Raw genomic sequence first — 72,089 nt, forward strand, 5'->3', positions numbered from 1 at the left:
ATATTTTAAAAAGCATAAAATTCACCCCACTCAAGTGTACAATCCAAAAGTTTTTGGTAAATATACAAATGGTATCACCATAAATCACCTTTGAAACATTTTTATCACCCCAGCAAGATTACCATTTACAGGTAATTACCATTTATGGGTAATTACCATACCTGCTCTAGATCCAGGTAACCACTAGTTTACTTTCTGGGTCTATAATATTTTTTGTAAGCCTTTTAATTTCCTTAACCGTCAATTGATTCAACTTTAACATGGGGTAATGATAAAGTACCATGAAAAGCAAAATAAATGTTTGATACAATGCGAGTACAAAAAATCAGATGTAATGATAACAGTAATATATTCACTGGCATCATTCCAAATAGAGCACAAGGAAGTTACAAGAACTGAGATCCCAGCTTATACTGGCATGAGGATCAAGGCTAGAGTTCAAATTCAAATTAATCCATCCCATTAGTGCACTTCACCAACTAAAGCCAAATGGGCTGTGAGATTGTAATTCCAAACTTCTGCTTCACACCCAGTGTGTTCCAAATGCTATCTTTGACATTAGGCCTCAGGAAGTGATGAGTCAGTTGAATCCTCATCTTTTGGCCCTAGAACACCTGTTAATGAAGCCAATTAAGGCAAAGGATGACAGAGATTTGGAGGAGACACTGACACTTGTCCAGAAGGAACTGTGCTGAGACTGCCCATGGAAGTCTTAAATAAACCACCAAACAGCTGTTGAAAGGTAAGGATTCTGAAGGTCTTGGCCCAAGCCAGACTTTAGTAACAGCAATGAAGTAAGTGTCTTTGGATCCTATGGTTGAGGAAATGTGCCTTCCTGGCTATGGAAACAGTCTCTCCATTCTGCTTCTCATTGTAAAGTCTGAGTTGCACATCTGAGTTGTACATTTGAGAATAATCTACTGTAAATATCTATTCTTTACATTTGAAGCACCTCAGCATTCCGTTGTGTCAGATGAGAGGAATGAGAGGAGTCTACAGTGTTGAGGTGCTTATTGCAGCCAGAATAACAAATGACATGTTTGAAATCTAGTAGCACTTCCCTGCTTTCAGTAGGACTGGGGGCACCTTGAATTTTTTTTTTTTCACATTGATTAATTGGAGCCAACTCAAGGTATGCACAAGTTTCCAAGTTTTCAAAATTAATCACATAAATGAACTGAAAATAATTAGTTCATGATGACTTTCTGACATAATAATAAGCCCCAACTTAAACATACTTAGTCCAGACAGCTAAATATAACATGGCAAAAAAAGGAAACAAACAATCTAAAACCTCCAGGCAACTTTTTTTTCTGTGTAGCTCTCCTAATAATTACAGAGGGTTCTGTTTAATTGGCACACTTGATTAAGGTACAAAAGTGGAGTACCACCTAAACCATTGTACTTGGTAGTAATGTATGAGGAAGAGAAACTTTGAAGGGGAATTAATACGAAAAGGTGAGGTTTCAAAAACACTTGACAGTACTACTGCTAATCCCTAAATTGTATGACTGCTCAGATTTAAATACTATCTCTTCCCTTTTGTCTTTTGTTTTTGTTTATATTTCCAAATTTTAAAACAACAGTTGAGCTCTTAGAATTTTATCCTATGCTCCATCCCACTGCTACCACCTTACTACCTCAGATTATAAAAGTGATACTGTCATGGCTTCTTTTGGTTTATAATTCTAGATAGCTAATTTGACTACCAATACAGGTTTGCACTGTAGATATAAGTTTGAAGAAGTTTGTATAGGAAATGCTTTAATAAAATAAAAAGTAACTCTGGTTATTTAGACTTTTAAAAAAATTATTTCCAAAAATTAAAATACATTGCCCCTCCTTTAGTTGCATGTGTGCTTAAGAAAAGGAAATTGATTCATTTGCTTTAGAAATGTGAGGATAGATTATACCGAGAACATGAAATACAGACAGCTAAATGAAAACAGTTGAGCCTCACGAGGAATCCCAAAGTGTGGGAAGACATTTAGGAGTCTTTCTGAAACCTTGAAAATATTAAAGTATGTGGGCCGAGTGACTGGATGCAGAATGTCCTGCTTGAGCAGTGGAGGAGCTAAGGGTGTGGGGTGTGGAGACTACGGGGGCATAGGCAGAAAATTGACCCTCTCTGGGGGCGCAGCCCCTTTCATAATCACCCTGTTTGGCCCTGGAGGATGGCTGGTTAGCCAGAGACGGGTAAGATTCCTCAGAGGAGGAACAACCTAAGACAGGCACAGTCGCAGAGGAGCCAACAGGGGTAGGGCACAGACCCTTAATCCTTCTGAGAGAGGTCTCCTGCCCCCAGGGCTGCTTTGCTCTCCATGCCCAGCTCAAATCCGCACCCTGCTCAGATCCACACCTGCTCAAATCGGACCCAGGAGGCAAACAAAGATCATTGCCCCAGTCATGTGAAGCCTTTGATTGTTTATGGGATTAACCTGGGAGTGTTATACCCTTAGGCTATGCCGAGAACTCTATAAAAGCAACGTGGACTCAATCAGCAAGGCTCTTGATCCTAGAGGTCTTGAGTCCCCCGGTCCCATCTTTCTCTTCAGTCTGTGTCTGTGTTTTCTTCAAGCTTGCGGCACCTGTCACTCACCTCGAGTCGCCGAGCTGGTCTTGGCACCAAAGGAAATGTTTACAGTGCTGTCAGGGATCTCTCTACAACATAAAATGAGTAACCAACTTAGCTACCCTGAATTTACTCAAATGCAAATAGTAGGACTGCCCTTTAATGATCAATATCAATTTTGATATCATTTCATTTTCAGACACCTCAACACTCAAACACAGCAAACAACAAATCCATGCCAGCCTGGTTTGCCCAGTTGACAGAGGGTTTCCATCTTTTAGATCAGGGCATATCAGTGTATGTTTAATGAGTTGTGAACATATTCATAAGTCTCGGTTCTTCTTTCTCTGTTTTCTTTCCAATAAGACATTATAAATTCTCATGGTCTCATCAACCCCTGTATTTGTGCTTCTGATAATATCGCATGTTAGAGTTTGTACGAAGGTCCAGTCCTGTATCTCAAACTGCCACCTACAAATTTTCAGTGTCAGCAAATGCTAATGTCTCTGGTACCAAACTTATAATTCCTTTTAAACCAGTTCTTTCTCCAAATAGCCAGGGGTTATACTACTCCCTAGAGAATCTCATTTGTCCCTTGCATTCCTTTTCAGCTCCCTCTTCCTTCCTCCCTTGTCACCACATTTTCCTCTCATCTTGTTTCCTGAAATGGCCTCCTCTTTGTCTCCAGGCCATGTCTGTACTTCCATACTGTCACCAAGCTAATTTTTCTTTAATGTACTTGTTATTGATTCATTTGATTTTATCACTCATTTGTTGAGTATCTGTGATGTGCCAGATTCTATGATACATCCTAGTTTTCAATGAGATAATGTTGTACACAAAGCCATTCATTGGTTACTTATGTTATAGTTGATCTCCATCAACAATTTTCAACTTTCATGCTGACAGTTTTCCAACAGAGCTGTCCTCTATGACATAGATGTGCTCTACGCATGCTCCTCCTCTGGAAGGTTCAAATCAGCTCCTGTACCTATCCAAATTTTTGTTTGTATTTTTTCTAGAACAATGTGCATGTCATTTTTTTTTATATTCCCATTATCTCATTTTTTATTACCCACCCCCAGAACAAATTTCATCTTCTCTCTTTTCTTTATCCACTCAACAATCTGCTCCTCTAATCTCCTTGCCATTCCTCTCAGTCACTTTTGCCCTCTAGAATTAATTTCTTTTCAATATTAGTGGAGTAAATTGTATTTCAAGGTATGATTTCTTGGGGACCAGAGAATGCAAAGAATTCTCTTCTTCAATGTCACATATCCTGTGCCTTACTCAGTATCAAATACAGAATAGGTATTTTATAAACCCATTTGCTCTGATCTCATTTCAACCTCTCTCTTCAATCCCTGTCATTTGCATCAAGGTGCTCCCTTCTATTCCTTCACCTTGGGTGCCTCTCTGTATATTTTTTAAGACTATATGTCTCCAAGAAATTTTTTAAAAGTTTTCAAACTCTTGGTCAAAATTGCCCCCAGAGTCATTAGATAATCACATATTTCCCCAGTTCCCTCTCACCGAGGTATTCTTGGCATTTGTATTGTGTGTGTGTGTAAGCGTGTAAGTTTTTAATATGTAGTATCATCCTGTCAATGAGTATTGCCTGCATATACATATTACACTGAACTGGAAATTTAGTGACATTGAATAAAGGTTAGATTTAAGGAATTTCGTCAAGCGGCTGACTATGATAGTTAAATGCAAACAGTGAAGGAATCATAGAGAGCTTAGGACAGGGACAACAACAGAGGCCTTAATTTCAATTCCTCTTCTAGCCTTCTTGTCCTTTAGTGGCCTCTACTGCCTCCGAATGCAATGATCCTCCTTGCCTTCTCTCTTTCCTCTTCCTCTACTCTCTAGCACATTGGCTCACACCATCTATTTCTCTTAATTGTTTTCTTTGTTTAATTCTATCTTCCTTTACAATTTGAGAAAAACAAAACTACCATGCAAATCCACACTGGAGACATAAAAAAGAAAATAACTTGAGGAATGAGGACAAGTAAGGAGAATTAAATCCTAAGAAAAGCAAAGTTAATTTTCATTCCCCTATCCTGAATCCCTGAAAGGGGTTGTTTTACCTAGAGAATTGTTTTCTGATATCAGGCACTTACCTCAAGCCATTCACATCTCTATTACAATGTTCCCTGACTGGTTAATTGTTACTTGTCATTGAGCCAAAACAAGGAGAAGGCAAAATAATCTGGGAAACTGCAGAATAAGGCTGCCAGTAGAAACTTTAAACAAAACAGAGAAAAAAAAATCCAAACATCTAGGCATTAAATCTAAAATAGCATCTGTCAAGAAATGCTAGAGATGTGTCACATTGTATCTATTTATCACTTAATATTCCCATTTTTGTACTTTGCCCTTTTTCCCTGTTAGCTTCGTTCACATTTTATTCCAAAATACTGTCTTGAATCTAAACTCTCCCACTCTCAGAAACAAATAATTGAAATAACATAATAAATGCAACATCTTTTCCATTTCTCCATCTTAAATTTTTTTCTTTGCATTCCAGACATTACAGAACCAAATTACATTTTTGCATATTATATCAAAACAAGAGCAATCACAATAACCATTTATTTCTCAGCATTTTCATTTCTTTTTTAATGAACTTTCCCTGAGGACATTCTCACAATTGAGTATTTATTTATTATAAGCAACAAAAGAAATCTTGATTGTTCCAGCTGTGACAGAGAAACTCACTTTGATAAGCATACAGTAGATGAAACATAATAATAATGATAAACATTTCGATACTCTGGGATCTAAAGAAGCACAAAGAAATGAAGAGGCACTGGGTTAAGATGTTCTCTTTTCCATCTTTCTATTAAATATCTTATTTCTCATCTCTAGGATCAAATACAACTTCTGTTTCAAGATACCAAGGCTCACTATAAATTACTTTAAAAAAAAAAAATGAAGCTTTACTGATAAAAATGCCATAACAAGAGCTTTGAAAGGCAAAGTTCTATCACTTGAATATTTAGTAGCAGTAGTAACATTTGTAGCAGGTAAACTGTCTTTTTCACAGAGGCATTTTAGTTCATAAAACTGTTGACCCACTTTATATAGGTATTTAGTATCCATCCTTTCACTCATTCATTTGTTCATTATCATTCATTTAATACTTTTGAGGGACAAAGTTTGTCATTGTTTAAGTCTCTAAAACTGAAATCAGTGACTTTGCTTCTCAATTACATTACTGATTAATACTTTAGAATCCAAAACTGGGAACTATTCATTATATCAATTCTATTCATTTCCAAAAAGGTAGGCAGCAGTTGGTTAATAGGTATGATACCAGTTACTAAAGGAGTTCAGAATAGAGGGAAGATAATTGTTTCTCATTACTTTACCCATATCCATTGGACTCTTGGAAACTTATATAACTTAAAAATGGACTCTCCTTTTTTGGTTGTGTGTGTATATATGTGCATGTTTATAAAATGAAAGTCAAAATGACTTCTGAAAGTCATTCATCTCTATGAAGAAATATATTAGATTATGTGTTGCCCTTAACTTTCCTCACTTCTAAATATCCTTAACCTTATAGAAACCTCAACTTACTTTTTAGCAAGAATACAACTAGAGAAAAGCCTCCATAAATGCTCTCTGGATAGAGGAGAGAATAATTAACCAACTGCCTAACTTACTAAATATACAAAGTGCAGACAAGCATTGGCATTTCTATTCTTTTAAGGTAAGTAGAGAAACTGGATTGCAGTAGAGATAACAGAGGTATAATTCATCATTTTGGAAGCGTAAGGTATTTCAAACATAGCTTCATTTTGTGAGATTTAGTGTAATGGATATCTTGGTATATTATATAATTTAAGTTTGCAAACCATCAGGTCTTCTTTATTTAAATAAATGAGTCATTTAAAAAAATATTTACAGGTCAATTAAAGAATTAAATGTGAAAGACAGAACCATAATGTTCTTAAAAGATGATATAGAGACTACTTCCATGAGTTCAGGGGGAAAAAAATCATTTTCTAGAATTACCCAAAAAGAGATGATCAAGGAAAAGATAACGTCAACTACATTATAAGAAAGAAGTTTCACTTTAAAATAACAACAGCAACAAATCATAAAGAGGGTAAACAAGCAAGTTTCCAACTGGGATAAGATATTTGTAGCACATAAAACTGACTGTGTGTAACTATTCAACTATATGAAGAACTCCGAGAAAACAACCTAACAAAAATTGTCAACAAATCTGGAACAGGCACTTCAAGGAAGAGGAAATCTAAAGGGCCAATAAATATAAAAGTATGCATCATCTAATTAGTATCAGAAAAATGCAGATTTAACCCAACAGAATGGCTGATAGGACAAAGTCTGGCCACGCCAAGTATTTGCAGAGATGTGAATTCATGTGGACATCTACATTTCCATAGATATCACCTTGCATAGTTGTACCCAGAGAAGGGAGCAAGGATATTTAGAAAAGGGATACTTTGGGTAATGGCAAAAGCTGGAAACAATCCATGTGCACATTAACTATAGAATTAAATAGAGTTGTCAACTTAAGTGGATCTAAAAAACACAATACGGAGAAAGAAGCATGTTTTGGAAGAAAATACAGTGTCTAATTACAAATTATATCAAGTTCAAAAAGGGGTCAAATGCCAATTATACTTCAATAAAAAATAAAATAAAAAAAAACAAAGTTGAGACCAAAAAAAGTGATGGAATATGCACCCCTAATATATGGATGAGATAGGATATTTACATAGCTTCCACATAGCTGCCCACAAATTACTTACCAATGACTCCCCACAAATTGCTAAGGGGAAAATAGTAACCTTAGGGTAGAAAAAAATCTCTAACTGATACTACCTTAACCAGGCAGACAAAGTGAAATCATTAAAAATTAAAAAAAAAAAAAAAAAAAAAAGGGCAAATGAAACAATGTATCATTTTGGAATACAAAGAGGAAACACTAAAGAAAATGATAAGCTAATGAACAAGAAAGTCAGCTTGGCAGATTCTCTCCTGAGAAGGAACAGGGTATGATCAGAGAAATACACAGCTACTAAATACTGGTCTATTTCTTAATCTAAGTTGTAAATGCACAAGCATTTTGTTTGATAATTGTCTTTAAAGCAGCAAACATATATTTTATTTACTTCTCTGTAAGCATGATAATTAATGAAAATAAAACGAAAACCAACCCAAAAATGAAAAAAAAATTGTTAGGTGAGACAAGTAGGAATCCATAGCCTGTGGAATTTCTGGATAGAAGTCTCAAAGATTGCCATGTATTGGTCCCCAATAGTCACTATTTATCTCAGCAGGAAATGGATAGAGAAATTTTCAAAAATATAACCCATTGTGGTAGCCATTGTAGCTATTGTCATTCCACACAGATCGCCTCAAATCACTTTTTTCATTTCTAGGAGCCTATAGCTGCCCCTCACCCCCAACTCTAACTTAGTTTCTAATGGCCCACACCTGTGACAATATTTGCAAGGATGCCTCTTGTTGTGAGGAAGCCACTTTACATGCAAGCAGGAAGTGTCTCTACTACAAGGCCCTTAAGCTAATGCCTGACTGATGCTGGACTATAAAACCTCAGGTCCCCTGCCATCACTCAGGATATAACATGGGCAGAATTTAAACTCTGGACTCCCATATGTGTTCAGGCTGAGGATGTGGTTTTACCTCTACTGGGCTTCTTCCCATGCTCTAACCTCACTCTTCTGCTCTCTTCAGAAATCTCTTGCACACTAATCCTCTTCTCTGAAGGCACCCAAACTCACACACCCATGATTTTGCTGACACACCAGAGTTCAACTGTGTCTTATCTTTGTTTTAGAAGACCATTACTTGGGTTTAGTTTAAAATAAGCTTGGTTTTGCTTTTAACAGGTAATGGTTTCTGGGGTAAATCTAGAACAATGGCAACTATTAGCTCCCACTCTCTGAATAATGGCTTATAAGGACTGAATGCAGTTTTAGATGCAAATATTTCAAATAACAGACCCATAATAATGTTTTAAAGTCTGATATAAAACACAAAGAGGAGAATCAGACAGTCATACTAAAGATAAGATTGTCTATGTTCCTTTTATCTCCACTGTTCAAGGCACAATATACATTCTGGCGTCTCTGTGTAGACTCCATTTATTCCTTTCTTAGGGAAGCTTCTGAATAAGTGTATGTGGAATAAGAGAGTGAGTGATACTTTGTCTTTGCCATATAAAGAGATGCATGGATCTATGATTTTGTATTTAATCACACTTCTGGGATGGATAATGTGGGACATATGACTAAATGTGTGAAAAAGTCATTCAGAACTTCTGACTCCATGTCCATATTAGACAGACATAGGTACTATTGAAATTAGCGATCATGAAAAAAGGAAAATACTCCCAGGTTTGGATTGGCACTGATATTCATTCACTCTGGAATATTTTTCCAGAATGGCAAGCATATTGTATTAGCTTTCTAGGTCTGCCACAACAAAGCACCACAGATTGAGTGGCTTAAATAAAAGATATTTACTGTCTCACTAGAAATCCAAAATCAAGACATCAGTAGGGCTGGTTCTGCCTGAGGGATGTGAGGAAAGGCTCTGTTCCAGGCCTTTCTACTCGTTTTCTATACGGCCATATTCTCCCCATGTCTGTACACAAGGTCTTCCCTCCATGCATGTCTCTGTATCCACATTTCCCCTTTTTCTAAGGACACCACCAGTCATATTGGATTAAGACCCACCATAATAACCTCATTTTAACTTGATTTCCTCTGTAAAGACTCCGTTCCCAATAAGGTGGTACTATGAGTTACAGCAGATTAGGACTTCAAAATATGAATTTTGAGGAAACATGCATAACAAATCATAACAAATATTAATATAAACTACAAATATTATAATATTTTAGAATTAATGACGTGCTCTGAAGTGTTTCATTTTACTATATTGTTTTTAATTCCATTCCATTATAGAACTGAGTTCAGGGGGATTTTGTGGCCATCCCAAAGATAGGGTGGTAGGGAAATTGTTGAACTCTGACATTTGCTGAGATGTGAAGATCAGAAATTTACATTGCCACACAAGAGCAAAAGGTCATATAAGTTTAATGAATTTAAGAATTTGTTTTGGGACAATTCACTTTTCCCTCAATGGAAATCTTTGAGAAAGAGAATGGATATTTTGAACTAGAATCTTTTTATTTATTTATACTCATAACCACCTCAGAACAAAAAATCTTAAAATTTGTGTGGAGAAACAAAAGGCCCCAAATAAAGGAAGCAATCTTAAGAAAGAAAAATAGAGCTGGAGGAATTAGATCCCCTGACTTCAGACTATACTACAAAACTACAGTAACCAAGACAGTATGGTACTAGCACAAAAAGTGGAAATATAGATCAATGGAACAGGATAAAAAGCCTGGAGATAAAATCCATGTACATATGGTCAACTAATTTATGACAAAGGAGGTAAGGATATACAATGGAGAAAAGACAGTCTCTTCAATAAGTGGTGCTGGGAAAACTGGACAGCTAAATGCAAGAGAATGAAATTAGAACACTCCCTAACACCATGCACAAAACTTAACTCAAAATGGATTAAAGACTGAAATGTAAGGCCAGACACTATAAAACTCCTAGAGGAAAACATAGGAAGAACACTCTTTGACATAAATCACAGCAAGATCTTTTTTGATCCATCTCCTAGAGTAATGGAAATAAAAACAAAAATAAACAAATGGGACCTAAAGAAACTGAAAAGCTTTTGTACAACAAAGGAAATTGTAAACAAGACGAAAAGACAACCCTCAGAATGGGAGAAAATATTTGCAAATGAATCAATGGACAAAGGATTAATCTCCAAAATATACAAACAGCTCATGCAGCTCAATATCAAAAAAACAAACAACCCAATCAAAAAATGGATGGAAGACCTAAACAGACATTTCTCCAAAGAAGACATGCAGATGCACAAGAGGCACGTGAAAGGATGTTCAGCATCGCTAATTAATAGAGAAATGCAAATCAAAACCACAATGATGAATCACCTCACACTGGTTAGAATGGTTGTCATCAAAAAATCTGGAAACAATAAATGCTAGAGAAGGTGTGGAAACAAGGAAACCCTCTTGCACTGTTGGTGGGAATTAAATTGATACAACCACTATGGAGAACAGTATGGTGGTTCCTTAAAAAACTAAAAATAGAATTGCCATATGACCCAGCAATCCCAATGCTGGGCATACACCCAGAGAAAACCAAAATTCAAAAAGACACATGCACCCCAATGTGCATTGCAGCACTATTTACAACAGCCAGGTCATGGAAGCAAAATAGATGCCTATCAACAGACAAATGAGTAAAGATGTGGTACATACATACAAGTGAATATTACTCATCAAAAAAAGAAATGAAATTAGGTCATTTGTATAGAGATGTGGATGGACCTAGAGACTGTCATACAGAGGGAAGTAAGTCAGAAAGAAAAATGAATATCGTATATTAACGCATATATGTGGAATCTAGAAAAATGGCACAAATGAACTGGTTTAAAAGGCAAAAATAGAGTCACAGATGTAGAGAACAAACATATGGACACCAACGGGGGAAAGGGGAGGAGGGATGAATTGGGAGATTGGGTTTGACATCTATATACTAATATGTGTAAAATAGGTAACTAATGAGAACCTGCTGTATAGCACAGGAAACTCCACTTTGCTATACAGTAGAAACTAACACACTATTATAAATCAGCTATACCCCAATAAAAAAAATTATGACCAGCTAATGCTTCCTTGTTGACTTCCCACTTTTATACTTAAAGAGAACAGAAGGGATCCCCCCTATGCATCCCCACTACCATCACATAAGGATGTAATACACCTACATGAATAGCTATGAACAATGAAAGGCTAACATTTTATTATATACATGTGACTGTTTTGTTGTCTATCATTATTTCTAGGGCAGATATATGAGAAGTTAGAGAAGTTGGCATCAATCAAACTAAGTCTACTTGGATATTTTCACCTTTACAACAAAATTATATCTCAACATATTTTGTTGCCTAAATTTATCTTTGTTTAAACTCAAGAAGGCTTGACTTTTTAGTATATATTTATTATTCTTCATAGATTCTTTCCTGTGAAACTGCATCATTATAGTTTCCTTATCTCTGAGACTGTGGCTGTCTTTCTGCCTTTCTTTGTTCATGTATAAGTTGAGGGGATGATATTTGGTAATATTATACTTGCAGCTCTCAAAATTCATAATTCTATTCTCGGAGAATTTGTATTTATCAATAAGCCTTCTACAGTCAAGGCCAATAGGTACCCTTTTTGCCATTATAATGCCTGTAAAGAAGAAAGGAAACACAAGTATCACTACCATTCATACTTCTATAACCTTGTTTCTTCCTTCTCCTTTGGTTTGTGGCAAAGGAAAGCAAAGGTGACTAGCTAGGACACAGAGTCATTTTAGAATCAGCTGTGAGTAAATGGTTAGTCATAGGGGTGGTTTATCTGTAGCCATATTTGGAGGATGGCGGTGGGGTGTGATGCCAACTCTATGACTTAATAGTAACACTTATCAACCTGTTCTAATTTCCAGACACTAAGATGGGAGTGGGATGGGCAGTCTGTTATTAGCCACAGGCTTCTGATTAATATTTTAAGCTAAGCGAGTTTGTGTTTCAGGCAAGATGTGAAGCAGAATCCTGAGGTAATGCCAGGAATGAGAGAAGGTTATCATTAAGGTGGCATTAGACCCTCATGACCATAGTGAAGTCTAGAATGGCTGGCTGGCTTGCCAGGCAAAGGTAGTTAAGAGCTAACGCAAGGTCACTCTAAGCAAAGCCAAGCCAAATGTTCAAACTTAGAACAACTATACAACAACTCTTTTGTCACCTTCTAGGGGATTCCAGTATGCAAACAAATGAGAAGAAAGTTCTATGAGAGTTATAAAACCATAGGCCCCTCTGTGTATTTTAAGACTGTGTATATATGTGTACGCATATGTGTTGTCATGTGCTTGTGTCTGTACATGTGTGTGTATTCTGGCCAATATCTATAAAAAAGAGAGATAATATTTGCCTTTTAAAAGTACATTAGCAAAGGTGAGGCTTCCTAGGTCACTCAGTGGTTAAGAATCTGCCTGCCAATCCAGAGGACACAGGTTCAAACCCTGCTCCAGGAAGATCCCACATGCCGTGGATCAACTAAGCCTGTGAGCCACAACTATTGAGCCTGCGCTCTAGACCCCATGAACCACACTATTAAGCCTGTATGCTGCAACCACTGAAGCCCACGTGCCTAGGGCCAGTGTTACGCAACAAAAGAAGCCACCACAGTGAGAAGCCCGCACACCACAGTGAAGAGTAGCCTCCACTCACTGCAACTACAGAAAGCCCATATGCAGCAATGAAGATGCAACACAGCCAATAAATAAATAAAAACAAATAAATAAAAAAAATTTTAAAAATACATTAGCAAAGGGAATCATACATTTGCCTGCGAAAAGTATGCCCTTTCTCAAATTATGTTTCTCCCTATGCAAAGAGATCAGAGCTAAAGTTTGTAAATGTGTACATGGTTTGGGCATCTTAGATATTCATCAAAGCCTCCATCAATCTCATAGAATAATTTATTATTTTGGAGGTAAAGTATCCAATGTCAATTAATCATTCAAAGCAAAACTAGAAAAAGGAGTTTAGTGAATTAGTTTAGACAGATCAATGAATCAGTTAAATGTGGTTTACTTTTCCTTCCATGTTTTTTCTTCCTCTTGATCAACATAGAATGCCACAGCTATTGTTACAGAAATGATGAGTGGCCTCGTGATGATAATCAAGATACACATTTAAATATCTTGAGTATTAAGTTCCATGGCTTACTTACCCCTTAAGGTTTGGTCAAGAGTCTCTGTTTTCTTACATGTAAAACCAGGGTGATAATGACCTTCTCTCTATTTAGCTGCCACTTTCTATTTAGGATTGAAAGTGACTATGTGTGTGAAAGTGTTTTGGGCTCTAGAATGGGATGTACATATTGCTATTGATGTTGTTGTGTCTTTTATTATTATTATTGCTAATATGAAGATGGGCACTATGCTTTTATGTTAACTGTTCTATGTTCCATGTCTATTGAAATGATTGGCCCAAAGTACATACCTAATGAATGCTGAGGTAGTTAATGAGTCAGTGTATGTTGATATAGTCAAGTATGGTATGTCCTTACATACAGCATGAAACTGTCAGTATAATGTTTAATTATGGGTATGATATAGCTGTTAACAAATATGTTCCACACACACATATATGATTTTCAAATTTGAACCCAGATAGTTTAATCCTCTTATCTTACAATTGTCACTTTGATTTCAACTCACATCCATTCGTCCATCTGTTCACTTACCCGACAAACCTAAAAGCAGATCTAGGAATTAATATACCTGAGTTCACGTAATCACTCAATCACTTACCCTCTCTAAATGCACTTTCTCATCTCTAACAAGAATGGTAGGAAATAGAGGTGATGTTAGTGCTGGGAGGATGAAATGACATCATGTACATAAAAGGTCTTTGCAAAGAACCTGACTCATAATGGGCAATCAAAAAGTTATCCATTAGTAATTATTCAGCACATCCTTTATTCAGCACAATGTGTGTTGGCATCTCTGACACTGACTAGATCCTTGACAGGACAGAGTTCCTGCCTTCAAGGAAGGTGCACCTCAGAGCCTCTGGTGGATCACCACATAACAATCAGAAGAATGCAGTATTCCGGACTTCATCCAAGGTACCGAACGTAGCTAATTTCCAGGAGTGAGGTCTAAACTTGCATTTTAAAACACTCTAGTTTTTCTTATGTACAGTAAGTTTAGCTTTAGGACCTAACTTTACCAAATTCTGTCTACCATGCAGGGTGGGGAGCATCATTTATTTGTCACACTGATGCATCTCTAATACAGCATCTCTAATCCTAAGCCATTCACTTACTATCCTGCTTCAGAGACACCTACTCCTCCAAACACATACTCACAACCCAGTTGGGTTAAAAGTCTACCCAATGTCCTCTCATCTCTTTGTCCCTGAATAAAGCATAAATGCCCTTGGTCCTTGTCTCGTTTATCTGCCCCACAGTGACAATAACTTCTTCAGACTTTTTGTAAGACTTGGGCTCAGTGGGAGGACCACTGGAAGAATGCAGTAGAAAAGATGCAGAAGTAGGACACCAGGCCTATGATCCCCACGTGATTTGCCTTCTGTTCTTTTTGCATAAACCAAACTGTAAAACTATAGAGAGCTGCTTCTAAAATGTCAAGGTCTGGATTAATTCACCCCTCAGTCTCTGCCCCTCTATTGGAAAAATGGTGATTTCCATGACTTCAACAGAAAAACAGGACAGGAATGTAAAGATAAAAGAGTTTAAAAGCTACTTTGACACAGCAAGTTTGTTACATTCAGAAAACAAACTTTAGCTAGTGTGTAGAAGTTGCATTTATCATTTTGCTCTTTTTATTTCTAATATTTACTCATTTTACTCACCCTCAGAACATATATATATTAAAAATTTACAAGTGCATGCACTAAAATTTATTAGTATTATACATTAATAAATATTAAGAATCAAGATAAATTACAAGCGTTCTTATGCATTCTGATTCATGTACCTTAAAATATAAACATACACATATATATATAAAACATTATAGCTTGCATGAATCAAAACAACCTAGTACTTGCCAATTTATCTTAGTATTTAATATTCATTAATACATACTTCATTCCTATAAATGCTAGGAGCTAACTGATTGTTGTACCTTCAGAGGGCACGGAGTCAGTTCTATAACCAGAAAGCAGAGTGTGACATTTATTCACTGGACTCTGAAATGGGTCCGTAGAATTAAGGAATGAAGTGAGACCATGGTACCCAAAGGTATAAAAAACAAAACCTGAGCACAGACACAGTGGCTTAGGAGGACGATGCCAATTTCTTAAAATTACCTTTGCTTTGGCGTCAAGGTTAAATAAACCCCTCTTTTAAGCCCTTGACCCCAATGCAATGTCCTTCTCCTACCCTAGGCACTAAGCACTCTCTTTTGCCTGTTTTCTCTTGTAAAAGGAAATTGCTCTGATAAATGTATTCACACTTATTTAATGTAATATTTGTTTCAGTATAATTTGCATTCTCATGAAGGCAATGGGGAGAGGGCAACACTTAACACAGATAAATAAAACATTAATAGTGGGACTGCAGGCATAGAGTAGAGATGCTTTCCGGCTGGAAGGCCGCCATGACAATAATAATCAGCTCACACTGCACAGAAAACCACTGCAGTGCCCAGGCATTGGCCACCCTGAAGGAGGGGCAGTCTCCTCTCCACTGTGCTCCTGGTGTGTACGAGGTGTGAGGGAGATGCCAGAGCAGACCGCTCTGTTAGAAAATCCTTCTGTCTCCTAGACATAGACACAAAGCTAGGTGAACACTGTTAAAATGCCCAATCTGACTATCTTTGAGGTCTACGTCCTTACCCTTTAAATTCCAGACATCCTCAAGTAAAACAATGATGAAGCCGGCAATGCTGCTGGGATGGAACGTGTATGCAGAGTTTACAATTATGGAGCGAGTGTGATGAGAATTTGATGTGTCTTATCTGTGATAATCCTCACAGCACCTCTCTAGAGTCTGTAGTATGGTTACATCCATTTTATAATCTAGTTAATATCATAATTATGATAATGACCCCATATTTTTATTTATAGGTGAAACCTTATGAATATGCTTGCACTGTTGTTATCTCTTTAGATCTTCACTACATGTCTAGGTCTCTATAAATCTTGTTATTTAAGGGGGAGGAAAAGGATTTGCTCTTGGCGCCCCTTAATTTCAGGAACAGTGGCAGGCCCTAACTCCATTACACAAGAACAATTTGGAGTCTAAAAAACCCTAGGTGATTGTCTCTATTCAATTTCCATTTTTCCAGAAAATTCTATTGCATTGTTAGCCCCACAATTGAGAAACAGCATGAGGTTGTATGTTCAGCTTCTGTCCCTTAGTAGTTTTGTAATTACATAAAAACTTATCTGTAAACTAAGGCTTTTTGCTTTTCCACATCTTGGAAGTGTTATATACAATGTGTAAAAGCATTTTGTAACTCTAAAGCTGTACGCACTCATACATTTTACATATCATATAGAATATATGACACAGATATGGTTTAACTTTAACTTAAAGGATATGGTTTATGCATATGTTGCAAGATAAAAAGAGCAACAGGCAGATCTTTGTGGGGACAGAATAGTTCTATATCCTGATTGCAGTGGTGTTTACACAATTATGGGATAAACTGGAGTAGAACTCTAGACACACATTGTGCCAATATAATTCTTGGTTCTGATGTTGTGCTATAGTCCAGTAAGATGTACCCAATGAGGGAAGCTGGGTAAAGCGTTCAGGGGAGCTCTCCATAATACTATATTTCTGCATCTTCCTGTGAATCTGTAATTAATTGAAAATAAAAACAAAATACAATTCAAAAAGATAGATTCTTTGAAAGGAAAAAAAAAAGTTAAAAGGACAATGAGGTTATTAGATGCTAGAGGAAAGCAATTACATTTGCACCAAGCCAAAGAAAGTACAGGACTCCCTTCCTTAGGATTGGTTGATGGACTTAAAAAGAGCTTGTAAAGCTGAAGGCCAGGACTCACAATGCGATTCAGAGTCTTTGTGATTAACAATTTCAAACTTTATTGACCTTTGTAACAATCACCATGGCTTTCTCTCCAAGGGACATTCTTCCTATATGGGTGATACTTCCCTCTCAATAGACTAGAAGAATTGAGCGCCTATTATCAAATCTTATGTATAACTGAGGAATACAGGGGATTGAGGAGATTAAGGCAAGTGATTTCTCTCCTTAACCCATTTTTTGGGCAGTGAAATCAGAACTATCACATTTCTTTACACCACAAAGCACACTAATATAAGGTGAAAAAACGGGATTTTAAAATCGTTGTTTTTTGCTCACAATATTTACTCACATTATATGCTTGCATTTCTGCCTTTAAACTCCTTCTCAGTGGTTTTGTCTCAAAACCCAAGAAGCACTTCCATTTCTCTCCTAGCTCAACCTTTGCTGAAACAATACACTAAACTCAGGAAACTGTGTCGGCACATTGTTTCCTTTGGTGTTCTTGAAGGTCATGAGCATTCTGTGCTCTCCTTAACCGATTAGACAGATCATATGCACAATTAATCTCCCCTAATCCCTCCCCTCAGTTAGACCATAGCAGAAAATGCACATCCAACAAGGATAATGCTTTTGTACATCCGAGGCTTCTTTCATCTGAGGATCTCAAAGTCCTTGTTACACATGTCAAAAGCTCCCTATCACTCTTTTGAAATGGGTATTACAAGATTAATTTGCAGAAGGGCAAAGGCAGGCGAAAAAATGTTAAGAGCTTTCTGAAGAGTATATACTAATGAAAGACAGCAATAACACTCTCAAGTTTGGGGTTCCTATGCCCTGGGGGGATAGCGTACATTTCAATATATAGGCAGCTTATCTTTTAGGAAATGAGGTCTCACTAAACAGAAAATGGGCTTCTTTACATTATCATAGGTCATAGGGTTGAATAAAGGACATCAGACTTGATGCCTTGCTTTTCCTTTTCCTTTTAGTCTCATCAGTTTAGGAGTGAGAGAAGCAAGGCTGCTTTCCCTGTCTCTAAGGCACAGATATGTGGAAATGATAGTGGTTGACAGCACGTGCCCTTGGACTTCTGCTTTTTTCCAGAGGACTAACAGGTCTTGTGAAGGTCCTTGGAAAAACAAGTGTGAGGTAGGAGAGGTTTCTTTTTTAATTTATTTTCTTTGTTGTAGTTGTTTAATGGACTATTGTGAGGCCTATCATATTAAGTCTAATAAAAACCAAGAAACTAATATCAGTAAAAGTAAAACTGACCTAAATGCAGATAATTCTGCAAGACTCTTTTGAAGTCACGTTTGGAACTCAGAACTCATATTTCCATTGAGATACTGTTAAAAAGGAGGTTAGATTCCTAGACCAACCCCATAAACTCACTGTATCAATAATGAAGTTGAACTACTATCCAATTCATTACTGATTAACATTTATAAGTTATTATAGTGGCAGTTGTTTCATGGAAAAGAACATTTTAATATCTAACTTTTCCAAAACATTGTCCTTTACCAAAGATCCACGGTCAAGGGGACTACAATCAAAAAATGATAATGAGTATACTTTTCTCTCCACATTCCAAAGATGCTGTTAGCAGAATGGCAATGACTATGCCCAACTCTGAGCCAGTGACTGCAGTGTCATTGGAGGACAGTAGAGCTCTATGGAGCATTTTCTTATGTGACTCTAAGGATGTAAATGCTAGAAGGAAATATTGCTTAGGCTTTGAAATGTCGTGGTGTGGGACAATTCCTCCTGTACTAAAGACAAACTTGCTACCTAGACTCAAGGCTTCATCGAGACAGAAGGGAGCTCAATGATCACATTAGACTCCTATATTCTCATAAGAAAGGCACAGAGAGTAGTTTCAGTAAATATAAGCTTCTCTCCAATCTGTGTTTCTTTACACACTGTTTTTCCAGCACTCAACATCCACCAAGAACTCTCGTTTTTACATTCCATCCGATTCCCTGTCTAAGCTACAGCTAGAACCAAAGCCAGGCCCTGAACTCTGCTTGGAATGTGGGGCTGCTGGGACCATGCTAAGCCTCTACAGCCCTCCTTCTGATGACTGAATTCTCCATTTCAGCTCCTATGTGTTCTCCACCAGATGGAATCATCTGAAACAGACACAGACGGAAGCATACCTTAGGTAAGTATACCTTTTGAACACTGTACCCTGGGCTACCTGATTGCTATCTAGGACAACATGTAGTTGGGCCAGTTTCTTCTCACTCTGGCCTTGTTCCAGGGAACAGGATTTCTTAGGTGGTGACCTGACCCTCTTCCCTAACAGCCATGGAAACACCACACCATACTCTGAACACACCAGGTACTGTGCATGACTTGCCCATGATATTTGCTCTCTGCAGGACTTATAGAATCTTTCTTGGGGTTAGTCTATGTCTTCTCTTTTTTTTTTTATTATTGGAATATAATTGCTTTACACTCTTGTACCAGTTTTTGAGGTACACCAAGGTCAATCATCTGTATTTATACACATATCCCCGTATTCCCTCCCTCCCTTGACTCCCCCCCACCCTCCCCGTCCCAGTCCTCTAAGGCATCATTCATCATCGAGTTGAACTCCCTTTGTTATACAGCAACTTCCCACTGCCTATCTGTTTTACAGTTGGTAGTGTATATATGTCTATGCTACTCTCTCACTTCATCTCAGCTTCCCCTTCACCCCCTGCCCCCCCAAACCTCGAGTTCTCCAGTCCATTCTCTGCAACTGCGTCCTTATTCTCGTCTGGTCACTGAGTTCATCAGTACCATTTTTAGTCTATGTCTTCTTGACAGGGTGGGAGGGATGGGACAGCCACCACGATTATTTCCCACAGAAGTGTGGGGGAAGCAGACAAAAAATATGTGTTATCAAGCACATAAGTATGTAATGATTAATGATGGTTGTGGTAAAGAAAATCTATAAAGAGAAATAAATTAAGGGTATTGGGAAAGTATATCACTGAAGAACTGTGCTGAAGTATCTTTTCAGTTGAAGGAATAATAGAAATACATCAATGGATAAACCAGGAGTTAACTTCTCTGACCTCTTCATGTTTTTGACATCATTGCTCTTTATAGAGATGATACGTGGGTTATTCAATGTCAAATCCTAAAATTTTCCAGAAGCCACTGTCCCCATTCCTACTGAAGATTTGACTGATCATGTTTTCTTTGCCAGGGAACCTCCCAAACTAGACATGAACATATACAGTATAGGAATCCGAGCAATTGTTTTAACAGAGCTTATCAATCCACTCTCTTTCACAGCAGTTTTTTTTTTAAATACTTTGTTTTCAGATTGTCATAACCTAATGCAAAACATGTTACAATCATTACCTGAGTTTCAACTATGTGTATATCATCCATCAGCTCATCCATCCTCTGTCTAAAAGTCTTATCACCATAAATTACATCTGAAAACCTAAAGTAGATGTTATTTATCCTTATTATTATTGAACAACGGGGGATGCACATGTTTTTTAAATCAAAATACTCACTCTATATTCACGAATGCCTTGCAATATCTTATGGGATATTCAATTGGCAAATTAGTAATGAAGTTTTTCTAAGAGAAATGATGCCCTTAAAAAATAATTTCAACACAAACCATTTTGCAGAGGATAAGCATCTCAAATAATGGTCTGATGATCCCTGCACAGCTGGGAGGAGAATCTCTGCCTTTCAATCTCTTCATTTGGACTCCTAAATGTGTTTGGAAATGTAGCGTTATTATTCTACCCACTGAACTTATCAAAATGCAGCTTTACAGATCTTTAAGATTACTTTTAGATCTTCTCCAAGGTCATTTCCTTCTCGTGCCTGCTCATATCCTCTCTTTCCCACTAGAGATGGACCAGGGTGTGAGGAAGGCACAGTGACATCATATCTTTTGACATTATCACAGTCATTGTCATCACCATCAATAAAAGCTACTGCTTGTCAAATGCTTCTTCGGTAGAGAACAGAGAAACAAATGCTATAAGGCAGTTTTGATCTAGTTAGGATATTTAACATATAGTATTCAGGTTCACTTGAGGCTTGGAATTCTACTCACACACTTGGAAGTATGCTAATATGTGACGTTCAAATTCTGGCACCTCTGTTAAACTTACAAAGTTTGTTAAGACTGTCTTTGATTATTAGCCCTAGCCTTCACCCTGTTTATCAATGTGAACACTACAGTATTTCAGCTAATTTTGGTATTTACTTAATGCATGTCCTCACACACTGGATGTGCTTTCTGTTTAGGGTCTGCATGTGCCCTGCTCCATCTATTGCATTAATGCTTACCTGACTGAATACGAAAAAGGCAGCAGCAAGGTGTGCCTTGCATTCTGTGGTAAGTAGTACTACTGGCCTGTGGAGATATGCTATTTCCTTAGACGTACCACATGCCAGGTAAAACCACCTCACTACTATTAACTTACAATAAAAGAGTAGTGGGCAAATGACAAATATAAAATCCATAACGTTTCAATCTATGGAGATCTGCATAGTTTACTAATTAACTTTTATTTTATGTCATATGTCTTTTGATGGTGAGAAGGTTATTTTCTAATTTCTTGGTATGCAATCATCTGGAACTCAAGACATTTATGCAGTTTTACCACGCACACTCACTGGGGTGAGGACTACTGATTTATGGTTCTATCACAAGCTGAAGTATGGCAAATTTGAATTAATTTTTAAAATGAATTTCATAGTTATGATCATTTACTTTAATTATTATATAGTTAAAATTGTCCAAGTAATATGTAATCATTTCAGAAAGAAATGAACCAAAATATAGATGAGAAAAATATTTAAAATAAAAATTACATCAAATCCCACTGCCTAGCCAATATTTTTAAAATTATGATCTTGGAGAATGGAATACCATCTGTTGATTTCCTAGTATGTTCAGTGGTAACAATACTTACAAATTTATTAATTTATTAATGGCTTCTGTGACCTGACCCTGTTGTCAGTACTTTACATGTGTGATTGTGTACCATCTCCATGACAATCACATGAGGCAAATTCAGAAATTATCCAATGTTATAACTGAGAAGGCCCACTCATGGAGATGTTAGTAATTAACACAGACTCACAAAATTAGGAATACTGAAATTAATTAAACTCAGTTTTTAATTCCTTTACCATATTAGCTTTCATGAATAAATTAACAAAATCAAGTGCCCGCAGTTTCTTCTCCCAAATTCGAGTTTCTGTTTTTGAATAAAGTCTATTATAATTAAATTATTTTATTCTGAATGTAGTAGTTTTCCAAAAAATATAATATATATAATTTGAATTTATAAAATAAGTATAAATCTTCTAATAAGTTTGTTTTAGAAAGTGTACCTAGACTAAGAAGAAAAAAAGAAAGTGTACACAGCTGTTACTTTTCTCAAGTTCTTTTATGATTGATGTGGTCTTTTGGTCTTCACATGTGGATCACTTCTTCTCGTCTGGGTATAGAATTTGAGAACCTTAACTCTTTATTCAGTTGGAATATGATTGTTCGTGATACAAAAGAGAAATCTCAACCCAGCCTCAGCATAGAGAGAGTTGATTTACCAAGTCCTTTCAGCATCTCTCTCATAAGGAACACAGAATCCTGTTACAGAGACACATGAGCTTGAAACCACTTGGATCAGTGCTGGTTTTGGAGGCTCACAAAACTCACCCAATAGAACCAGAAGGCAAAGAGTTTAACTGAATTGTCTTCATTATTCCTGGGGGTACTACCTCATGATGGCAAGTGTTGGGTTACATTGTAAATTAACTATTTGAATTTTTTTTTAAAGCTTAGCCCACATAGGTACATTATTGATAATATATATATCTTTAGGATTTTTAAAGTGTCCCAATATTATTAAAATGAAAACTTGTAGCTATATATAAAATTTCTATTGGTTTTATTTTAACACATATTCAGAACAGCCATAACTCATCAACCATATGGAAGATACTGGGCTTGGTAAGACTTTTAGACCCAGCCATAGGCAATTGTTCTTCTTTAAGTCAATAATAAGCTGAAACTTTGCAAATTCTAATGGTTTAACCTAGTAGGTTAAATGTTGTTAAAATGGCTCTGGTAATGATGAGGAGATTGACACCAAAGGTCCATGCTAAGAGTCTGAACAAAATCGTTCCATGATCTAAGTTGGAGAAAAATATAAATATAATTCCTAACTATCAGTTTTATAATATGTGAATTTAAATATGCCTGGGCCAGTAAATTAATAAATTCTTATTATTAGAACTTGTACTATGTTTTCAAGGTGGTCCCATTTTTTCAATGTCTTAATTGAGAAAATGCAAGACAGGTTTATATTCAGAGTTACACCAATCTTCCTATAATTCTGCATATGTGATATTTTGTTCTGTGAAGATACATTAAAATTTTACCTTTATTCTTTATATTCCATTATTTACTAGCATATGTTTAGATGTGACTTCATTTTACCTTGAATACGTTGAAGACTTTCCATCTTCAGGAGCAAGCCTTCTGTCAGTTAAATATATTAGTTCTTCTACAGTGTTTGTGATTATTATTATTATCATTTTTTTTTTTGTCTTGTTCTCTTCTTTAGGAGCACAGGCTTTCACAAGATGATCTCCACTGACCTACCTTTCTTTCTTTCTTTTTCTTTCTTTTTCTTTCTTTCTTTCTTTCTTTCTTTCTTTCTTTCTTTCTTTCTTTCTTTCTTTCTTTCTTTCTTTCTTTCTTTCTTTCTTTTTTTTCTCCCTTCCTCCCACCCCCCACTCCTTCCTTTCCTTCCTTCCTTCTTTCCTTCTTTCCTTGCTTTCCTTCTTTCTTTTCTTCCTTCTTTCTTTCACCTTTATGTTCATTTATTCTGTGATTTGAGTGTCCTTAAGCCTGTTCTCCACATAATTTACTTGGTTTTCTGTCATTTCAATTCTGATCGTGACTGCTCAATGTGTCTTTTCAAAATCTGCACTGTGATTATGTGCCTGCATTAGTTCTTTTTTCAAACCAGCCATTGCCTTTGTCATGAGTCTATTCTTTTATCATCCCAGTTTTCAATTGTGTTTTTTTAAAGAACAAAGCCGTTGCTATTTATAAACATCTCTTCTTTCCTGACATAATTGTTATTCCCAGCCATTTAACTGCTCCACAGTATGCGTATTTTCTGACCTTATGTCAAAAATACATTTCTTTTTCTTAATCTGTGTGAGTGGAATGTGGAGTTCTAGCTGGCTCTGGAATGCATTATCGTGAATCAAGTTTTAAAATATTTCTACTGCCTTTAAATTTGTGTGAGTTACTTCTGCTCCTATTGGAATACAGAGCTGAAAATGTCTCCTATTACTGCAGTTCTAGGTGGTCTCATAGCTTGCCCTTCACTAAGTTTTGGGTTAATTGACACTGGCATGGAAAAGGTGGAAGAATATAGGTGCGGGGGTGTGGATTACCCAATGGGCAGACTCTTGTCCACCTGGACCATCAGCCCTCACCCCCTACTCTTTAGCACTAAGGCCCACTCATTCAGGAATGGCTCTTGTATGGCTCTTGTGTCTGCCCCACTTAGTTCCATCACATGACATACACCAGGATTCAGATTCAGCATTGATAAATATCTTTTCTCACTCTATCATCTTTTTGATGATGTGGGCAAGGTTCTAGGGGGAGAGTTGGGAGCTGAATCCTGTCTTCTTAGAACATTTGGATATTTTTAAGACTTAAGAAATACTAGAGTAGATTTCTTGAGAGATTATAATCTATTTTTCTTTTTTTCATAAAGTTGGAGATACTTTACTGTCTACAACTTTTCATACCAAGCTCGCACCAAGAAAGAGAAACTTTCTTAAATTTTGTCCATCTTATTAAGCACAAAAATGTGAAGCTGTCATCTTATGTCAAAGACAAGCTCTTCCAGGGAGATTTTATACTTACCTGCAATTAGTAATTTCATTTTCATGCTGCAGAGAGGTACCAGGGTGATGAGTAGAAATCACATCTCCCAGATTATACCATATGCTGCTGGAGAATGGACAGAATGGCTGCAAGGGTGGCATCTGTCACAGAAAGAAGCCCAAGGTCTCACTTGGGCTGAATTCTTTTCTCCACATCAACTGCTGTCCAAAGGGATGCTATTTTCCCCCTACCCTTTAGAAAATGATGGTGCATATTTTTCCTGTCTCAGAAAAAGCTATTAGATTATCTTGTTATTGCAATTCTCAGTTTCATAATGTAATACAATATGGCTGGTAGGATGTTGTTCATATTTGGACTCAACATGAAACATTAGCAGCTGAAAAAAAAACTAGAACTAAAATTTATGTGTCAAAACAGGATTTCGCAGCTGCCCTTAAAGACTGGCACAAATGATATCTGCCAAATCCTCAGAGCCAGAAAGATTTGGTATTTTCTAAGCATTTTAGACATAGAAACACCCTGAAATGGGCACTCAGTAATCACAAAACCAGCAGCAACAGAAGACACTCATAAAACTAACTTGTATTTTATTTGTTATGAATCATGTAGTTGGATTTAATTGCACACATGTCCAGGCTCTACAGGGATGAGGAGGTGGTAGACACTAAGGGAACAAAGAGAAAATATAAAGGATGTTTATGGCTTACAAAGCTTATGTTACAATTAGTGAAATAAAATATTTATTTGGATTAACTAGAAAATAAGAGGAGTTCCTTGTAAGCATAGTTTGAACATGGTAAACACTCAATAAGCATTTTTAGGTAAGATTTTATAACATTTGTCCTTATACATAATAAGCACAAATATACAATAGATATATATAAATATATAATATAATAAACACAGTGTATAGTAGCACCATGCTATATACTGCAAAACACTATCAGAATGTATAATTTCTAGTAGTAGTAGTAGTAGTAGTATAACAGACTCAAGGAAGATAATTCTGTAGATTTATTTATTCAGAAAAAGGCATCATGCAGAAAAAAAGATTTGAACTAAGGCCTTGGAAACCAGATAAGATAGTGATAGGAAAGGCAAACTGATGTGTTGGAACAATTAAAATATGCTATTAATAAAATATGCTATTAAAGGACTGAATTCAAGCTCTTGCACTTACTAGCTGGTGTTTTATTATTGATTAACTTATCTCTCTTCCATGATACAGTTTCCTTATCTGTGAAAGAGTGATGATAATTACAGTGCCAAGCTGTTGGATTTTTGTGAGATTTTCATGAACATGTTTTTCATGAAAATGCTTTGAATACCCCAAAGCAATCAGTAAGTATTCCTTTCATCTTGTAATGTCAATCCACAAGGCAAATGTGCATCTGTGCACACAAGCATAGGCACCAAGGAGAGAATAAAGAGTCATAATAATACTATAATTATACATAAGAGTATAATACATAATAATACATAAGAGTAAAAAGAGTCACCATTCTGGATTCAGTAGTATGAGTATCTCTGAAGAAAGAATTCTGATCGCTGGAAAATGTGAGGAGACATAGGGACATTATCAGGAGAAGAGTTTGGTGGAGGAAAGGGGAGTTGACTTTGAGGGTACAGAGGAGACTGATCTCCCATCCTGGTAGTTCTTTATTGCCCCTGAATTCCTCACAATAAATATTGTCATAGTGGCCTGTGCCTCTTGAGTTTTGTATTTTCCCTTTTTCCAAACCCTGCTCCCTGGCAGGTTTGCTGTCAGGCATTTGCCTTTCATAGTGTTGTTAGATTACTGTGCTCCTTCTCCTTTGTTTCTTATGTGGGCATCCTTTTCTGAACTTGAATAAACTTTTGTCCATGGTCTGTGTTACCATAGATCAGGCAATAGAAGTTGACCTGGGTCCCTGTGAAAGGATAGGAAATGCTGAAAGAGCTTGGAAAGGAAATGAGCATCTTTCCCATGTGTCTGACACACGCATAAACCTGCTTTTCTTCGTCTAAACTGCAGCCATTCTTATCTTTAAGGAGGCAGAGAATCCTGCAGAGAGAACGAAGATGGGAGAAAACACTCATCCTATTGATATTAAACAAAATGAAACAAAACAAACCCAGCCCCCACTGCCCCTGCAGGCCCTGAGGACAAGAGGAGAAGTGGTGGGAGAATTCTCTAAAGCTTTCCCTTGTTCTTGTTTTCCTCTACGACTTCATAGGAGTTAGCTCAATCCATCTTTTCTATTCCTTCCTGTCAAAAATATTATTTTCATTTCTTCACTTCATTCTCCTCTTTTTGTCCCAGGCTTTCAACCTTGAATCCATCTAAAACTTAAAATATATATATATATAGTTGAACTACTTGGGTTTTCCAATATGTCTGGCATTTCAGTCCTTCTTTTGGCATTACTTCTTCTTGGAATATTTTACAAGAGAGCCAGTGTTTGAATTTATTTGAACCTGATCTGTAACCTGCAATGTAAAACTGCCCCTGAATTGAAATGGGATTACATATATCAAGACCCAGTGGTGATGGACAGATAACCTTAATCTTATGTAAGTGATGGTTTCTCTATGACAGGGATCCCAAATCCCTGGGCCAGGACCAGTACCGGTCCACCGCCTGTTAGGAACCAGGTGGCACAGCAGGAAGTGAGCAGCAGGCAGGCAAGTGAGGCTTCATCTGCCACTGCCCATCGCTCCCCATCACTCACATTACTGCCTGAACCATCCCCCCCCAACCCACTCCCACACTAGTCCATGGAAAAATTGTCTTCCACAAAACCGGTCCCTGGTGCAAAAATGTTGGGGACCGCTGCTCTATGGCTTGGAATTTAGGGAGATGTCTGTCCTGTAAGACCCAAATAAAGACCTTATAGCAGGCACGGGAGCTGGCAAGCACCAGGAACAGAGACCGCAGGCTGGCATAGAGCTTTCTCAAGTTACTCTTGCCTTTTTTTCTGAATTTTCATAGCACTGCTTTTCAATTTTTCTTAGTACTCTCTTGTTATGGTAGTATTCATGGATTTCTGTACTCTTCTGCCCTTCACAACACTGCCAACTCAACCTGATGGGATAGAGTAGTGTAATCAAATAGTTCAAAATTCCCACCAAGGGATTGTAGATCTTTAAGGGACTTCAGGGGGCTTTGGGGGACCACAGTAAGTTAACAATCACTCAAGAAAGCAATGAGAAAATTCTGAAACAATGTGGGCTTGCTTGACTCATGAAGCAGAGCAGGTCGCTTAGCATCAAAGCCAGACAGGCTTGCCTAACAACAAAACCAAGCTCACTTGCTTAGCAACATGCCTCAAGACAATAAAACAATAGTAGGAAAATAAGGCCTACATCCTGCCAAGTGATGTCAACAAGTTAATGACCCCTAGGACATGCTGTCTGCACACATAAAAAACAATAAGGAAAGGTGACGTTTCAAATTGAAAGATCCTCGTTATTCTGAGACCTGAAATCATTGTTCTGTAGCACCATGACAGTCCCTGATGAAACATATAGGGTTAAAAACTGCCTTGCCCAACACGTAGCAGGAGTTAATGATGGAAGACTCAAAGAATGAGGAAGAGGTGGTCTTCTTCCCCTCCCCTCTTTTCTTTTGATAATGAAAATGTAACCCACTAAGTACTTGGGGCAGCACAATGCTTGCCTGCCCATTTGTAAGCCTCACAAGCATCTTAGCCTAATAAATCACTTCTTATCTATCACTTTGCCTCTCGCTCAATTCTTTCTCTGCTGAGACATAAAGAACTAGAGCTCCTTGAAGCCCTGCAAAAATGCTATCTGCGATTTCAAACCTGGATGATACCTTCTTTGAAGACAGGGTGTTTGACACCCAGATTTGTTAACTTCAATGCACTTAGCACATTGTCTATCACACAGTAGGTTGGAACATTCTTTAAGTGAATGAATGAATGAATCATAGTAATTCTAGAACAAAGTTAGGAATCAATGCAAGGTGAGGGGAAAATGCTTGAACAGCAAAATATTATGTACTGCTTCCTCCCCTAGGATACCTCTACTCTACTACTTGTAACCACAATATCAGCAGTTTATTTCCGTTCAGGAAATACTTATTATGAGAAGCACTCTAGTAGGTTGTGTGAAAACAAAAGAAAGCAAAATATGGTTCTTTCAGAAGGCAGTTACAATCTACATAGTGCAACAGAAAAAAGAAATGAACAAAAATAGTTAAATATAGTGCATGCAACAGGAGAGACTTGTGAACTGTCCTAAGGCTGAGGGGGCATGGTTCATCTCTAGGGAAATGGTCAGAGAATAGGGACCCCAAGAACCGATTCTTAAGGATGAATATGAGTTTTTCAGGTCCAAGAATGGAAAAAATCTGTTCTATGATGACCAATAGGAACTGTGTGTGCCAGTATATGAGTGTGTATGTCTGCATGTGTGTGTATGTATATGTGCATGACTGAGTGTGTACTTGGGTGAGGTGTGTTTCCATGCATGTATATGAGTGCATGTGAGTGTGTGTACATGTGAGTGCATGAATGTGTGTGAGTACATGCATGTTTGTGTATGTCATTGTGGGAGGAGATGGTTGAGTGATGAGATGGTGATTGCATTAGGCGGTGAGCAACATGTGGGGTTGGAAAGTGGGTTGGGTCCCACTTGTAGAAATGGTCTGATGAGGATCACAGAAGTGATGATCCTCAGCTGGAGGGCAGGAGGCATAGACATTAATTCCAATTCTCCTATATGAAATCAGTGACCTTGGAAAAAACCCTCAACCTTTCTGGGCTTTGTATTCCAATCTGTTCAATGAGGGTGTGCAGTTAGACAATGGTGAAATGATGGCTGAAGCCCAGGACCAATACCATTCTTCCCTTGGTGATCAGGGTAGAGGTTGATATCCACAAAGGCTTGCATAGATTGACCTGGCTGGTAGGAGCTTGTGATCTGGCATAAGAGCCTTGGCCACACTGTGGGTCACACTCCACAATTCTGGTGGTAATGCTAAATCCTACTTAGAGATGGCAAAGAAAGCTTGACTAGAAAAGTGTCTGAAATTCCAGATCCTTGCTGGAGGAATTTTAAAGAGAAAAATTGAAGAGTAAAATAAATCTAAAACAGGTTTTTTTTTTAATAAATAAATTTATTTATTTATTTATTGGCTGCTTTGGGTCTTTGTTGCTGCACATGGGCTTTCTCTAGTTGCTGAGAGCGGGGGCTACTCTTCATTGTGGTGCTCAGGCTCCTCATTGCAGTGGCTTCTCTTGTTGTGGAGCATGGGCTCTAGGTGCATGGGCTTCAATAGTTGTTGCACACGCGCTCTAGAGCACAGGCTCAATAGTTGCGGCGCACAGGCTTAGTTGCTCCGCAGCATGTAGGATCTTCCCGGAGCAGGGCTCGAACCCCTGTCCCTTGCACTGGCAGGTAGATTCTTAACCACTGCACCACCTAGGAAGTCCCTAAAACAGTTTTCATAAAAATGGAATTGATTACAAATTCTCCCAAGAGACAGGATTATACTCTCTCTCTCATTAATAATATAGCTGTTTTTATCTGATGTGCGTAGAGGAAAGAAATAGTTAAAGAGTAACCAGGATTTTGAGCATTCTAGAAGCCAAATCCTTATGCAAATGCTTGAGGGAATTGTCGGTGTTTAATTAGTAAAAGAGAAGTGTTGGGGCAACCTGAGAGTCATCTTCAAATCTTTTAATGGATTTCAAATGGAGGAAAGGATGTCAGTGTATCCCAGAATGCAAGACATAGAACAGGTACTGGTACTTGGTTGAGCAGTCTCTCCTGCCCCACTTCATCAGCCCATTTGCTGCTGTGACCCAAGGACTGTCACTGCATCCACACAGAGCAGGGTGTCACCAAAGATGTATCAAGTCAGCAAAGTAGATGGTACAGCAAGACTGAGATTTCATTGACTCTACAAGAGAACAAAGGATTTGGAGCCAAACAAACTTGACTTTGAATGTATTTCTCTCACTTAATGGTTGTGGTCTTGAGAACTACATTGAACCTCTGACGTTCCTTATCCTCAAAATAGAAATAATGCTCATTATTCAAGATTGCAAAGATTCAATACAAAGACATATGTAAGCTCTTGCTGAGTTTGACACAAACAGGTACACATGAATGGGCAACTGTCATGGTCATCACCTTATTTGAGTTTCCTCCAAATCCTTTCATGTAAACATTATTGTGCCCCTGTACTAACGAGAAAATGAAGGGTCCCTGAGTTTGACTAAATTGTCTAAAATTAGAAAAGTAGTAAATGATGGGGTGGGGACACATACCCTCACATGCCTAATAATAGAAACTTGCCCTTTCCAGGACCCCATGTGGATTCTCAGGGAGGGAAACACTTCTTATTGGCCAGTAAGTTCAAGACACCGTGTCTTACTCGCCTGGTCAGACACGACACACATGTTGTCCTTGTCACTCTACCCAGCATGGTGGAGAGGCCACTTCAGGATGCATCTGACCTGGAATCAACACCACAATCTCCTAATTCGATATGCTTCTCAATGTGTGGAGCCTCAGAACTGGGATTTGGTGATCACTCCTTTTTCTCTTTTGTCCAAATGAATGCAAGGCCAGAACATCAAGCCTTACAGAGCTTGATCCCAGGAGCATATCAAAAGCTCTTGCCACCTAGTTGGGAAGCACCAGCCCACCTCCACCCCCTCTAGCACACACTGTGACTTCCCAGAAGCTCTCTTTAAATATGCAAATACCCCCAAATGGGGAAATTATAAGTCACTTGCCCAGGGTGACATCTTTTCTCCAAAGCAGGATTTGTGAAGCTGTAGAAGAAGAGAACTTTTACGTAGGAAAAATAATGAAAACAATTTAAAATAATACATTTACTTTGCAGATTTACTAGCAAATTTCCAAATTTGATTAAATATTTTTCAAGGTACACAATGTTTTGAGTACTACAAGCTCTGTCATTTTGCCTTTTGCTTCTCCCTTCTCTGTTTCCTTGCACTTGCATGCTCTCTTTTTCTCTCTGTCTCTTAGCCTGAAAATTCTGGTTAGCCTTGGTTTAGGGTACACGTTTTGGTTGATCACCGATAACCACACTCCCTGTTCCGAGGTGCTGGAACACTTCCTTTAAAGCAGAGAGTGCACGGACTAACAATTATATTTCAAGCTGCATTTAATGTTGAAGTATGAGACAACAAATTGATCTTAGATTTCTTCAGTCAAGCGTAACCTCACCTCTGACTCTCGCAGAAGCTGCCTCAGTGCCAAAGCAGTAGTTGCACTGTTGTAAAGCAAATAAAAGGAAAAAACAAAGCCTCATCCTCCCTAAAACAAAGCAGAAGAGAAAAACTACCAACATTTTTTTTCCTGCATTAACAATACCTGCTTCTTGGAAGGCAGACTGGAAAACAGTAACTGAAACATTCCTGGCTAACCACCTCCTCTTAGAAAAGAGGGGAACTCAAAGGTGGATTAACCTGCCTCTTTTCATTGCAGGATAGAGAAGTTGAAATGTTCAAATATCTGCCACCAAAATATTCATCAAGAGGCCTATTCAATGTCTAAGAATGATCTCTAGATGGCTGTTTATTGAATGGTTATATAATAATAGCTCTTGAACAAAGAGGGGAAGCATACCTGGTTCTGACAAAATCAAATATTTTACATAATTTCATTAATTCTCAGATGGTTTCTTTGAGGTGAACAAGTTGTATTCTTGCTTTATTAGAGACAGGGAGAAATAAACATCCAAGAGAAACTGACAGGTCCCAGGGTTATGCAGTTTGTCATTGCTGGAATAGAGAACAAAACCCAAAGGTAAGAAGACTATATTTACAAAAAGAAGGACAAGGAGAAGAATGAAGGAAGGGAAAAAAAAGAGAGCAAACACAGCATTTTATCTCAAGCTATCGATGAAGCTTTAAACATAATTTAAATATATGAAAATCAAGCAAAATGATTAAGTGGCAACAGATTTAAGATGCTGAAGTTACATTTCAAATATCTTTGTTGTAAAATAAATATGGCTTCATTGGCAAAGTTCCTACTGTGAGATGTTTTCTGAACCTGAAATACTATCTCAGATCCAGAATTAACAATGGAAACGTCCATCTTTTTATTTTCATTTTTCATATTAAAAGAAGTTAATTTAGAAAGTGGACTGAATAAAATCCTTTTGTCTCTTCCCAAACGCCAACACTTCTGATCCAATTTTATTCTCACTCAGAGAAAGCAAGATCAGATCTTTTGCCAAATTTCAAGAATTTGTGTGAATATCTCAGCCGTGTAGCCTCAGTTCCCAAAACTGCCTGCTATTCCAGGATTAGCTGCTGTGTGGCGTTAGTTCCCTTCGAATGAACATGTGCTCGCTTCCTCCAGCTCCTACTCTTCTGCCTTGTTGCTTGAAAATGGTTCTCTTTGCTGTCACTGTAACAAACGGTTCTAATTGCTGGGTTGACTGTTATGGTGGAAATTGCAGCAGTCCGCCGTTGAAGGCTTTCACTCTGCTTTGGTAATGACACACAGAGCCAAACTGCTCCTTTCCTGAAGGAATAAAGAAGATAATCTTGAAAAAAACAGTAATAAATAATAAGTCATTTTTAAAGCAACAGAAAACAAACACACTTTCTGAATGGTTATAGTCTAATCTAATTCTAATGCATTTTCCCTCATGAAGGGATGAAAGTTCTTAGATATGTTTTTGTGTATTCTTGATGGTGATGATGGTGGTGGTAGTGTTTGTTTTTGTCTGTGAAGTAATACATGGTAGGCAATGATTTGGAATTGTAAACTTTCCAATTTATTTTCATGGCAATCTGTGAGATGTGTCCCTGGAGGTAGGCAAACAATTGCAGTTTTAGAGCTGAATTGGGCTCTCTCTCTCCTTTCTTACTTTAGGAAGCATGCAATCTCATTTTCAGTAGGATTACAAAATTCCAAACTCTAATGCAGGGCCAGAGGAATATGTGATGGTCTGAGATGGGTCCATGTGTTATTGAAGAAACACTCCATGATGGGAGAGTCAAGAATAAGAGCAGTTATTGTCAGAGTTTACCGCCATGACAGAATTCGGGTTACAAAAGGCAATGCTTAATTTGGGAATTTAATCAGCTAGTAAGCACCAAGGACAGCAGCTGCTGTTACATTAGCTTGGATAAAATTATAGGGCCTATCAATTCTTATGCTTCAGGGCAAAAGCTGATCACCAGCTGAGGTCAGGAGAAAATTTCCCCAATGGCAGACTTGCAGTTATATCCATTATAGGCGATTTAACAACTAGTCCTAAAATATTTGATGTGATTCATTACCAAACAAATACAAACATACAACATGTCCTCGCACTGATGCACAATTGTGCGCACCCAAGGAACCAGATAGGTATGGAAATGAGTACTGGTCTGAATGCCCAGGTCTTAGATGAGATTGTAATGGGCCAAAGGAAAACCACTTTCACATAGTCTGCTTTACCCATACATCCCGTCTGCCTTAACTCTGTCAAATGTATGGTGCGTATTTTTCCAGCAACTTCTCTCATCAGATGTTCACATTCACTTCTGTGAACTCAATCTTCAGAAGTAAGTGACAGTCTAAGGGCCTGCTATGAGTTTTCTATTGCTGTATAACCAATCACTGCACATTTAGCCTCTGAAAAGAACACACATTTATTATTTCACAATTGCTGTTGGTCACATGCTGCATCCTCTGCTCAGGGTCTCACCAGGTGAAAATCAAGATGTCAGCTGGGACTGTGGTTCTTACCTAAGCCCAGTGGTCCTCTTTCAAGCTCCCTGGATATTAGAAAATTCATTTCTTGCAGTCATATGATTAAGGTCTTGTTTTCTTGCTAGCTGTCAGCTGGCTGGGGCTTCTGCGCAGCTCCTAGAGGTCACCAATTCATTGTTCCTTTCTACATGGCCTCCAGAGGCAATTCGCAAACGGGGTGTTAGCTTTCTCTCAGGCCAGTAGGAGTGATCGCTTTGACTATTCCTCCCTCTATGGTTGACCAGCAGAGAGCTAATTTGTCATATTCTCAGGTTTTTCCCTCCCTCAAGAGGAAGGAATTACACAAAGTGTGTACAGCAGTGAGTGGGAATTCAGGGATCATCTTAGAATTCTGTCTAAGACAGGGCTCTAGTGAAAAAGGAAAAGATCAATATTAATAGTGTAGGGCTACTTAATTTGGCTGACTCTATAAGGATTTTAAAAAAATTATCAGATAGGACTTGTCATTAATTTATTCTGTTATATCTATTAGCAATCGTCCACTGGGGAAGGACAGATCCTTGGCAAATATGCAATTATAACTATATAAATAAAATTTTAGAATGGAAATTACAGGTCATCTTGTTCAACCGGTTTGTGTGGCAGTTAAAAAAAGCAAGACTCAACAAAATTAGCTAGTATGACTAAATTGGCTCTGTCATTTAAAGCCAGGAGGAGAAGATAGTTCTTCAGACCCCTAACTAAATCACATTTGCCTTCAACTCACCACCGGGGTCTTTGCCCACTTTAGAGTACTTATGCTTCTATAGATTCCAAAGTGCCCTCAGATCTTTGCACATTTTTACCCAACAAACTGCTTCTTTTGAATGATAATATACTTACTCACACTGAGGTGCCAGTGACTGATGGCATTTTTTCTAATTACAATGGTAGTAGCATTTTCACAGAAATAAATGCTAAAGCTAAAAAGAGAAATGCAGTCTTAGGATAGAATCTCAAGAGAGACAGAAGGGAGAGGTGGGAGCATGTGTGTGTCTGTGCATTACAGATTTGTGTACATAATGACTTGTCCTGTTGTTCCCACAGCAAAGTAGTTTATTGTCTGTTTGGGGTCAACTATCCAATGAGTATGAATGACTATGGAAAAGTAATGATTTTTTTTTCTTGCTCATTTAATCATACAGTAGGGTTTTCCATTTTCTCAAGCTCTTATCATTGTTTAATGGATAACTACCAATTTAGTGGGTGCAGTTCACTAAGGCTCTATAACTGTGAACAACTAGAAGGCAGCGACCCTCAATGGAGGGAGTGCTCTAGTCAGAGAATCTTGAAATCTGCAAATAAAATGCTGAAATCTATCCTAGAGGTAGTGGTAATAAAATCCAGGGCAACCCTCCCAGTTTCAACATCAAGACAGACTCTCACACAAGACTCTGTCATGAATGAGATTTTTGATTAAGGAAGCATCTGCCAGTGATTGAGATAGGAAGCAGGCTGTGTTAGAGGCTACCCTTGTAAAAGGTAGCACTGAAGATGGACTTTTTCAAGATGTATTTTCATGAAACAGGTGGATATTGGATGTTTGTGTCTCTTACTTCAACTAAGACACAACCCATATATTCATCATTGTGGCTGAAGGATGAGAATAAGAAGAAACACGACACCTAAAAATCTTTATTAAGAAACATACTTCTCTGATTTGGGTGGTACTGTTAAGATGCCTGCAAATTTTATCCAGTTGGTTTCTTAAATACGTATTTTCTTCTGCCTAAAATACAGCATGGCCTTAAGGTAGGAGTGCATCAAACTTTGTTATGTGTTCAGCATGAATTCGTCATCATATTAGACAGGGAAAGGCTGTCATCTCCATCTGAGCTAAGAAGAAATATTCTCATGTTTCCTAAAGAATGCCAATATTTTAAACAAAATGTCTTCTTAGACTGAGGATGAACCACTTTCTCATCCAGCATTTGCACTGCCCTATACTTTCAAGCAACCATTTTGATTTCACTGTAATGAAAAGTATTTCTTCAGAAATGCCATCCTCCTAGTCCTATTGTCTGGTTAGCCAAATCCCACCTGATCTTTCAATGTAAAGTTCAGATTTTGCCTTTTATATAAAATTTTTCCTGACTACCAAGCTCACGGTGTTTCTTCCACTTTCTAAACACACAGAGACTATTTCTGAGGGTATTTGTTTTAACATGCAGCAAATATGGTTTGTTTTATATTTGTTTCCTTTATGTAAATCTTATTCCCAAATATATTGCCAAATTCATTGAAAACAGGAACTTTGTCTCACAAGTTCTTACTACCTCCTACAGTGCCTAGCATAGAGACAAAGGGAATGAAGGCTTGTAGAACTGGAAAATAAAATAAAGATAAAAATAAATTTTATGTATTCAGTAGCCATTTACCCGATCATAATTGAGATAGTAAGTTTCATTCTTGTTGTTGTTGTTTTGTTGGATTCGTTAACTTGTCTGTTTGCTATTTGCTTTGCTTGACAATACATGGCTGGATTCGCTTAGCATTGGCAACTTGAAGTGAGTTTGATTATAGCTCATTAATTACCTTACCATTTTTGACAGAGCAGATCACCATAATGTTTAAAAACAAAAACAAAGATGTGGTGAGATTTAGGTAGAATATATGCCTACCAACTTAATTTGGCTCTGAAAGCAAACTCTTGACTCTTCTCTAAGACTTAGTAACTCAGGGTTTGCATATTTATTCCTAAGAATTACCTGTAAATCAACATGTGGTCAACATAACCATATATCTTAAAACCAATGAAGAAATTCACTGTATAAAGAAATGCTCTTGTAAACTCTCTCTGAGGTGAATAATCACCTCCTATTATTTTATTATCCTAACAGTTGTCATTTTGCTATGGACTCTCACATGCCAGGTTAATTAAAGCGAGACACACCTATAAAAAGCAGCTGACTAGATGTGGTTTCCTTTGCACTGTTTTCCAGCGTGCTAGCAACCAATAGCTTGGCCGGATCTCTAGTCACTTACACCTTAAGTTTTAATGGTTACCATGGCAATGAAAAAAGGCTTACAAAATGCACAAGCTGTTAACATGTTGCAGAAGCCAAAAGAAAGAGCTAAGAATAAACTTCTGCAAATTCCTGATTGTGCCACATTGAAGGAAAACTGCTGTTAAACCAGCGTCATGTCCCAGTCAAACAGCTCATTAATCTGAAGCTGAAGCTGCTTATCCCTCCCTCCGAGCTCTCCATCAGCTGGGGCTGGGCCGTCTCCCTGTGAGAACATCCATGAGTGTGTCAGAGTGGGCAGGGGTGTGTACGGAGCTGGCAGGGACGGAGACAGAAGGAGAATAAACAGGCTGCAAATTGAGTCTCAGCTCCTTCATCAGCAAGTAAGAAAACCTTCATGTTTTCTAACAGAGATGACAGACAGGCGAATTTAAATGAATCTAATTTAGATAAATCTAAACTTATGGGGTGAGTAAATCATTATAACCCTAGACAGATAAGATGAGAGTTCCATTTGCTTTGAGTTTTTCAGCCAGAACCCAGATATTTGGGCTTCAAGGAAACAAAACACATGTATCCATTCAGTACCTGCCTGGAAGGAGGTGCTGCTCACTGAGTGGTGAGCGTCTTCTCAGTGATGTAGCTACCAGAGTAAAACACGTAGGAAAAGAGGGTCCACAGTTTGGGAATACGAAACCACTCATGAATACGAGGGGTAAGATGCTGGTGCTTGTATTTTAAGGGGCATTCGTTCTAGAAAAAACAGATAGCTGGGCAGAGAAGTGGAACTGCCATTTATTGATGTATAAATATAGACCAAAGGCAATGAGGGAGTTAATGAAAGATGAAGCATCAAACATGATAAGAAATGTAAGCCACATTCGTATGATTTAAATGTGTGCTTTTTCCAGATTTGTGGTTTCCCAGGAGGGAGGTTGCCATTCTGAATTAACCCCCACAACGTTGTGGGCATCACCCTGAGGAGTCCCTTCCTTATATCCATTTCTCTTAAGGCAGCACTCTGGTTGCCATGTGCAGCACTGCTCACACTCTTTGCTGCCCCTGGTCAATTCCCAGCTGCCTGCAAGCCTAATCCCCTTTTCCATCTCAGCCCCCTGTCAGGGGCAGTTCTCCCTCCAGTAAGACCTGACTCTACACCATGATCCAAATCCCATCTCCCTTCTGCCTTCCAGTTCCCAACACACACCTGATAGTGTCAATTTTTGGCTTTGTGCCTAATTACATAGTATTCTCCCTTGTCATCACTCTTGAAAGATTTGAAGGTCCAACTACATTCATGATTTTGCTATCAGGTCTTCTTCAACAACCATGCTGTCTCCTATGTTTCAGGCTATTCCTATAGCCACTGAGCAAGGTCAAAGCCCTAGAATATCCTCTCTTCTCTTTCTTGTTTTTAGTTTTACTTCCTTAGATTTTAGAGTCATTTAGGATTTGGGTTTCATCCTATTTTTTGCAATGTTCAGTATACCTAAAACACTATGGTGCTTCTACTAAGTATCCAATAAATGCTCAATGAATTGACTTATATTTTAATCCCCAAAGGCTGTGTTCTCCAGCATAACAACATGTCTTGAAATTGTATTTTAAGACATGTCATAAACTCAAAGACTCCAGTTATAGAGATATAGTAAATCAAGGTGAAACTCAAACCATGATAAGATTATATAATTTTTGCCAACTGGAACTGTAGAGCTAGAAAGAGTGTGGGATGTCAACCTCCCTAAACCCACCTCTCTTTTAAAGGGAAGGTCATAATGCAGAGAGCAGTGCCCTAAGGTCACATATGTAGTTTAGAATAGAAAACAGGCTCCTGCGTCTCCCTCATGGATCCTACTCCAATGTCCTATTGCTTGCCTCTACGACATACTGTTATTTATAGGTTGCCCTATACATGTTCTACTACATTCAATACACACGATACTTGTCTATTTAGCCCGTAGAATATATATCCTTAACAGTTTTAAACTTTCCTGGTAAGGAAGCAGGGGATACTTTTGCCTGAAGTGTCTCTCCAGCTGATAATGTAACCAAAGGCACCTTACTCTCATATGATACTCATTTACTGAGTAATCAAAATTTGTTTTAAACCAGACACTGTGTTAGGTATGTAGGATAGGAAGCAAAAGTGACAGCCCATCTCTGCCCTTGAGAAGACTTGTGCTCCAGTAGGAAGTGGGCCAAGGAGAAACGTGAATCAGATGCCTAGACTTCTGTGAAGATCACGGAGAGGATATTTAAGTAGAAGTGATGTCTCCTGGACCAAGTAATTACTAGAAGCAGAGACTGGAAGTTAAGCATTCCTCAGAGGGAACTCACCGTGTACGAAGGGCCAGAGGTTAAAGGGAGCAGTTTGAGAACTTGGAAGTGAATTTAGTTAGTTTATGTACTAGACTGGGAGACAAGATGGAATAGAGAAGCAGGGAATAGGCCTTGAGAAGCATTATGGTCAATGTCATGTCATTTTAACCTTAAAATTATGCAGTATGGAAACAGAGCAGTGATGTAATTATATTCATATTAAGAAAGACTTTTAATGTCAGTGCAGATGAAGGTAGTATCAAAAGGAAATTCAGAGAGCTTTTACTGATATGAATATTTTATTGAGTGAGATACAAACTGTTCACAAACAGGGAGACTTCAAACTGAAAGCAGTTATAAGCTCAGCTTTCAGCAGTTACCGCTCAGTTTATAAAGCATGAAGGAGGGTATACGTGTTTTTTTTTTTTTTTTACCATGATTGGTTACTAGAAATTTATATTTCTTTCCACTGTATAAGCATATTTGTTAGCAGCTTATTGGCCAGGAAGCCATAAGATGATACAAACTGAAGAGAACTGAAGGTTTGTTTAAGGTCAGAGTCAGAATTTTCAGAAAATCATGACAATTATAGGTTTGGGTTACATGACTGTGATTATTTGCTCTAAGGGAATATTCAAACTGTGGCCTCCATTTTAATTACTCCTTAAAGTAGATATGGGCTCCACAGAAGAAAAGGGGAAGAATTTGCAATCTCTTACAGCAATTCAAGTGAGATAATACGAATTTCTGAAATAATGAAGTGGAGATAAGGGGATAAAATGCCAAAAGTTTATCAAAACAAAAATTTTGTCAAACAGAAGGGACTGAGGGCCTGGTTTATGCTTCTGTGAGTAGTGGTGGAGAGGGACACAGAAAGAGGAGCAAGTTTGAGGACAGATGTGATTAGCACATTTTGAACTTGAAGTTTTGATGTGCCCATTAGAGGCTTCCAGGAAGAGGCTGGACATCAGAACCTGGAACTCAGGAAAAACACAAGGTTGGAAACATAGACATCTGTGCCTTCCATATGGAGGTGATGACACACTGAATCACCATGACATTGGCTCTGCCCCAAGACTAATTAGAGACAAATTTCTAGAGAAAGCAGGGTGTGTTTTGGTGGAATCCCACCACATACAGTTTACTTCCTTCTGACCCTAGCCTCTTACCCCTGTCCCCACCCCTCACCCCATCTCCCATCCGCTTATTCTTCCCAATAAATTTTTTTCTAAACTAAGGTTATTAGAAAGTTCACATGTTACTCAAGTCCCTACCCATCTCCACTTTAGGACCCTGGAACTTTGTAAAGTGTTCTCAAAAATAAGAGAAAGCTCTAATGATAAAATTTCATGAAAGAAATTAGTTCCTTGCAGCTTAATGTGGGCAATAATAGATGCTATTTATAGGAAGCCAAGGAGGGAATCTGGACAGTAGGATATGCCTGTCATAATTACACTGCAAACGCAGATCTCAAATCACTGATGCATAAGAGAAATAGCTAGTGAGTGTGAACAGTACTCACTTTATACTAGAAACTGTTCTAGTCATTTCATAATCACAAAAGCCCTTAGGTACTCTGCTTTTCCAACTTACAGATAAGGATACTGAGTCATAAATCAGTTAAGTTGAACACAGTTTGCAAATGTAGGAGCTACAACTCTATCCTAGAGAGTCTAACTCCACATCCTGTCTCTGTTTCTAAAATGAATGAATGAATGAATTCATAACATTAAAAAGTAAGTAGCGTTATATAGCAAAGATAGAGGAGCAAACTCAGTGTTTCTTGACTTGAAAATCATTTAATAATTGTACTTTTGGTTCATGAATTCATTAAAGACATTTAGACATTAGTGGGGACCAGGAGAAGAAATTTCAATACTCACTGTATTCAAATAACTTGCAAATATATTATGATAAATAAAGCGAGGCAGTAAGGACTGAGTTAAACACCACTTCACCATCGATGACAGAGGACAACATAGAAGAGAGCATTAGCTTGGAACTCAACCAGATGAGTGCTGACTTTCTCCTCTTTCTTTCTCTTTTTCTTTCTTTCTTTCTCTTTTTCTTTCTTTCTTTCTTTCTTTCTTTCTTTCTTTCTTTCTTTCTTTCTTTCTTTCTTTCTTTCTTTCTTTCTTTCCTTCCTTCCTTCCTTCCTTCCTTCCTTCCTTCCTTCCTTTCTTCCTTCCTTCCTTTCTTTCAGTACTAGTGGAATAACCTGGAGCAAATTAGTTGAAGTCTCACAGAATCTTGATTTATTCACCTGTAAAATGGGAACAATGTTGCCTAATTCACAGAGTAGGTGAGAGAAGACTATGTGACATGATTTACCTAAAAACTCTAGCTCATAGCTCACAGCTTAGGAATTATAAAATTTCTTACAAATACCTGCTATTACTATCATCCACATTAGCCTAATCAAAGAACTGAGAGAAAGAAAATGTATCAATAATTTGTCAGATTATAATCGTATATTCATACACATTTTATTTTACATCCCTGGTCAAAATGTAGGGTAGGCATATTATTTGACAAATGAGGCAGTTGAGGTTCAGAGAGATTAAATTAACATCTCAAAGTCCCAAAGCTAGTAGTTTGAGAAGAATTACTACTTTAGGTCGCTGCATTATGGGTCAAAACCATTATTTCTCCTATCTTTTGTTAAACTGCAACACTGCCCTCAAATCCAAGTCATTTGACAGTCACTCGTGGGGTTACTGGCCAGTTAGGACAGCCTGTGACAGTTAAATTTCCAGAACACCTGTGCCAAGACCCACAACTCTTTTCCCTTCCACTTCCTAAGTGCCACATTTACAAGTCTACCCCTATGAAACTGCATGATTTAGTTCTTACTTAGAAGGTAGGCTGAAGGTCAGGCCTGCAGGCGAGCAGCAGAAAGCTGCCCACTGTCTTAGCAGTTCGCCTACAGCAGATGGATTTGCCTTGAGGTCTCCTCTGTCAAGTACTGACTCATCACGACTGTGGTTTGTTGTGAAACTTAGTAAGATCAGAGCCCAAAGAAGTATATGGGCCAGCACCCAAGTTGGCAACTGGGCCTGATTCCTCTGTCCTCTAGGAGCAACCACCGGAGATATCTCTGCAGCCCACCAATAGCCCATCCCATGCCTCACCTCCAGTGTCCACACCTCAGCTTCCAGAAGATTCCAATTAAGAGCCCAAAGACCCTGCTCCATTTCCTCGGGCAGAGGCAGTGAGCATTCTCAAGCTGCTTTCAGTCTCCCAAATAAGTGAAATGTTTGACACAAAAGCATATGTTTTTTGGCAACTTTGTTTAATCCACATTTTAAAGGGAAAATTGAAACTCCACAAGGTGCGAAAAAGATTAGCAGAACGTTTCAGTATCTGGTGGAAAGCAGACCGTGTTCCCACCTCCTTCTGTTCTCTCTCCTCTTCCTTCATGTGCAGTTATTTGCTTTATAAAAGCTGCCATCGAAATGAATCTTTTAATTAAGAATCTGAGCCACCTAACTGCAGAACAGAGAGAAATATCAAATTGCACAGGATGTAGGAGCCACCTTTAACACATACACGGCACATGTCTGTTCTCAAGGTCAGCTCTGAAGTCCTATGTCGGGTCCTGAACCAAGGGTCTGGGGACTAAAAAATTTGATTTCTAAAGAAGTTAAATTTCTTGCTATAAGATGAAGAAGTGACTCCCCCAGGAGGAAAGTTACTTTGCCAAGATTTGCTTATCATTTTAGAGAATGCACAGTCATGTAGACAGTTGCCTTCAGAAACCATTTTTCCAGAAGCTCTGACTGGACTAGTCATAAATACTTTCAAATTTGGACTCCAATTCATCCGAAAACTCCACAGAGACATCATTTGTAAAAGACAGATTTGGAAGGGCCTAGGGCTACAGACACAGCCCCCAGGATTGGGAGGAGTAAATGGGAGGTGAAAGGGAAAGTCGCCCATTTCCTTACTCCCCAGGCATTGGCCTCACTTGTACTATTTTACTGCCCCCAACAAAGACCTTGTCTGACGTAGGGGAGAAAGCCAGTGCTGGAGGCCCACAGCCAAATCTTCCTAGTCAGTTACTCCCAAATTGAGACCCAAACCCTAGTAGTCACCACAAAATGTAGCTAAAACCCTATTGGTTCTGAAAATACTGTGCTTCACGGATTCAAATCTGAGTCTTCCTGCCTACCACACACACTTATTATGTGACCTTAGACAAGTTATTAAACCTCTGTTTAAACTTTTTAAAAATCAACTCTGTGATTGGTGATGACCTAGAGGGGTAGGATAGGGAGGGTGGGAGGGAGGCTCAAGTGGGAGGGCATATGGGAGAATATGTATAAATACAGCTGATTCACTTTGCTGTACAGTGGAACCTGGCACAACAGTGTAAAGCAATTATACTCCAATAAAGATCTGAAGAAAAATATTTTTTAAAAAGAATCTTTCCCTAAAATAAAATAAAATAAAATAAAATAAAATAATAAAAATGGATATAGTAATAATAAAATTTTCCACATACTGATATTGTAAAGTTAAAATAATTAGTACAGGTAAAGCAGTCAGAATATACAGGGCATAAATTAAATGCATAGTAAATTTTTGCTAATTCTGCTATTATTGGTATTATTCAAACTGAATTTCAAACTGGGTTTTATTTTTCATTTTTATTGCAAAATATACATGACATAAAATTCAGCATTTCTAACTGTATAATTCAGTGACTTTAAGTAAATTCAGTGTTGTGAAACCATCTCCACTATACATTTCCAAAACTTTTTCATTATCCCAAACAGAAATGCTATACCTGTTAAACAGTAATTCCCAATCTTCCCCTTCCGCTAACAGCTCATAACCTCTATTTTACTTGTGTCTCTATGCATTTGCCTGTTCTAAGTACCCCATATAAGTGGTATCACATAGTATTTGTCCTTTTGTGTCAGGCTTGCTTTATTTTGTATAACGTTTTCAAAATTTGTATGTGTTGCAGCATTTATCAAAATTTCATTTATTTCTATGGCTGAATAATGTTTCATAGTGTATATACAATGGACACCTAGGTTGTTTTTACCTTTTGGCTTTTGTGAAAAATTCTTTTTGTGAAAAATTGGTATAAGGTATCAATTTGATTCTCTTTCAACTATTTTGGGTAGGTACTTAGGAGTGGAATTGTTGGATCATAGAATAATTCTATGCTTAACTTTTTGAGGAACCATCAGGCTATTTTCCACAGCAACTGCCTCATTTCACATCACCAATACAGGAGTGTTCCAAGTTTTTCATATCCATATTAACATTTTTTTAAATAATATTTTCCACTTTTTAAAATAATAGCCATCCCAATATGTATGAAGTGATGTTTTATTGTGGTTTTGATTTGCATTTCCCTAATGACTGTAAAGGTTGAGTATCTTTTCATGTTCTTACTAGACATTTGCACACTTTCTTTGGATAAATGCGTGTTTACATCCTTTGCCCATTTTTGAATTAGGTTGTTTGTTGTTGTTGTTATTGAGCTGTACAAATTCTTTACATTTTTGATGTTAATGCTTTATCATATATATGACTTGCAATTATTGTATTTCATTTAGTGTGCTGTCTTTCCACTCTTGATAATGTCCTTTGATGCACAAAATTATTAATTTTATTGAAATTCCATGATCTATTTCCCCTTTTGTTGCCTGTGCCTTTGGTATCCAAACTCATCACCAAACTCAATGTTATGAATTGTTTCCCCTGTTTTCTTCTAAGAGTTTTATGGTTTTAGAGCTTACACTTAGGTCTTTGATCCATTTTGTGTTAATTTTTCTATATGGTGTTAAGTGAGGGTACAATTTCATTCTTTTCCTTATTTGAACATCCACTTTTTCCAGCACCATAAATTGAAAAGACAGTCCTTTCCCTATTGAAAGGTTTTGGCACCCTTGCCAAAAATCAATTGACCATACATCTGAGTTTCTTTCTAGGCCCTTTATTCTATCCACTAGTGTATATGTCTGTCCTGACGCCAGTACTGTACTGTTTTGATTACTATAACTTTGCAGTAATTTTTGAATTCATAAAGTGTGATGTCTCCAACTTTTTCTACTTTTTCAAGATTGTTTTGGCTATTTAGAATCCCCTGAGAGTTCATATGAACTTCAGGATCAGTTTCCTTTTTTAACCTACAAAAAAGGCTGTTAGAATTTTGATAGAGATTGCATTAAATCTGTATATCATTTTGGGTAGAATTGTCACCTTAACATTATTGTCTTCCAATTCATAAACACAGTATGTTTTTCCATTTATTTATGTTTTAATTTCTTTCAGTGATGTTTTATAGTTTTCAGTATACAAGCTTAGCTTCTTTGGTTACAGTTTTTTATAAGTATTTTTATTCATTTTGATGCTATTGTAAATGAAAAATAAAAACTCTGCTTTTATGACATTTCAGTTGATATTAGCAACAATATTTCTGTGAGTGAGGAGTTATTTTTATCCTCATATTAAGACATATGAGAATGTACAAGTAAAATCTGAGGGATAATTTTTAATATTCTGATTCTAATTTCAGGCTTCGTCCATACACCTGCACCAGATATATAACCACCATGAAATAGGAATTCCGTTACTTCCAGCTTCATGAATCTGGTATGCAGGTCAAATCTGGAGATTCTCTTGGGAGCTCTTTGGAAAGCCTCAAGGCTGCTGCCTCCACATACTCAACTTCCTGACATTTTTTATTTCATGCAGTAGACCCAGTTGATACTGTAGATGTTTATCTCAATATTAGGATGAAAGCAAGGGTATGAACAATTGATTTTGTAAAGCCTTGTCAGAGAAGTGGATGTGGCTTTGTCAGGAAAACTGAATTTGTCTTCCTTCATAGTAACTATGTCTCAAAGACGATAACAATGGAAAGAAAAGATTGACATATTTAGCATGTCTTAAAACTTTGTTTGCATCATTCCTTGATTGATGAGTGACCTGTAAAAAGTTTGGGAGTTAACAATATATTAAAAAAAAAAAAAAAAAAAAGCTAAGTAAATTACCTGCGAATGAATTAATTGTATCTTCTTTAGAAGTGGACCAACTGACTTTAGGGGATGATTTTTGTGCCTATTTTTCCCCAGTATAACAGTGATGAAATTTTTAAGAATTGTTAATTTTGTATGCTGATGAATGAAAAGAAAATTTGAGGTAAAATGATCTTTAGTTATATAATTAATTGGTTATCTAATCATGTTTGTGATACAGACATTCTTGTAAGCAAAATTATTATTAACCATTTCAAGTTCCTTTATTTAGCTTTTGAAATAATTGCTTCCACATATTTGGAATGATGGATGCTTTTAACATTGTATGCATTTCCTGGTGATTCTGTAATAAATTATCACCAATTTAGTGGCTTAAAAACAGTATGATTTTAACATCTTAGGTTTTTGGAGGTCAGAAGTCTGAAATGGGTCTCACTGGTCTAAAATCAAAGTGTCACCAAGGTTGTGTTTCTTTCTGGAGGCTCTAGAGAAGAATGTTTCCTCACATTTTTCAGCTTCTAGAGGCTGCCTACATGCCTTGGCTCATGGTTCTCTCTCTTCATCTCCAAAACCAGCAACCACACATGTCAGGTCCTGCATTCCCCTTCCACTTGTAAGGATCCTTGGGATTACATCAGGCCCACTCTGGTCATCCAGAAAAATCTTCCCATCTCAAGGTCAGCTGATTAGCAAACATAATTCTATGCAATTGTAATCCCCTTTGTAATGTAATTTAATAATAACAATTTCAGGTTCCAGGGATTAAGGTATGGACACGTCTTTTTCTGCCTACCACCATCATTAAACATACATCAAAATATATATTTACATTTTAAAGCTAGAAAGAAATTTGCCCAAATTTCTTCACTTATAAAAAAATTAAGGCTAAGAGAATGAAAGTGACTTGCCCAATCCTGTCCTCCTTGAGTCTCCCACCCCCATTGAATATTACCGCAGGAACTATCAATCAGGTCACGGTTCATTTTCCAGCCTCTTCAACAACAGCAGCATCTCATCTGTCATATACAAAGATCCAACTACAGCTATGGTTTTTTTCAGTTTCTATCATTTATAGACACGTAGCTATCATGCTGTTTAATGTCTGATATTTCCACTAATAATTTTTAAGATGTCGAAAAATAACAGAAAGTAATTCAAAAGTAAGTCAAAATCAGGAGTATTCTACAAACAATGATCCTAAGATACATGACTATCAAAAATGGCTATCTGTTTATCAATTCTCAGTAGAAATGGGCAACCTCCCACTAATAAGGACATCCCAGTTCTATTGGTCTCCCACCTGAGCAGTTTTCAATCATAAAAGCAAACATGCCACAGGGAATAACAAAAAGGGTATTTCTAGATTGATCCATTCTTTTCCTATGACTGCATAATGAGAAGGAAGTATGAACAGCAGGAGATGTTCAAAGCATTTTAATCTTGCCCGTCCACAGTAACAAGAAAATATTCCTTCTTTTCCTCTGAAGTTCCCCTTTCATTAGCTGTCTTTTAACTCTAGTATTCAGGAAGAAATATGTTGATTCTGACAAATGATAGTAATTACAAAATTTACAAATTATTCATAGAAATAGACACTTTGCTGTAACAGTTTTCCCTCATTGCAGATCCTCTGAAGTATTCAAAATATATTGAATGAAAATTTAAAAGACTACAAAAATTAAATAATAATTGCATTATTTCTTTCTCAAGGTGTATGCAGTTGAAGGATGAAAAGTGTGTTCTTTGTGCAGATGCATTTTTTTAGACTATGAGGAGGCCATTTCAGACTCTCCAGCACAGTGAAATATCTAGAAAATCTGAATCACTTTGAACCTTAAGGCCTCTGAACAACATGAATCTCCTTTATCAGAATTATAAAATTGGCAAGGGGGCAGAAGCCGAGGTTGATGGTATCACAGCAGGGAACCAGTGTGAAGTGTTTAAGCAGGCGTATGGAGACAGTAAATATAACTACTTGCTTGAGTTTGTGAAAACCAAAATGCTGGACCATCAAAGTTGGAAAGGAATTTAGAGTGTATCAAATACAGTTCTCATATTTTGTAATTTAAGAAATTGAACCTCCCCCAATTTAAGTGATTTACATAATATTTTGAATTCAGTATATATTGGAGCATGGATATGTGTTAGAATAAGATTTGAGTACTTTTTATCATATGACCACTTCAAAGCTAGCATGTGCTCACACATTTCATTCAAAGCACATTGAATGTGCTTCTGCTAACTCCCATCCTATGCTAAATTCTGGGCTAAACTAAAGACCATGCCCTTCTCCTGAATGAATTTAGCATCTAACTCAAGAAGCAAAATATATTTACAGTAGAGATCATCTCAGGCACTCAGTAGTGAGAAGCATGAGGTATTTTTCTTAGTTCAGAACTTATTTTTACACACCAAGAATATTCAATTATCTTCATAACCAAGCCCTCTGATCGTATCTTTCCCATCATCTTCAGAATTATCTTTCTGAAATTTGTATCTGACCAAGTTTTACCCAATTAGCCTGCTCTCCAGAACTTACTAGGCCCAGTGCATTAGTGTGCTTGCCAGTCCTTTCATACTCTGCCTGCTACAGCCCAGTCCTCCCATGCTCCCTGCACTCCTGCCTAACCATCTCACACTACCCCTTCTTCCCTGCCTGGGTCATGCCATTTCATTCTTCTGATTTGTGTATGTTGGTTACAGAGCTGGATCTTCAGACTAACAAATCATTTGAGTTGGAGGAATCTCTTTCAACTGTTTTGTTTTCACTTTTTGAATCTGGAAAATGGTATTTATTTATATGATCTTTAAGAGTTCTTCACACACAAACATGCAAGGGCACTGTGATGAAGGTTGTGGCAATTACAAGCATTCGGCACACAGGACATTTTTATCCATTGGTGTGGTTAGTTGGGGAAGACTTCATACAGGAGATAAACATATACAATGAAAGAATAAATCAGGAAATGTGTCACATGATTACTTCATTTTTCAAAAGTGCTTTTAATATAGTCTAGAAATGTTCTTCACACACTCCAGAAGACTAAAATCTGTGACTCTATACTTTTACTCTTTCCCTTAAGCTGTCAGAACCTGTTCATTGTTGCCCTATGTAACATCTCTATTGTGACACTTGCCAACATGTCAATAATGACCCAATACTTTATCCAGGGTGCCACAGTGGCCACCACATAGAGAAGGTACCAGCAAGTGTGATCAGAAAGTCCCTTACTGGGCTCATAATTCTTGTAGTTTCCTTTATTTTAGAATTTCCAAAATCACAACCTTGCTCCTGGTCAATCTGCTGCTTAAGACCAGCTTTCCAAGTGCTCCTCTTTCCTTTTTTCACTTGCCAGGAAATATGGCAGTGTTCTCTGAAGACCAGAAGATACTAACAATGATGAAGAAAATTTCCTCAGCCTAATTAATACCTCCACCTGGGAAGCAGCTTTAGCATCTTTCCAATTTACACCCATAGTAAGTAGCTGACAGCTATAAAAATCTTAAGGATACCCACAATTTATGTTTTTATAAAGCAATACCCAGCTCTAACTCTTCTTGGTGAATAAAATCCTGCCCATAATACCCTGAGTCCTGCAGTATACGGTAATCAGTTTACTCAACCTATCAGACAAAAATCTACTGAACTATACAGGGTATATTTATCAATTATTGATTTATGAATGCAGAAGGTATGCTCCTGTCACCATTTATGCACTAGGTTTTTATCATCTCCAAAGTGAGTAACAATCTACTCTAAGTTACACAGTCTAATATTTAAAATTCCACACCTTCCATCTGATTACCCTATTAACTCTTATGTTCCCAGGGTTGTAGAGATTTTAAAGTAATTAATTGTCTCCCAACAGTCCTAGGCCTTTGGCCATGGATTCTTAGTCTCATTTTTAGCGGTTAACTCTGTGAGAAGTGGTTGTCAAAACTCTGGACTGCAGTGAAAGCAGATGTCAATCAACTTAACTAATGCAACCTCATTGGAAAAGGAATTGCACTCATCATTAGAGGGGATGTCTAAACTATTGGCTCCACACATTCCTCACTGATGTACAAATCTTCATATAATTAACCTCTTTTCTTTTTTTGTGATACATTCTCTTTCTTGGCAAGTTCATGAATTTCCATGGTTTCAACTTTCATTGAAAGTTAATGACTCTTAAATGTGTATACACATCCTACATAGGTCAAAAATTCAGCAAGTTAAAGCCCTACTCTTTATCTGCCCTTTTACTCCTATCCCTTTAGTGTCACCATTCACTTGATTTCCAAAAAAAAAAAAAAAAAACGAGATCATAGTTTTGAAATTTCTCTCAGTTAAGCATAAATCTCTCCTTTCTCTATTTTTTGTTTGCTTAGACCCTGGTCAACTTGTGGTGATTAAGAAACATAAATCTGGAGCCAAATGGCCTGGTACCACTTTGCTCAATTACTTAAGTCCCTGGGCTCCCATCCTCCTTATCTATGAAACACAGATAACAAGAATATTTATTTTATAATGTTGTTTTGGCAATTTAAGGTAATAACACATTTAGTAGGCTTTGAGCATAGCATGTCACATAGGAATCACTCAGTAAAAATCATGTGTTACCAGTCATTCCCTGAAGTGTTTCTTAGACTCCCTAACTTCAGTTTCTCCTATGCAACCAATCAACTCTTCCACCAGAGTAAGGGTGGTAGTTCTAAAACAAGATGTAATCAGCAGCCTCCTCCATGTTCACTCACCTGATGTGCATTTCTCAATGTAATGGATCTTCTCGGTGTTTTATCCCAAATTTCTCACATTCTGGCTTTGACACTCCACCCACTCTTCCCAGAACGTGCCCTGCTCTTCCACTCTTGGTACTTTGCTCATGCTAGAACTTACATGTGAAATGCTTGCACAGCCCTTTCTTGAACTCAAACCCAACCTGTTTTTCAAGACCAAGCACAGCATCACTATTCCCAATCATGCCTGACCCTCCCCTGAGTCAGAATTAATTTTCTTATATTTAAACCTACATAGCACTTTTAGCATCCACTCTTATAGTGCTTACCACAGTAGGAATTGCAACAGCCTTCTCTCTCTACCGTGACTTTCAGATCAGAATGCTAGAGATGTCATCCTAGCTGTACAGGGTCACTCACTCTCTGTCTGGAAGATGATGTTTCCTGTTTATAGAATTATACATATGGTCGTCTCTTCTTTCATATGTAGCACAATATAATTCTTAGAACTTCCTGAAAAACAAGTTGAAATAATAGAATTCTCCTAAAGGATAGGAGAAGGATATTTGCTGAAAGATAAGAGGGGGTGGTGGAACGGGGCAGCAATACTACTGAAGATACACTGCCGATTTTCAACTTTTCCTAATTTCTACCCTTGAACTCATGCTAAAATAAAATAGTTTGTTAAATGTATAAAGTACTTTTGGATCTTAAGATAGTCTTGTGAGGTAGACGTGGCAGGTACTATTTTCACTTAGCAGGTGAAGAAACAAAGTTTCTAAGAGGTCAAGTGTCTTGTATAAGCTAATCAAGCCAGAACTTGATAGAGATTAGAGCGGAACGAGGCTGGCCCCATAGTCCAGGTACCAGAGAGACCAGTGCTCTGTGAGCCCACATATACACAGAGGGAGGAAGTGGATACTCCGTAGAAAAGTTGTTCTTCCTCTGTTTCCCTCATAAGTTGGTTTTCATGGACATCTATAGGAAAACACTTGGGTTCTCTTGAGCTGTGTGTTCACAAAACATTAAAACAATATATCAAAAGATGAAAAGATCAGTCAGCAAGACTGCTTTTATTATTTGTTTAATTATTTTGACTGCATTGACAGCTTACATGGGCTATAAGTGATCATTTCTTTCTAACAAATTATACTTATCCTTCAAAACCCAACTTAAGTTCTATCTCAGCTATGAAAATTCCTCTGACTTCTGAAGCCAGCATTAACATTTCTCTCTTCTGAAATTGCAAGTGATATATCACAGTAATAGTATCACAGTGAATAAAATTAAAAATTTCATTGTTCTCACATTTTCTAACATGCTAGACATGTTAGGACGTATTACTTTTGCTTACTAATTTAAAGTAAAAGAAACACAATTGTATATATTATATTGTTTACTGAACACAGTGAATAGGTGTTGTATAATAAATAATTTATCTGGTAATTTTTCCAGGTCCCTGGGCAGGAAATTCCTCGGAATGTTGTGATAGTTGTGTCTTTGCTATTCGTGGTGTGACCCTGGGGCCACATCTGAGTTATGTTCAAAAGGTAACTCATGATGGGCCTCTACATAGTTTCAGGATGGAGACTGGCCATGATGGAAAAAATAGCCATGCTATTAGATGGTTTGGACTTTAAGCCATGTGACATCATCCCAAATCTCCAACCTCTAAAGAGGGAAATATAGTTGAAGATTGAATTCAGTCCCATGGTCAATGATAAAGCAATCATGTCTATGTTAGGAAACATCAATAAAAACTCTGGACACTAAAGCTTAGGTGGGCTTCCTGATTTGTGAACACATAGATGTGCTGAGAGGGTGATGGGCCCTGATTCTATGGGGACAGGACATGAAAGCTCCATATTCAAGTCCATCCTAGACCTCATTGTATGGGTGTCTTCTTTTGGCTCGTTCTTATTTTTATCTTTTATAATAAAATTATAAGTAATAGCATTTTGCTGAATTCTATAAGTTGGTCTAGTGAAGTATCAAACCCAAGGTGGTAGTGGGAACTGCCAAGCTTGTAGCCAGTTGGTCAGAAGTGTGGGTGGCCTAGGAACCCCAGATCTTGTGATCAGTGTCTGAATTGAGGGCAGACTTGTTGGGGATCTGTGCCCTTAACTTGTGAAGCCTGAACTAACTCCACATAATAAGTGTCAAAATTGCAATGGGGTGATGAACTATGGAAAAATCAGAATAAGCTTTTTATTAGAGATACAGTAACTGAAGACAAGATAGTTTAGGTAACTTACCTGAAACCAAACAGAAAATATGGGTGAATTAGTGCTACACTTTAATTCTGTTGCCCTATCACTATGTTACACTCTTAGTCAATAATGTATGTTAGCTTTACAGAAGTTAAGGGTGGGGATATACAATCTTTTCCTTTACTTGCATCTGCCACAGTGACAAGTATATGTTTGGACAAATACAGTAAATAATAAATATAAGCATTTGTATTAATGAAGCTCATGAGCTTCTTAGTTAAATGCTTTCACATACAGTATCCTTGCCACGACTAGGATTGCATTTAGCTTGATAGGACACATGTAAGTTGAAGAGGGAGCAAGAGGAAATGGAAATAAATCACTGGTAAATGTGGGAGTAGCCAATCTCCAATTTGTAGCCAAAATAGATTTTCTGGTGGGCTGAAAGACTTTTGAAAATAGTCTGTGAGGTTGTCTTCCTGTATGATTAACTTTGTATTGAGATGTTGAGACTATAGCTGGACTGTTTCCTGAGAATGGTGTGCAAGATCAATAATGTGGTGCTGTCTACTCTGAAAAACCACCACTCATGCCAACGTGAGCATGTGTATCTCCATCTGCCTGTGCATTGTGGGATTCATCCTCATCAGTTAGATGACCCTGAAATGAGATCAACTAACTGTTCTCCAAAGAGAACTGAACCATCTTTAAGTAGAATTGATATTGGTCCCAGTTGCCATTTGGATTTTTTTTTTCTTTAAGCTCTTTATTGGAATATAATTGTTTACATTCTTGTACCAGCTTTTGAGGTACACCAAAGTGAATCAGCTATATTTATACATATACCCCCATATCCCCTCCCTCCCACTCTCCCTGTCCTGGCCCTCTAAGGCATCACCTATCATCGAGTTGATCTCCCTTTGTTATACAGCAACTTCCCACTAGCTATCTATTTTACATTTGGTAGTGTATCTATGTCTATGCTACTCTCTTACTTCGTCCCAGATTCTCCTTTGCCCCCCCACCCCCCCAACCCCGTGTCCTCCAGTCCATTCTCTGCATCTACATCCTTATTCTTGCCCTGTTACTGGGTTCATCAGTACCACTTTTTTTTTTTTTTTTTTTTTTTAGATTCCGTATATATGAGTTAGCATACAGTATTTGTTTTTCTCTTTCTGGCTTATTTCACTCTGTACGACAGACTCTAGGTCTGTCCACCTCATTACATATAGCTCCATTTCATTTCTTTTTATGGCTGAGTAATAGAACAGATCAGGTAGAAGTGAGAGGGGTCATTGCCATCCTGTACACAGGGACTGTCTCTTTGAGATGTCTGAGCTCTACTGAATCTATTCCTATGATGCTTTAATAAGAATGTCCTTTGAATTCATACAACCATTTTGCCCTTGGAGATGGAAAGAGTGTTCCTGAGAAATTAGCCTTCAAAGAAAGCTGTCTCAAGCAAGTTCTTTTTTTTTTTTTCTTTTTCTATAGACTTCCTCATATGTATATTTTCCTCAATTAATCTCAAACTTGTACAACTTAGCAGTAAAATGATGTACAGGCTGAACAATGGAATAATTTCTTTTACTTCAATCTCATGTTTTCCTTTTCATGGCCTAGTTACCAAGGACCCGTAATCTACAATCCTGGCATTTCTTTTTAATTCTATGAGCCAAATCTATCATTTTTTAATATTTTCAAGACAAGGAATCTGAAAGGTTTATTTTAATCATTAATCAGCCCCCTCCAATTAAGCTCAATTATACCCTATAACCATTGCTATAATTATTGATTGATTAATCTTTCAACTAGTAATTAAAAGTCTTAATTAAAGTTTTTTTCTGATGTTATTTAAGCTAAAGTATAATTATTATGCAATTTCCCGAGTATATGCAACATGTCCTACTAGCCTTATGGTACAGTCATAGTTCACTAATTATGAATCATTCACTAGCAGAATCTGAAAATTCTGAGGAGTGAAATCATCTCCTTCATACCCATTTTCTATACACATATCCATATGTGTGGATACACTCAAGCTCATGGGTAAGAAGTTGAGAAGGGGAGGCAATGCAGACTGGTTAAATACAATATGAATTCTGGAACCATAGACATAGGCTGACTTTTCCATAAATCTAATGGCCAGAATCAGGACAGAGACAGGACAAGAAAAAACACATCATGGGATATTCATGTTTCCCATGTAGCATTCAACCTCCAGTCTTACCCATGTGTAAACACAGGAGAGAGGCAGATTTCAGCTGTATGAAGTTGCCAGTACGCCCTTTGTAGAAAACTAGGTTTGCTGGTTTGGTGGAAAAATTGATAAGGAATAGGGAAGAAGAGTAATGTATACTCAACAGAAATCATATTCCAAAGACTTTCAATCCTTCATTACCTTTTAATCCTCTCAGACACCCTAAGGGAATAATTCTCTCCATTTTTTTAGATGAAATACAATCAGAGATGGAGTCAATTTGAAACCATACATATCAATCTCCTAAATTGTCATAATATTCTTCATGCTCTTGGGAGATGTCCTGTTTAAAACAAAACCCAAAATGCTTGTTTAGCAGAAGAGGACACTTTTGGAATTATATAAATGGGGTTCAAATATCAAGAGCTCCATTGAAAGCTTGTGACCTAGGCCAAGTGACATGAACACTTGGAATCTAGGGTTCCTAATTTGTATATTGGGAATAAAACATAACTTGCAGGATTTTTTCAGGATTGATGACAATGTGTAATACATTATGTGCTCTCAGTGGTTGATAAGAGAGGCTCTTTATCAATACTTGATAGCATTTGCTACTTAATGCACCTTTTCTCTAAAGTTATTAGATCTTGTTTTTAGTCCTGGTTCTGCTGCTGACAGCCGTCTGCCCCTAAGGAAGCTATCTCACACTCACACACCCTACCCTCCATCTCTGCATTTTGGTTCTCAAAGAATGTTAATAGTTGCGGTAATCTTAGAAATCCCGGAGACCAGCCCTGCACCATGATGAGGACACTGAGGCCTGGAGAGGGTTAAGGCCTTGCCTGTGGATGGGCTGCTAATTACTGACAGAATCAGGTCTCTAGACTCCCCAGTTCAGAGAACTCTTTCCACCACTCTACATTGTCCCTCAAGCTAACATTTGCCCTACATTTTGCACAGGGTTGTCATGAGGATCAAATATGATTAAATATGGGAAAGTGCTTTAAAAAGTGAAAAATTATGCACAAGAGCAAAGCATTACTATTAATGCTTCTTACTTGGCTTCTTTGGGTAAAAATGAAGCGTTATTTAAAATGGCTTTAAAGATTTTTTTAACTATGCAATGCTATGAAGTCTTGTTATTACATTTTGCAATGTAACTGACAAGACTTGAAGAAGATCCAGTGATGCACATTTCACCTATATCATATGAAATTGCACCAGAAGTAGGATTCTTTTCTGACACGATGATTCCAGCGAAAATTCCTTACTTGGAAGGTGATCCCAGGAAATTCCGTTAAGGGAATGAAGTAAGGCAGGAGCGGAGAAGAAACCAGTGTGGTATTAAGCACGTCTGAGGGACAGACTGGGAGTCTGGGGTTAGTAGATGCAAAGTATCACATAGAGAGTGGATAAACAACTAGGTCCTACTGTAGAGAACTGGAAAATATATTCAATATCCTGAGATAAACCATAATGAAAAAATATAAAAAAGGAGGTATATATATTTTCATTTATATATTACATATATACATGAATCACTTTGCTGTACAGCAGAAATTAACACAACATTATAAATCAGCCATACTTCAATTTTAAAAAAAAGAAAAAAAAAAAGCATGTTATTCCTTTGGCAGCTAGCTCTTCATCTGACTGGAAACACTGGGAGTCAGTTTAAAGAGTGTATATCAGAGGTATTCCACACAAGGTGATAACCAGGGTATTTATCCACGTATTTCCACCAACCCTTGCTTAAGCACATCTCACAAGAAACATTAACTCACCAACGTCTTGCTCACAGGACTGAGTGGGCACTTGCAGCCAGAGAAAACCCTGAAGCAAGTAGTTTCTGGTACTTCTAGTTCACATCTGGTCAGCTTGCTTCAACATGGTCAGGTGTTGAGGTGTTAGAAGCCTTAAGTTCCAGCATCCTGTCTGGCCGTGATCACTTAGGAGAAACTGAGCTCTCTGATTTCAAGGTGTTAGCAATCTCATCCATATGATCCATATGTACTTTGTCCTTATCTAGGTCAAATCCAAGAAGGACTGTATAAACGGTGATTGCTTAGGGTTGAGAGTAGTGAAAGTTACATTGATAAATGACTGGGAAGCCTGGGCTCCAGGATTGCATCTATTGTTTCCTGTCCCTTGTATTCTAGGTGTTTCCTGAGTAAATACCATGTTTCCTGAGACAAGTCAGTAGGTGGGACTAAAATAATAAACTGGGAAATGGTACACCTCATTGCCACCAACAGGCCTTTAGGTTCCCTTTCCTGTGGATACCCAATGCCCTTCTAATACCCCCAGGTGTCAGAAATACCTTTCTAGAACTTTCAGCCAGGGTTATCTCCCTCTGCTGTCCCCTTATTATGTCTTTTAAACATTTATATCCCTTAATCATTGTCTCAGTTAACTCATAGACAGAATAAGAAACTGAGAAATTTATACATGCAAAGATGTTAGTGCTAGTGAGAATTTGTAGTATTTCTCTTTCCAGAAGTCTGTGAATTTTTACACTGGATTAGCAGAGTTCTGAAAAATGAACTCGGAAAATTAAGGCACAACGTCTGAAGGTACCAGCTACTCTGTCTACACCTAAAACACTTTTGAAGAGCCGTAGAAGAATGTATCTGGAGACCTTTCTCCAAGGTAGCCGATTAGGAAAACCATGGATCACAGAGAGTCAAATCATTCCCTTCACCTGGAATCTCACTTGTCTATAGCAGAGCTGAGCCCTAAAGAATCCGTTCAATATCTCTTCCTAAAGTTGGCTTGATAATATCAACCCTCACTCATATTCATTTTTTTTAAACATCTGAACATACATCGTACACTTTTCATTTTTTGCTATTACTGCATGAGGGATACTCTTACCCCCACAACCAGGTTATAAGTTGCTTGAGAAAAAGAACTGTATTTTGTTTATTGTAAAATTGTGTTAAGCCCTCAAATTTGTGAAACCCAGGTTGGAGGTGGACATTCACACATCTTAGCAATTCATTTGTGTGGTAGCTTTTTTAGGCTGATTTGGCTGCTGAGAAATCAGGTTCAAGAAGATGAAAAGACTTACTTCAGTCTTGCTACAACTTTTTTATGATGTCCAGTATGTAAGTTGTGGAATAGAGCATGGAACTCTGCCTTCTTTCACAGAAAAGACATGCCATATTCTCTCCATTACACAAGCATCATGTGACTTCCTGTAGCAGGTGTGTATGCTGGAGTCTGAAGGTCTAGACTTGAGACCTTGCCCTGCTACTTACCAGCTCTCTGGAAGTCAGACCTTCCATTTCATTGCTTGTGGAGTGAGCGGATGCTTGCTCTACCTCTCTCATAAAGTTTTATAGATTGAAATAAAATAATGAATGTGGAAGCACTTACCATAGTTAAGCACTATCACAGTTATTATGACCATGAACTTTGGAATCAGACACGGGGTTAAATACCTGCCCATCACTAGCATTTGTGCAAACTTGAGCAAATTACTTACCTTCTCTTTGTTTCATTTTTTTCCTTTAAAATTGAATAATAACACATTTTTTTCAGAGTTGTTTTGATGAATAAATGGGATCATACTTGAAAAGGGCCTATGACATGTTAAATATTGATAAATGTTAGCTGTTCGGTTTTTGTGCTATTGTTCTTGTCATTATTACTATACATTTCCAAGCAAATATATGCCATGATTATAGACATAACATTAATAAAATTGAAAAATACTGGACTTTAGAGACCCAGCAACTGACATCTTATCCTGGTCGTTCAAATTAATATAACACCAGTGCAATGCAGCTTCTTCAATGGTAAATATCAAAATCATGTGCACCTCAAAGGTTTCCTGTATTAAGTGAGATAATGTACATAAGCACATAGGAAAATATCTGCTAATTCATTGACATTGAAAAAATTGATCATCTTTTCTTCCTGTACTTTAGATACAGGAATGATTTCTTTAAATGCCTTGAAGATTTTAGGGTCACTTTACTGAGCTTTCTCTATAAAGTTTTACAATTTTCCTAGTATGTTTCCTCAAGCAGTTAAATGTGTGTAATCTAACAAATATAAAAAAAATCACAAGATACACCTATTTGTTAGATACAGAAGTATTAAAGAAAAATACCATGTAAGTATGTCCCACTTTTCAAAATTAGGGAGAAGAGGTAGCTATCTGGTAATTGGAGGTGGGGAGAATATACTCAACAGTCAATTTCTTCCATGGCAGATGGACTGAAAGTTCCCTGATATGTGATCCCTCACTGGGCAGTGCTACTGCTAAGGAAATGCTGTGAAGCTCATGACAGATTTTGGACAGTATATGAAGTGCTAGTTAGTAGATGAAAAATATGGTCTACTTTGTAAACTCCCTTGTGTCAGATACTTAAGTTGTTCGTAAGGGTGGCAGAGATCAATAATGGGCAGAAAATTCCAATCATCAAATAAGCAGATAAACCCTCCAATATCCAAGACTTAAGTGAATCTCTGTTGAGCAGAAACCTCTACAAAGTTGGAGACTTCTAGCCTTTCAACCATTCAGCTGGAAACTGAAGGAAGACAGCAGGATCAGGAATCGTCAGACTCCCTTTCACTATTCATTCTTAGTTCAGAAAGGCCATGTTGAGGAATACTATAAGGTATGTCACTTCTGTGTGTTTCCCAGCAATGCTATGACTTTTGATCTCTCATTTATTGTGCTATTTACCTCTAGAGCTCTACTTACCCCTCATGTATCTAGAACCTCTTGCAAATGACATGTTGCATCCAAGTGGCCTTGTCAGATAATGAAGCTTGCACATGGCCTCTCCCAACATGTAACCATGCTGTCTAGGAAACTTTCTAAACAGTTTTATAAGCTTCCCTGCTTTTTAAAGCAAAAAGAACAGAAGAGAACAAAATCAACATTGTTCACTATTGTTCACTACTGTTCTTGTAACAGTACAGTCATCTGTCCAGGGCACTTGATAGCTGTCAGTTGCCACATTTGGAGTCATGTCCTTTAACAACATCCCCTTTATTTCTGTCCACACACTCCTCTCACAGGTACCCGTTCTATTTGTTTTGTGAGTTTACTCTTTTTTTTAAGCTCTTTATTGGAATATAATTGCTTTACACTGTTATGCCAGTTCCTGCTTATAACAAAGTGAATCAGCTGTATTTATGCTTGTATCCCATATCCCCTCCCTCCCATGACTCCTTCCCACCCTCCCTATCCTATCCCTCTAAGTCATCACCTCTCATCGAGTTGATCTCCATGCGTTATGCAGCAGCTTCCACTAGCTATCTGTTTTACATTTGGTAGTGTACATATGTCAATGCTACATTCTCACTTCATCCCAGATTTCCCTTCACCCCACCCCCCACCCCATGTCCTCAAGTCTGTTCTCTACATCTTCATCTTTATTCGTTTTTTTTTTTTTTAGCTCTTTATTGGAATATAATTGCTTTACACTCTTTTACCAGTTTTTGAGGTACACCAAAGTTAATCAGCTGCATTTATACATATATCCCCATATCCCCTCCCTCCCACAACTCCCTCCCACCCTCCTTGTCCCAGCCCTCTAAGGCATCACCCATCAGCGAGTTGATATCCCTTTGCTATACAGCAACTTCCCACTAGCTAGCTACTTTATAGTTGATAGTGTATCTATGTGTATGCTACTCTCTCACTTCATCCCAGCTTCCCCTTCGTGACCCCCCCTCCAACCCTGTGTCCTCCAGTCCATTCTATACATCAGCATCTTTATTCTTGCCTTGTCACTGGGCCAGTCAGTGACTTCTTTTTAGATTCCATATGTATGTGTTAGCATACAGTATTTGTTTTTCTCTTTTTGGCTTACTTCACTCTGTATGACAGACTCTAGGTCCATCCACCTCACTACAAATAACTCAATTTCATTCCTTTTTATGGCTGAGTAATAGTCCAATGTATATACGTGCCACATCTTCTTTATCCATTCATCTGTTGATGGGCATTTAGGTTGCTTCCATGTCTTGGGTATTGTAAATAGTGCTGCAATGAACATTGTGGTACATGTTTCTTTTTGAATTGTGGTTTTCTCACAGTGTATGCCCAGTAGTGGGATTGCTGGGTCATATGGTAGTTCTATTTTTAGTTTTTAAAGGAACCTCCATACTGTTTTCCATAGTGGCTGTAGCAATTTACATTCTGTGGATTTACTCTTATGTTGAATGCAAAAATTGATTACATATGTATGTAAGTATATATAATTGATTATATATATATACAGTTTTATTATTTATATATTATATATAGAATAACATTTTTAAAGGTAAATCCATGGCTTTCATGCATGAGCTTCTTGCCAAATACTTCGTGAACTTAGAGACTTTTTGATGGCCTTACCATAAGGACTGTTCTCTCAGAAGTTTTTATTGTGAGACATTTCTCTTTGACATAAGTGCTTTCATACTTCACATAGAAATCTACCCGGAAAACCTCAAATCCATATCTATAGGCTGAACCCATTGTAAACAGTGGGATTTGTTTGTCTACAGGAAAATAGCATATACAACAGGTGGATCCACAGCCTAGTGGCTTATTATTGAATCAGTGTGTTGTCAGTCCTTCTGCAGTTTCAGCCCTTGATTCCTTGTCTTATGCCTCATAACAACTCCCAATGTGTGTCCAATTTTAATAACTCTGTTTGGTACTCGCTTAAGGTTTGGACCACCCTTTGAACACCATGTCTTACGTGCCATCAATATTTTCCAAGAGACTGAGTCCATGGCTGGGTTCCAGATTCTTTTTCTACTATTGAACCTCTTTGGTCCTGATTATACATCTATTTAAATGTCTACTTAGCACCACTCACCAAATTTTTCCAAATTATTTTCTCCATCCATATGCTGAAATATTTTCCCATTGGTTGCCTTATATCTGTCTGATGTTGATGCCTAATCACTTGTTTCCTTTTATTGGCTTGTTGACATCTTTCTTATCTCTGGGCTTCTATCCCAGCAGAGGTTCCTAGTCATTTTCTGGACCAATTCACCAACTAATATCCAGTACTGTTTTTTCCTTCCTTCTGTCCTTGCTTTCTCAATTCAATACTAAAATTTTAATCGACAGAATATTGATAGTTCTATTTTTTCTGATTTGATATATTCAAATGTCAGTGGTAAATTCCTGCCATGTGAACACTGAAACATAAGAAATGACAGTGTTTTAAATTCTCAGAGCTTCTCACTTCTTCCTTGTCTCGGCATTCTTCTCTCCATAGTTACAGACAAAGACATTTCACCTGACTACTCAGTCTACCCCCAGCCATGCAGAGCAAAGCATACATCTGTAATCCAAGCTTTATTTCCTGCAAAAGGTAACTTCCCTCATAAAGAAAAAGTGGGTGGAAAACTCATGAACAATTCGGAAGATACTAGGTAAACACCATACAATAGCCTCAAGCAGACACCCAAGTCTAGTAAAAGGGGTAATGTTTTGATTTTAATCTTCACACATACACACACACACACACACAACAGATTTTTTCACTGAGAAATAAGCAGCAAAGCTCTTTTGATTTCTTTTCTTTTTCTTCAGAAATTTTGAAAAATAATTTTAAGATCAAGTACTCTCTACAGCTTGAAATTTTACCTTCAGATAATATTTATACTTAACTAATAACTCACTTCTATTGGTTTCTTAAGTTTTTCTTTTTTTCCCCTAGAGGAAATGAGCAATTGAAGCATCCTAGGCAGTTCCTCCAGGGCACAATAGTCTCTCTAGTGGAAAAAAACCACTCTGGCCCAGAGGAATTCTCCCCCATCTCCAACATAAATAAGGCTATGATTTTTCTCTGTAGGTTGTGACAAACCTTAGTCACAGTCTGCCCATATGGCTGTTTGATGTCATAAAACCAGGAAGATGTCTAAGGGAAAAAATGATGTAGGAAAAATAGTTTTTAATGTTTTCTGCTTCATTCACTTAAATTCTGACACCATTAATAACTCAGTAGCCCCTTACCCACTAATCACCCACCACTGACACAAACCTGAAACCTACACACTAGCATCCTTAAAAAAAGGGCTTTCTTATCCATGCATGGATTTATCCAGTTAAATAAATACTGAGTGCTTACTGTATATTCTTCCATATACTCTGATTCCAAAAATGAATAAAAGGCATTCCAAGAATGACTTTTTAAAAATTCAGATATTTGGATAAACTAAGTTATAGAACAGTTAATAGATTGATAAGGTGCCCATCTCAATGATATCTATATTTTAAAAAGTGGATAGCAAATGTTATCTTGAAAGAGTATGAAGTTATCAGACTTCCAGGAAACAAATACAGAGCAATGGAAATAGGCCCCTGGACCTCTTCATGCATCTCAAATTGAATCTGTTAACAACTACTTGTAGAGGCAGTTTTATATATTTTGTAAGTGGCTAGGCAGGTTTTTTTTTTCCTTTAACAATGCATTCAACAAATTAGTTGCAGACACATCAAAATTAATCAGTGTACCAGCATTCAGCATCAACCCTTTTGTAGACACTGTGCAAGTCCTTCCAGTGGACTGAGTGAAGGAAGGAGCTCTAATATGAACCTCCAGCAATACTGCTATTTAGCAGGTCTGTGCCAAGCATGGTGCTAAATTCTTCATGTCCATTACCTTGATTTATAATATCAATAAAGCAATATTTTTCTTCACATTTTATAATAAAGAAAAGTGAAAATCAGAGACATTAGCAACAGAGTGAAGAAGGCAGTGTTAAAGATTGACAAAGCCATTAAATGGAAAAGCTAGGATTTGAACCCATATGTACCTGGTTCTGCAAACTGATTGTTAACTACCACAGCATATTTACCTCGATGCAAGTACAAGTTGGTGGGAGACAGGTCATATGCAAAGGAAAAATGTAGCCAACAAATCAGATTATGATAAATGCACCATGATTGATTTGGATAATTTGTGGCTTGAGCTTCATCAGTCATGATTACATTTTTTATCCTGTCTTGTTTTCCAACATTTCTTAAAACATCATAGACTCCTCATAAGTATTTTTGATTCAACTCATTATTTAGTATTGTAAATTGTATATAAAATATTGGAACAGAGCTTTTTCTTGTTTTTCCATAGTGGATGTGAGGCCTGGTAGGAGATGAGTTGGGATACCCTTGATTCTTAGCTCAAAGTAGATAGGCATTTTCTACCATCTTCCAATGTTCTGAGAGACAATAGGCCCCAGTTGTTGGAAAAGCAGAATCACCTCAATTGACAGGTGTGATTCCAACTTTAATTCCTCCTAAAGATCAAATTCACCTTCATAAAGGAGGGCTTGTCACAGCTTAGAATATATCCTTATATTGGCAGCAGGATGAAGTACCAGGGGACAATTTTGTTTATATGCATTTGAAAAAGTTTTGAAAAGAAGAATCAAAGAGCTAATTACTTTGCAGATACATCCTGAAGGTTTTTGAGGCTACTATTGAAGCACAGTCACAGTCGTAAAGTTCAGGAAAGGGTGGACCATCCTTCAACTAGCATCCTCTCTAATTCCAAAGTCATCTCTTCCACTTGTCTTATTTTAAGACTCCAACTATTCAAAATTTCCAGATCTAAGCTTTCAATGATTTTTCCAGGTCAATTTTGTAAATTGACCTGGTTCATGCTTTCAAAACAAAATTAATTATAAAAGTATTGTTATTCAGAATAACTTGGTTGAAACTGTTTAGAAAGATAATGTAGTTTCTAGTCTCTGGCTTGTACTGTTAAATCATGAAAATGAATAACCAAATCTTTAAATTCTGTGAGGTCATGGCAGAACTACAAGAGACATTGGGGATTCACTGTTTCCAGCCTATAAAGACCAGAGGAATTAGTCATTAATACTGAACATTTGAGTCATTGTGATGAGTGAGTAAAATTTTCTACAAGCATTCTTCCCCCTACCCTTCATGTAAAAAACACCCGTGCCTTCTTTCTCTGCCTATGTATGAAACAGATCCTGTCTTTTCATGGTTTAAAAAAAAAAATAAAAAGTATGCCTTGCCTTTCCCATCTCCTGCACATCAGCACACACGAAGGCTACATTTCCTCAAAGTTCAGAGTACACACGAAGGCTACATTTCCTCAAAGTTCAGAGAGGGTTCCTCCCTTGCACCTCTACCTGCCACACAAGCCTGTCACAGCTCAGGGAGAGACACAGCCTGAAATGCGCTGCCGGGCTTTGAACGCTCTGAATAGCTCTTGTCAGTCAGAAGCCTGCATTTCATGTTTCGGATTTTTCCCAGGGGGCTTTGATGTTAATCCATTTCACACTTCTAACACATCTGTTCTTCTTCTCAGGCTTTTTTTTTTTTTAAATCTTTTCTGAGCATTCAAATATATATGTGAAGAAAAAAAAAAAAAAACCAACTTTCGGCTGTCATTGTGCAGTTTCTGAAAGGAGCCTTTACTGATGCAGTACCTTCTACCTCACCTCACTGATACTCAGTTCTAAGCACACAAGATGCTGTGTGTTGAGTCCCAATGCTTCTAACTTTGCTTCTCCTGCATTAAGGTCGGATGGCCTGGATGCTGGAAATAATTAAAGGAGCCACCTAAGTACCTGGTAAAAGTGTGCAAATGTAGCTTATTTTTTTGCTACTTGATTAGCCCAATGCAAGGGGCTCAGGAAAAGTAAGGACCTGTAAGAGCAATCTTACTATTGGTGGCATAAAGTTTCAGTTTGTCAGTGTAGACAAACAAGTAAAACATTAAATAATCATATAAAACATAAAAAAAAATACTTCAATGTGACAATGCAATTAATTGCACAATGCAACTTATGAATAATTGGTGACAATGACCTCATCATTGATTATTGCAAAACATAACAATAGAGAAAAAAATGACTCTGGGCTATAATAAGCTGATAAATCTTTGGTGTAAAGGTGGTGTGGCCAGAAGGTAGAGTAGGAATTGCATTTAAGCTGTGTAATAAGAATACTATGGAAGAAAAGTTTATTAATCAATAACTAATTTTATCTAGCACTGATGGGATATATCTTTTTTGTTGGTTGACAGACATATTGCAGTTGCTAAGATAAGTGATTAGGCCTGGATTTAGCCCTCAGCAGGCTTGCAGTTTCTAAAAGCAACAAAATTTTTAAAAAATAAGAATGTTGAGCTAATAATGTGCATGATAGTTTTAATATTACTAGGTTGAAATATAAAAACTAATACCAAGGTACTTGCTCTTTTTAATACACTCTTTCAATCCTATTCTTTTGTTAAAAAGTAACTACTCCTATCCTGATAAAATAAAAAGAACAGCTCTGCAAAATGCTACAAAGTGCCATATTAGATCTATTACATGAATTTAAATGGAAGCTATTGTCAATGTTATCAGTCCTTCTTCTTTCACTGAATGAAACATGGAAAACTTTAATCTATAAAATGCTTTGCAGAACATTCTGCAGTTGCTAGAGAATTTCATCATTAAGCATACATGCTACAATTAGCAATGCCTTACAGAACCTCCTGTCTGGGATTAAAAGTAACGAAAGAAAAGTGAAATATTGAGTGTTTAGTCTTCATAGGAATTTAGAATCAGAAGCTGAACAGCATTTTTTTTTTCATGTTGGTATAAAAGGCCAGACCTTGTCCAATATGGAGAGACTATAAAGAGATATATTTTTACATAAGAAGAAAATTCTCACCATAGCTGTTCATTATAGGAGAGAATGAAAATCCATCCAGCATGTGGTAGTTAGAATTCCTACATGAATGAAAGCTTGCTTTGGAAAGCTCTTAAACTTCTTCCAATGCTGTAATTCACAAAGTCTGTGATATAGTCATAGCTTTTCATGCAAAACAAAGAGAAGACGTGAAAATGAACATCTGTCCTGACATGGAATGATGGTTGAGTGTCATAGGGGCGAGTGGCTACTGGGGTGTGTGGTGGTGTGTTATCTTTATCTATAATCCTTCACTTATCATGGTTAAATAAATAGGTAGCTAGATAGATAGGTAGATAGATAGGAAATGCATCATAAATATACATCTATTTTGGAGATTAATCCTTTGTCTGTTGCTACTGATAAACCCAGTGACAAGGCAAGAATAAAGATGCAGATGTAGAGAATGGACTTGAGGACATGGTGGGGGAAGGGTGCGCAAAGGGAAAGCCAGGACTAAGTGAAAGAGTAGCATTGACATATATACACTACCAAATGTAAAATAGCTAGTGGAAAGCTGCTGCATACAGGGAGATCAATGCGATGATGGGTGGTGACTTGGCTGGAATAGGGAAGGTGGGAAGGAGTCTCGGGAGGGAGGAAGTACGGAGATATATGTACAAATACAGCCGATTCACTTTGTTATACAGCAAAAGCTGGCATAACAATGTAAAGCAATTACACCCCAATAAAGAGCTTAAAAAGAAAAAGAAAACAAACAAACAAAAATATACATCTATTGCCCTCCTTCTAAGTACACATCAACTTCATAGCTTTCCATCAAAGTGATGCAGAAAACACTGTAGCCAAGCAACAGTCAGTGCGATGTCCAATGCAGTTAAGGTGGAGGAACTAGAAACTCAGGGTCTTGATCCCACATATTAATTAATCTCATTTTCCCTCATTAACCCTTTTCAGCCTCTTAACAGTTAAACATTTCCACATTGTTTCTTTTACAACAAATGACTGAAAACCAACTGTGGATAAATTTCAGTACCATTATGTCAAACATCTGAACACAATAACAACAACAATAAAAACTACAAAAAAATGTTCATCTGACATAATAAGATGCTGGTTTATAAAATGCCAAATCCGCATTGGGTCTAATGTTACATATCATAATTTATAACTGTAGCTTTGAAACACAAGTAGTGCTCATTTGCTCTTTCAGTTGTGGTACTGAAACATTAAGGTGTTCTTTTGTGGTATTACTTTTCCATGAAGTTTAAGAATTCAGCCCTGAGAGTATTTGCTGTAACTTATGGTGGTGACCTGTGATCCCTGAGCCCATGAGGCCGCCATGTATGTCAGCTAATTCCAGCCTAACCTTTGGCAGCTAATTGGTAAACAAAATAATGAGAAGGTTTAAATATGAAATTAGATCTTGAATTACCTTCAACTCTATTAGCACATTGTATTGTTGAGCAATGATTTCAGTAAATGAGAATTCTAAGTAGAATGAAACACAAAAGACCAAAATTAAAAAAATACTAATCATACAGATTATCCAACACAGGCCCTTAAATTACCACTCCTGTTTTATAGTTATTATCATACCTCTATAATCCATGTCCCTTTACAAGGCTATTCGAGCTATAACACATGACAGGCAGTGCATTGCTCTGCTATTTATAAGGTGCCTTGGGTCATGTTATATGGCATAAGACTAAAGGCAGAATGACTTAAACCACCCAAGAAGTGCAATAATCCCTAACAAATGCACAGCCTGGAGTGTCTTATTGCTGTTATGAAATGAAATTCATACATTAAACTAAGAAAAATTGTCAGACCCAGAGCATTTATTGGGAAAAATAAACATGTCTGTCTATCCATTGATGCATTTTTTCCAGCCTATAGGAATCACAAGTGATTGTTCCAGCCCCACAGATTATCTACTGCGTCTGAGATGCAAACTACATCAATTTTGTTGGTTTCGGATTTCCCCAACCATTGCAAAAAAGACCCATTACATCAACACCTTTTAAGCTGGTAGGTTTCTTTCCCTGACCTCCTGGTTTCCACCCCTGACCTCCTGGTTTCCACTAGGTCTGATTTTAGTAATGATTCATATGGGCTGGAAAAAAATCAGGTCCAACATGCAATGAAAATGCAATTGCAGAAACAGTAAAAACAGACTTGCAAAGGATGTGGTTACATTGCCTGTTTGGACCATGGTAAACCGAGAGAAGTGATGAATGGGGATGTATCCAGCTTGAGGGAAGCACTGCCGGGAGGGCAGTAGCAGCTGGGAGAGCTGGCTTTATTCAACACCTTTATTAATGTCCTGGAAGAGGGAGGGAAACACACACTAATGAAAACAGGAAGCAACACTAAATTGGGAGGTGTTGCAAGTGCTAGTAAGGATAGAAAAATAATACAAATCCAATTAAAGAGGTTAGAAATGTCAGAAAAAAAATAACCTAAATTCAGTTGATAATGTTTAGACATATTCATAAGGAAAAATAACATCCAAACCATGTCTTTGCTAAAGAAAAACAAAAACAAAACTGTTAGGAAAGTATCCAAATTCAGATATCCCCCACACTGAATTTCACAAACACCTAGTTTTACTGACTGTTCTATTTCTTTTAGGGCATCTTAATGTTATAACCCAAGAGACTATGACTTCACTTCTTACAATTGATAATTTATTGGGAGCCTTTACAACAGTAAAAGTTCTTCTGCCTAGCATCCTCAGTGACAAATCTTACTCTGATGGTTAAGTCTCAATGTCAAGGCTGTATATATAAAAATAACACAGAAAATGAAGTCCTCATTCCTGGGCAACAGTATGTATTTTAAAAGAAACAGAATATAAGAATCACACAAAATATCCATATGGCTTCAGAAAAAATAATAAAAATACATACATGTAAATAATACACTCTTTTACATGAGTGTACATTGTAAACAAAATATTTCAAAATTATTTTCATGTGTGTGTGTATGTATAAAAACATCACTTTAGGGATATTTAAAAAGCAAGTTAAATATTATATGTGATACCCACCCCATACCCACACTCATACATGTCATTCAAAAAAAAAAAAAAAGAAGTTTTAGGGCCTGTTCAGAACCAGTATTTTGTGTACAGTGAGGAGCACCCTTCCTCCTCAATATAAAACAAAACCATTCTTACCCCACATAGAAAACAGTATGGAAGGTCACCCATAGAAACGTGTTTGTTTTACAATCACCGAAGAGGAAAGCACCCCATTTGAGACATTCTTTTAAGGGTCAAGAGAGCTTTGTGATGTCACTGACCCGGACACAACATGGGAGAGAAGTATGACATTTTGGTTTGCTGACCCTGGAAGCCATAAATGCAAACTCCTCGTTTTATACATGAAGAAAAGCAGACCCTGAGCGGATAGCGCTGAGACGGGAACTCTGGAACTTCTGGCTTCCTGCCTAGCTTCCCTTATGAGGGTCTGATTGACACACCTTCCATTAGTGAGACCCACCCCCCAGCCCATTCAGTCCTGGGAACGCTGCACAAAGTAGCACGACGCTGTGCAAACAGAGGCAGGACTCTGGAGTCAGAATAGGATTTGGTGACCTCAAAGTTGTCTCTCAATTGAACTGACCACCTGATCCTTTTATAATTCTGTGCCACTCGATTATTGATTTTAGTCCTTCAGCCGTTTCAAATGTTTTCCAGGTAATGCAACTGGAAACTGAGAGGCAATGTTATACAGGTCGTAACCTCCGTGTCCAGATGCCTGGGTTTGGATTCTGGCTCTGCCCCTAGCGTGACCTAAGGCAAGTAACAAACTCTGTGCCTCGTTGTCCTTATCTGGAAAGTGGTGACCATCGGTTACCTGTCTCATAGTGCTGCTGGGACTTCTGAGTTTACGGAATGCTCAGCTCCACACAGCCTATGGACAACCAAAACCTGTCCTGAGACTGTAGTGCATTTTCAAAACCATACCCTCCAGGACACCGCTTCTGTATTAATTGTTATCATACCACAACATATGCGGCAGACTGAAAAGTTCATTTGAGTTTTTCCACGTGACATTATGGCCAAACTTTCTGGCCAAACCCAATATTAAGCTCATTGCTAAATTAGAATTTGCCAGCACTGTAGTCCGTGCTGG

The sequence above is a fragment of the Hippopotamus amphibius genome, chromosome 11 (genome assembly GCF_030028045.1).
Source record: "Hippopotamus amphibius kiboko isolate mHipAmp2 chromosome 11, mHipAmp2.hap2, whole genome shotgun sequence".
Classification (NCBI taxonomy): domain Eukaryota; kingdom Metazoa; phylum Chordata; class Mammalia; order Artiodactyla; family Hippopotamidae; genus Hippopotamus; species Hippopotamus amphibius.